This window comes from Dama dama, chromosome 21 (assembly GCF_033118175.1).
Source record: "Dama dama isolate Ldn47 chromosome 21, ASM3311817v1, whole genome shotgun sequence".
Classification (NCBI taxonomy): Eukaryota; Metazoa; Chordata; class Mammalia; order Artiodactyla; family Cervidae; genus Dama; species Dama dama.
Window position 1 is genome coordinate 444,356 of NC_083701.1, and position 72,089 is coordinate 516,444.

Consider the following 72,089-nt stretch of genomic DNA (forward strand, 5'->3'; position numbering starts at 1 on the left):
GAGGTCCTTGTATATTCTGAGATAAGATCTGTCTCCATCCTTATCCAGGACTCCCATGAGACTCCTAATAAGTTGTTTGCTTACCTGCCTCTATAAACCCCAGGTCCCCTTATTTTTCTGTGAGACATTCCTCATTAATTACCATTTTCCTTATTGCAATAGTATAAGTAAAATCATATCCTTAATAGTCCAATGCATTTTGTCTTTCACAGTTTCGGTGCTGTGACTTAAATAAGATTGGACCTCATCTTTGAATCCACATTTACTCTATCTACATACTGAAGCTTCTCAGAGTCAGCTGTGCTCCCTCCTTGACTTCTAACTTGGGACCTCCATGGTGCCCCTGACTCCTGGCTGGTATTCTGGGCTCTTGTCTGTTAGTAGCTGAGTAAGGATTTGGTGCTGATTCTGCATACTCACTTGACTTCCAGTCCTGGCTTTTCTTGGTTTTATTGTCTGACAAATTGGTGTTCTCTGTAAATAGACTAATGTAAATGTAACAGATGTAACATCATGAAAAAGTTCTTTTCTCTATTGGATGGAAGATAGCACAGAATCAGAATCGTTAGTCTTTCCTGTTTGTCTTTTGTTTGTTTTGAATTTGAATTAACTAAGAATTTGTAACCATGAGGAAGGGGAAAATTCCTTGATACAGACCAGCGAGTCTTGTATTTCTGTTTTTATGCTTGACCCATAGCTGACATTTTAAACTTGAAGCTATTTCTCTCTGTATGTGTTTGTGTGTTTATATATATATGATTCAGAAAGACCTTCACCTTTCCTTTGTGTGACTGTGTAATGTTTTCCTGTTTCTGAATTGTATCACTAAATTAGATTATAAATCTCTTTATAGGAGCTCTATTCTGATTATCTTAGAGGTAAATAAGTGCTTATGTAAATGGAATATTCCTAAAATTCCAAGAAATTAAGGAAATTAAACCCCAAATATTTTCAATGTGAAGAAGAGATATTCCTATGTAAATGAACTCAGAAATGATTTAAGAATTCAAGTTAACATAATTTAGGTAAATCTTTCACAAAGAAGACTTGTTTGATTTTGGTTTAATAAAAACAGCTGTTTTTCTGAGTTATTGACAGTAAGAATAAAAATAGCATATATTTTGTTGTACTTTATGGGTTTTCTAAACATACACATGTTCATTTATTAGATAATTAACATTACTTTTACTTAATGCTTAAGGTTATGAAAGACATACATTTATATTTTCCCAAATTGAATCACTATTCTGAAAACTTTATTTCAACAGTAATTATCTTTTGTAATCTGTAAGCTTGAAGGTAATTTCCCAGAATATTAGGTGATTTAAAACTTTAGACTTCTACTAAATTGAGTTTACATACATCACCTCCAAGTAAGATAGAGTATTAAAACATTAATTACTAATCATAATTTAAAGTTTGAATACACTTGCCTCTTATTTTTATACCCTGCCGAGAGGTTTTCTACTTTGGGTTGTTAATGAGCATGTTTAATTTTTGCCACTTTGAGACACTGTATTGTAAGGGACATGTATGGTTACAGGAAGTTGTGAGCTCTGCTAATCTGCTGCAAAATGCTGGTGTGTGGCAGATTGTTCAGTTACCAGCCTCTTAATTTTCCCTGTGGAATAGAAGTTGCTGTGGTTAAAAGTTATAATCAATATATGTGAAGGAGATGCCAGAGAGGGCTAACTCCATATGCAAGGTAGGTAGGATGTGCTTTTGTTAATGAAGCAAGAGAGTGGTTTGGTTCTAAGCTATCACTGGTTGCTGCAGAATGAGAAAGAGAAAAGAGGAAGGCCGAACCTAAATGGATGTAAAACCTAATAGAAAATTTGTGAAAAGGAAATTTTATTTGTTGTGGTCAGTGCTATCTCAAGTTTGGTAGGTTTCATATAAGATTTCAAAAAGGGCTTTTAGTGTCAAATATTGGTGGTAGTGGTTTAGTTACTAAGTCATGTTTGACTCTTGCAACCCCAAGGACTGTAAACTGCCAGGCTCCTCTGTCCCTGGGATTTCCAGAATACTGGAGGCAGTTGCCATTTCCTTCTCCAGGATCAGGAGAAGGGATCCTGATCTTCCTGGATCAGGGATCAAACCTCAGTATCCTGCACTGAAGGCAGATTCTATACCATCCAAGCCACCAGAGAAGCCCTAGTGTCAAATATTATGCTGATGCAAAATTGAGATTGTTTTTATCTCTGTTAAAACGGCAAAATTTTCTGTCCATTTAGCATGAAGTTTTAAAATATTATTCTTTGCCTTCTGCGTAATGTTTTAGTTCACAAAGATTTTGTGTCTTAACAGAATAACCCTCTATGGTTTAATGTTGGTTTTAATGTATCTTTGAAGATTTAAGAAAATAAAAGCTTATCACTTAGGAAAAAGCATGTTACCGTCGGTGTTTATTTTTGGATGTTTCATTGTCACTTTGAAACAAGAAGCAAAAGGTCTCAGGCACTCATGATGCAATTCTATCTTAGATGTTCAAATTTCCTAACAACTTTTGAGTTTTGTATTTCCAAAATACAGTTATAAATGATATCTTTACACCTAAAACTGCCTTTGAGATTTCCCAGAGGGCCCCTAGAAACTCACAGAGAATTTGTTCCTTCACCTTGTAAAAAGAGAGGTGCTAGAAATAATAAAATTTATTTCCTATGTTACTATTGATGAAAAGCAAAGAGTTGTCAAATCAGAAGAGATGCTTAGCCTTCCCTAGGTAAATTTGTATGGGTGATATTATTAATACAAATATTTTAAATTGTATGTCATAGAGGAAGTTCCTAGAGATCTGTCGGTGCCCTTGCTTTCTACAGTATGTTTCTATTTATCAGATTCCTGGTTCTTCATTGCCTTATATTAGATAACATCAGTGTAGTATTAGTCATATTTTCAGTATTAAAAAAAAATTTAACTTTGTTGCAACTTTATTTCTTTACTTTAAATCTGGTAACTTCTAGAACTGAAACCTGACTGCTTAGATCCCTATTAGGATACTAGATTGCCTTGTAGCTGGTCCTATTTCCCAAGATCTGAAGAGGCCCTGCAAGCTGAAGCCCAACAACTTGCCATAAACTTCCAAGGGCTCACCACTGCAGCAGAATTCTCCCTGTACAAGCTGTGTTTGGATCACTAAGTGAGTGCAGTGAAAAGTTCAGGTCATACATGCTCTTTTACAAGATGTAACCAAGACAGTGGACACAACACCAAGAACAACAACGTCCCAACTGGAGAACTTTAAGAAATAGAGTACTGCCGAACAACCTTCTCCAACCTCTTGGAGTCCATTGGACTAGCTGCCCTTAGAATTCAGCTTCTGGCTCTTTACCTTAATATAACATTCAGTGCTAATATTTACCTTTCTAACTTTAGGTATCCCTCTTTCAAGATGCCTGATCTCCAGAACCCTAAAACGACTGATCTTTGCTACCACTTCTCAACAGATGGTTCAACTGGTTTTACAGGAATAGCATTAACAAGAATCCTTGCATTGCAGGAAAAGGGACCCTGAGAGTGGATTCTTGTCTAACACTTGGAAATGAATTGGTACCTCCTTTTGACTTTCCCAAGTTCTTCTATTAATCATTGTTGGTGGCTTGTTAGTTTCATGTTCCTTACCAGGATCACTTGTCATCAAATAACTCACACAAATTGTTACTGTGGTGGCTGGCCAGGATAGGCAGTTTCAGTCAGTGTTTTCTCTAACAACTACCTTCCTGCAACACCTGGGAGACTATTTCTTAGATTCTACTTTGCCCTCTCAAGAGGCTTATAATTACCTCTGAGTTGTTCAGCAATGAATGATGCTTGTCTGGGAAAAAGGGGTTCTGACAATGTTGAATTATTTTCTGAAACTTGTGCTCTCAGAAAGTTGCAACAGTTAAGAAATCCCTACACTACTGTATATAAAATAAACAAGGTCCTACTGTGTAGCATAGGGAACTATATTCAACACCTTGTGATAGCCTATAATGGAAAAGAATTTGAAAAGAAAATTAGTTGTGCATATGTGTGTGTGTGTATAACTTTGCTGTACACCAGAAAATAACACAGCACTGTAAACCAACTATACTTCAAAAAGTAAAGTAAAAATGAATGCCAAAAGTCAAAAATCCAAAACCAACCAACCAAACAAAAAAGAAACCTTCCCCCAATCCTTCCTTTGTATACTCCAAGATCCATTCCCATCCTTTCTCCTGACTTCCATAAGACTTGTAGATTACTTCCTTATTTATCTGCTCTACAAAACCCAGGTTCTCTTCCTTTTTATGAGATGCTCTTCATTAATGAATGTTGTCCTTGTTGCAATAGCCTGAACAAAATCATATCCTTAATTATCTGATACAATCTGTCACACTCTCATTTCTACGGTTGAGTTCTCTCAATTTCTTCATTTCTCTGAGCCTCAATTTCCCCATCTATAAAGGACCATTATGTCCACCTCCAAAAGATGTGAAGGTTGAGGCAATACACAAGATAGAACAAGCTAGTCTAATAGCAAGTGGTCAATAAGTAATAGTCCTTCTCCCTAGAGGAAAACAATCTCAATGCAATTGGTAGCCAGAGTGGGAACTGTGGTGACTCAAGATTGAAATAGCAGATGAAACCAAGGAGGGGCTTGGAATGCAGAAACAGAAAAGCCAGACCCTTATTGTCCTTCCCTCCCCCATGTTGTAACTATTAATGGATTTCAGGTCCTCCTGGGCAGTGTAACCTGTCTCCCCTCCTACCCCACAGGGAGAAGGTATTTGCCTTACTCTTCCCCCCACCCACTATATGTGCCTTATCCAATCAGCAAATGACCCGCAAGACCCCCATCCCACTCCTTGTACCCCGGGTATAAAAGTGGACTAAGGACCCCTGTTCAACGTCCCTTCTCTCTTGAGCTGGCCAGCTGTTCTAACAGCGCCTCCCACTCTCATAAACTGTATTTCCCTCTCATTCTGTCTCATGTCTGGAAATTCTTTTCCTACTCGTGCCCGGACCACGACCTTTTTAGGGGCCTGTATGGGGACTTGGGGTCTCTTCCCCACCGCCTCAATTCTCCTTTCTCAAAGGGACCCTCTGCGAACACACAAGTGCTGTGGAGCAACTGAGGCACTCTGGCCAGGGTTATCCTCTGGTGTGTTCCAAAGGGCCCGCTGCCCGCTGCGCCCCAGTAGCTGCCGCCAGAACGGGTGAGGGTCTTTCCTTTGTCTTCTTTCCAATTGAGGACTAGGCCAACCAATATCGTGTGAGCACAGGTTAGGCACTTAAAAGCCACATGAAGACTCCCGTGTGAGGATAAGGGGCACTCGGAACAGATCAGGCCACAAGGGCATGCACCCACAACTTCTGTGCACCGCGTCAGGCTCACAGTGGCTAAAGCAAAGCAGAGCCCACTGTCCCCTGGCCACCGCCTCCCCAGGAGGCTCGGAGGGCAGATTCCTCAGCCTTCTTCCCTGTCGCTCTCCCTTCTTTCCCTTTCAGTCCGGATTCGGTTACAGGAGCCTCGGTGTTGCCTCTGGGCCATGCCAAGAGTGCCCTCCGCGTTTCAGGGAGTCTCCCAACCACGCGTCACCCTGTTGCTCCCGGGAAGCTGTCTTCCTCTGCCCGGTCACACGGTGCCCTAGCGGCACGGCTCTCAGGGGTCGCCTCTCACTGTCGGACACGGCTGTGGGGAAGGGCAGCCATTTTCATGCCGTTAGTGGCACGGAGAGATCCCTGGGACAAAGGGACGCCTTTCTGTCAGCCGGTGACTCTCAGGACCCCCGTTCTGTGGCCGGTAGGCTAAGAGTGGGTTCTGGGTGTCCTGGGAGCCCTCTCAGACTCACCCCCTGGCTACATTCTCAGAGACGGGAAAATTCTGACCTTGTGAAAGGTCTGGCCTCAATACAAACTGGGGGACGCCCCCAAAATGGCCTCCGAATGGCACACTAGCTCTTGCCAAGAGCAGGGAAACGACTCAGAATCTCCTCACGTTCAGGCCTTCATGGCCCTCAGTCAGAATCCGGATTTCAGGACTCACGCCTCACGTGTCTTTCTGTTGCCTCCTTATCTCCTGTTCCCCTCTGACTCTCTCCACCAGATTTCCGAGGCGACCCCTACTCGACCTTTCATATCCGCATGATTTCTAGGAAAGGATTCTGAGGTTCCCTTCGGTCCAAGTCTTTCTCCTATATTCAAAAGCCTGAAGGATTAAAACCTCTCCTAACATTCTAAAGAATGTTCTAACTACACTCATCTCACGGGTGTGGAGGGAGCCAAGCTCTCCCCACCCCTGAGCATCCTAAAGAATTCCCTGCTGACTACTCCTGTTTCTCAGGGTAGAGAAAGACCAAGCTTCCCCCACTCCTGCAAACCCCCTAACCCTTCAGGTTCTTCTGATGGGACAAAGACCTCCCTTCCCACCAGAGATTTTTATCAGCTGATATCGCCTGACATCAGAGTCAGTTTGAGCACTATTTGGTCTATATTTTAGCTATAGAACTGTGACTACAGAAAGGAAAGATGACTTTTTGACACAGGATGGCCATGATATTCTTTAGACTCTGGAGAAATCTGGTTAAAATGAAATTTTTTTTTTCTTGGAAATTGCAAGACCAATTCTTTTTGCGTATGCAACTTAAAAAAAACTAGCTTGTCAAAAGGCCTGCCTAGGGAAAAGCTTGAAGTTAACCCCTTCCATGTCCTTGAAACACACAACCAACTTTGAGACCTCAACCCTGGCCAAATTAGAACTGCAAGCCAAAAAAGAGGGTGGGGGCCGGGGAGGTGGTGTCAAAGTGATATTTTAAAGCTCAAGCAGAAAACTATGAGATCTCGCAGAAAACTGAGATCTCTGTCTGTCTGTCTGTCTGGATTTATGCATGTCTCAGTGTGTGTCTTCTGTGTTTTGTTTTTTTGATAATATTGCTGAAGTTGTAAATGAGTTCTAAATTGACCTAAAGAAAAGTAAGCACTTACAAATGAGATAATTCTAAATACAAGAGAAATTAACCTAAATGAATTTAAGATTCACATGAACTGGGAAATATTCAGTATTAGATATCTAGTATTAATGTTTGCTTGTTAATCTAATATAGGCATGTCCAAGAGTTATTAACATTAAGCATACTATTTTCACTGTCCCTAGGTTTATTATAAGTTATATGTTATTATATTGTTATTATCTATTACAAGTTTATCCACAAGGAAAGAACCTCAAGAGAAGAAACTTCAAAAAAATATGTAAATGAGATATGAGCTTTTAGATAAACTCTGTTAAGAATAATCATACTTTAGAAATGTCTGTCTAAAACAGTCTCTCTAGATTTTGGTAATCTGAATTTCTAGGGTTGTGCTAAACTAAGTAACAGAAGTTTATTGAATAGCTAGGTCATTTCCAAATAAAATAAGATTCTGAAACATTCATTACTGAATACTAACTTCCTCTTACAGAGAAACTAGAGATTTTGGACTATTAATGAATAATGTTTGATGCCATCCTGAGATGTTCTATAGAATTTTTTTTTTAGAAATTGTCTATGTTCACCAATCTATAGAATGCTAATATAAAAGTCACTTCTTGGTTGCTTGAGGAAGGTAGGATGCGTGTTTTTAGTAAAGAAGGTATGAGGAATGAAATTACATTTTATAAATGGAAACATAAGTAGGTCTGACTTATAGGTGGCTGTTTCAGGATGGGTGAGGAAAGTAATGGGTACAGATAGTGATAAGAAGATTTTATGGAAAGTGGACCCCAAGGGAAGAGTTTTTTGCATAAATACAAGTTTTCTTGAGATGTTGAACTGCCTTTGATAATAGATTTTAAGTTTCTTTACCTCTGAAGTGATATGTTCTATGTTTACCTTTGAAATCTTCCTTAATACTTTGGTTAAATGAATATATTGTTTCACAGTGATCTATATGATTCTATCTGACTGTTATAAGCCCTTTCGATATTTATTGACAAAACTTCTTAAATAACTTAACTTCTAGCTAACTTTGGGGTGCTTCAGAGGGCCCCTGAGACATCCCAAGGAGCTATTAAACTACCTGGGTTCATTGGACATGTTAAAGTACATGGGAAGTACTATTGAAGGGGTGATAAATCTTCTCAGGTTATACTGAATGGTTGATGTTATTAATATAGATATCCTAAAGTTATGTGGAATTCGCATAGATCTGATATACCCTGAGAAAATGTGGTTAACTATAATGCTAGTTATCATATTGGAGTGTTACATCTCACAGCAATGACCAGGCTATTTTGTCAATTGCAATTTAATCAGATTTTAAACATGCCTTCTATGGTTTCACTCTGATGACTGCAAGAATACTGCTACTTCAAGATTTATGGAAAAGACTTATCTAAGATTAACCAATAAACAAATTTTGTTTGTTTCTTATCTGGTAAACTGGTAACAGACTGGAATTTATTCTACTCTCTTTGTTAAGAGAACAAAGTTTTCTTAGAATGCAACTTTTGTTAATGGATTATGAATTTCTTTGCCTTTAAGTGATTTATATTTGTTTTTAAAATCTTTTGTTACTTTGATAAAGTAAATAAGTATTATTTAAGATTATGGTACATACAGGCAAAGCTCATTCTGCTTCTACAAAAAATAAGTCCTCACTGTTAGACCTTTGCTATCCTGATGTCCTTAAAACATGGCAACAGTCTACTCCTAAATCGGGGAATTAAAAATAGGTGAACAATAGCTGTAAATCAAAGAGTCAGGGCTGTGGGAAATCCAAGGTGGCCGCTTGGCTTTCCTTGCTCCCTGACAAACCTCATTTTTATTTGATGAGTTAAAGCCTTCCCTGGCTACAGGGTTAATGTCCTCACAATGACAAAAAATTATATTTCACTTAATATTAAGTTCTAGTTTTGCTAATTAAGGCCTGGTTTAGTACTATTCATTTCTGAGATAGTTCCTTGTTGTTATGTTATATTGCTAAAAGGTTTAATTAATTAAGTTATTAGAAAGGACATTCTAAGTTTGTTTCTAAAGCTTATCTCAACGACTAATCTTTGGATAAAGGTCAGAGGCTCCGTGATGTACACCAGGAGATTAACACATGGCTATAGTCATTTAACTAAGTCAGATGACCTGGGGTATACTGGGCTATACCCAATGAAAGTTCTTGACTTAAATTCTTGCTTAAAGTGAAGTCGCTCAGTCGTGTCTGACTCTATGACCCCATGGACTGTAGCCTACCAGGCTTCTCCGTCCATGGGATTTTCCAGGCAAGAATACTGGAGTGGGTTGCCATTTCCTTCTCCAAAATTCTTGCTTATGACCTTACTAATACCTGCTAGCTATATTATTTTCTGTGTCACTTGTTTCAGAACTGTTTCTTATGTTACTAAATGTGTGCCTGAGCCTGTGATAAAATGCTGATATGCAGTTCCATATGAGATCAATGATTGTAATAATGGAACTCTAGAATTGGGAAGAAGCAACAAGAGGGAATACTTTCCTGGACCAAGAGGCTAGTAAGACAGGTATGGTCCAGAGACTTTTGCTACTCTCAAGGTCTGGTCCAGCAACAGCACAACGAGTGGCCTCTCAATGGGATCTTCCCGAGACCTGGGAATGAGCCTTCCCAGCACCGTGGGACACAATGGCCATGAAATGCCCCCCAAACATGGTCAAATATGTGACTATGAAGGGATCCTGCTGACTGGAAATTGGTGCTTGCCAGCTATCTCTACAAAGATTACATCATGACCATTGCAAGCTGTTGACCTTCAACACCCCTTGGAAGAAATTCAGGGTGGAGATCAGAAATAAGGCACTCTGTGCTCTGGGAAAAACCCAGAAGAACTGGCCTTCAGAGGGTCAGATGCTTTCAGGTAAAGGTTTCTATGAGCCCAAATTCTTGCATCTTCTCTTACCTGGAAAAACACTAATGTCACAAACCAAAGTCTAGTCCTGGTTCTCCTGGCTAGCTCCTCAGAATCTTTTCTACTTCTATTAGTCTTTAGGCCATATATCTTTAAATTTCTCATTAAGCTGATTTCTTCTAGAAAACAAAAAATCTCCGAGTGATAGTTTGACAAGAATATTCCCGACCAACACCTAGACAATGCTGAAACAAGCCACTTTATTATTCCATGGACTCTCATCTCCCTCCATAAATGCACCCTGACAGAGAGCAGGCAAAGGGAACTGAAACCCAGAGCCCCAGTATGCCCCTACAGCCTGAAGAAACCAGAGTGGTCATCGCCCCTTTTCCTTTGAGACTGGGTTCCCAAATGCTTGAGAAGGAAAATAGGTAGATAGTTAGACGTGAGCAGAGTATCAACAGGGGCCAAAAATTTGGTCCTAAAAGTAAAGAGAGGGAGGAATGTGGTGACCCAAGGACGAATGAGCAGATGAAACCAAGGAGGGTCCTGGAATTCAGGAACAGAAAACCAGACCCTTATTGTCCTTCCTTCCCCCCACATTGTAACTATTAATGGATTTCAGGTTCTCCTGAGAAGTATAACCTGTCTCCCTCCTACCCAATAGTGAGAAGGTATTTGCCTTACTCTTCCTCCCACACCATATATGTGCCTAGTCCAATCAGCAAGTGACCCGCAAGACCCCTATCACACTCATTGTACCCTGGGTATAAAAGTGAGCTAAGGACCCCTTTTCAACATCCCTTCTCTCTTGGGCTGGCCAGCTGTTCTAACAGCCTCTTCCACTCTAATAAACTTTATTTCCCTCTCATTCTGTCTCATGTCTGGAAATCCTTTTCCAACCCGCACACAGACCATGACATAGATGATATAGATGTAGAATAGACTTATTAATAGATGGTATAGATATAGTGCAACTGAGTAGGATTCTAGAGGGCTTTTTCAGACAAGCCTTCCTCGATGCCGTATGCTTCTCTCTAAAGTACCTAGATTTGATGCACATTTCCCGAGTTGTTTTGCAGATGTGAAAATCCCTCCACAGATTCAGTGCAGTTCAGTTCAGTCGCTCAGTCGTGTCTGACTCTTTGTGACTCCATGAATCGCAACACGCCAGGCCTCCCTGTCTATCATCGACTCCCGGAGTTTACTCAAACTCATGCCCGTTGAGTCGGTGATGCCATCCAGCCATCTCATCTTCTGTCATCCCCTTCTCTTCCTGCCCCCGATCCCTCCCAGGATCAGGGTCTTTTCCAATGAGTCAACTCTTCGCATGAGGTGGCCAAAGTATTGGAGTTTCAGCTTCAGCATCAGTCCTTCCAATGAACACCCAGGACTGATTTCCTTTAGGATGGACTGGTTCAATCTCCTTACAGTCCAAGGGACTCTCAAGAGTCTTCTCCAGCACCACAGTTCAAAAGCAATTTTTCAGCACTCAGCTTTCTTCACAGTCCAATTCTCACATCCATACATGACCACTGGAAAAACCATAGCCTTGACTAGATGGACCTTTGTTGGCAAAGTAATGTCTCTGCTTTTTAATATGCTATCTAGGTTGGTCATAACTTTCCTTCTAAGGAGTAAACATCTTTTAATTTCATGGCTCCACAGAATAGAAGACACTAATTACTTGACAACTAAAAGCACACAGCCTCAGGCCTCCTGGAGCCTAAGGATTAATAATGTGACACCACCCTGTTCCCTCCCCAAATCAGAGAATTGTATACCAGCTCACCCCTCCCCCCTCACCTGGCTTTTAAAAAGTGCTTTGCTAAACTCTTAAGGGAGTTTGGGCTTTTAGGGTGTGAGCCACCTGTCTCCTTGCATAGCCCTGCAATAAACCTTTCTCTGCTTCAAACTCTGATGTTTCAGTTTGTTTGACCCCAGTGTGCATGCACAGGAATGTGTGCTAACAGTAGAATAAGTGTGGTTGATATAGATATAGAATAGATGGAAATAATAGAGACATAGAATAGATGTAGTTCATATAGATGTAGATGTAGAATAGATGGAGATGATACAGATATAGAATCTGTGAAGAGCACCCTGGGGTGACAGTGGGGATGATGCTGGGCTGGTGAAGGGACCAGATCCAGGGCTGGCTTACTAGCAGTGGCAGTGACACGAACGAACCCAAGGTGGGGGCCCGCACCATCATGGTGAGGCCGGCCGTTTCCTCCGACCTCAGCAGCCAAGAACACATGCCTCCCGCCAGCCCTGAAGTGTCCACGCTTATTCCCGACTGGCTTTGGGATACCATTCAGCAGCAGGAGAACCAGGAGTCAAGGAGAAGACCAGAGAGCCTGCCACTCCCTACCCTGCCCGGAGGCGAGGACCGTCACCCCCAGCTCAGCCCCCTCCACTCGCAACACCCGTGAGGACAGCAGCGCGCGAGCCACCGATCACGCCGGTGACCGCCACGACACGTGCGGCGCCACGGCCGCGGGGGACTACGCCGAGGCAAGCGCCGCGCTCACGGGCAGGACCGGCCCCCCGGCCCCGCCGCCGCCGCCTACCACAAGCAGGTGTCCCTGTCGCACGTGTAGGAGGCGGCGGCCAAGGGACCAGGAGCCGGCGGGAGTTGAGGGAGCTAGGTTGTTTTCCTTTGGTAGCTTTGCCAAGGTCACTTCCGTCTTACCTTAACGGTGCTGATGCCCCCTCCTGGGGCAACTTGGAGCGGAGGGGAAGGGGCTGCTTCCAGGGGGGCACCTGTCCCAGGACTTCTCAGGGGGGCTCAGCTGACGTCTGCTCTATCTTCCTGCCTTGTTGAGGGGAACCATGTTTTTAATTTATATGTCGTTTTCTTAATTTTTAACTTTGTTGCATTTTGGCAACAAAATTTACCTTTGCTTTGGGGGGGCGGTTACAATCCTGAGGTTGGCATTATAATGAAGGTCCACTTGGTTCAGGGTTCTGTGAACTGTGTGGTCTCAATTGGGAAAATGTATTTCCTATACTTGTGTCTTTAAAAATAATGTGAACAGTGAAAGTTTAGGTCGCTGTGAGCGGGAAGTTTCCCGTGGGCTTCTCCAGCTTACTTCTCCTTCCACTGCTTAAAGTGTCCCAGATGCTTTAAGATGAGCTGCTTGGCCCTTTCCCTAACTTTGGGGACACCCTAAGTCATACTGAGGAGGGGGAGCATAATGGGTTTACGCCTCCGGAAAGTGACAAGGTTAGGAAGTGTTGAGAGTTTCTGTGTGCGTCCTAGCTTTGTTTAGCAAGCTTGGGTTTCTTTTCTGTAGTCCTTGTAATCATTCTCATTCTTAACGGTGCCAGCTTAGCTTGAATGACTTAGAGGTAGCATTGTAAGTGTCCAGAATAAATGTTTGGAATAGTGCTAACCTAAGGGATGGCGATTGGTTGAACTTCAATTCCAGACTGTTAAGATGGCAGCTTTGTGCTGGAGGAGTGGGTGGTTCTTAATAGACTCTAGTGATCTTACTTAAAAAAAAAACAAACAAAAAACTTGTGTTATATTTTGGTAAAAATGAGCCCACTTCCTTCTTCTGAAAGTACTTAGTGATAGAGCTGAAGGGGTCTCCTTTTTACATTTAAGGACTAAACTGGATATACCTCCTGTAATTAAGTAAATTTCCAACACTTCTCTTATCTGCTCCTCCCCCATCCCACCTCCTTTATCATGTTAAACAGTCCTTTTGCTTTTCTTATTCCTCCTCTCCTGGAGAGCTGTGATTAGAAACCACACCCATCCTTGAATGAGGTGCTTGAAAGGGAGGCTGGCTACCTGTGAACAAACATTGGCAGCAATGAGGGAAAATGACTGTCCCTGGACAGTGGACTAGATTACAGCCAGATATTTCAAAAGCAGCGAGACACTGCTCTCTGCAGCCTCTGACAACAAATGAGACCCATAACACACTTGCTTAAGCTTTTGAAACGTGAATCAGTGTAGCAAAAGGAAAGCCGTTTTCCCCACCCCACCTCAATATATTTTTCTTTTCCTCCTCTTCTGAGAAAGCCTGTATATTGGTGAGCACACCCTCACACACTTTACTGTTAGAGAATTCTGTTTGCTTTTCTAATCCGTTGAACCATTCCCTCATTCTTATATGAAAGCCTGCGTATTGTTGAATACACACGTACACACACTACACACACACACTTTACTATTAAAACTGCTGTTTGCTTTTCTAATCTGTTTAACCATTCATTCAAGAAGAGTGTGAGGCTACAGTTGGGGAAGGGAGTGACAGTGCATTTTCCGGTAAAATACTGGGGACTAGATTTAAGAAGCTAAAATGGCAAATGCAATTAAAATTTGGGAAGGCCTCTCTAGAAAAATGACAAGTATAACGATTTGCACTTCATTTATACCAAAGTTGGAAAAGTAAGATTTAAGCCCAGGTCAGCTTTTACTTTATGGATATTAAGTAAACAAGTGTGTATTTTCCACAATGGATTTAAGCACTATGCTGATGGAAAGAAGCATGATGTTAATAGTTTTCATGAACTTTCAAAGGCTGTTCATGTTTATAAAAATGCACTGCTCTTAAACACTCATCTAAATCAAAATTAAATTTCAGTATATTTGACAAAACCTGGTACACCGAGCTACAGAACTTTCTGCACATCTAATTCGTCTGCTTTTTCTGCAGCAGCTTAGAACCTTGAAATAGATCCCCTGCCTGAGGGCCAGTTCCTCTCCTGTTTTTCAAATGAGGACCTTTTCTGATCACCTTGACCTCTTCCCAGAAAGTACATAGATTATTCTGCTGCCTTCAGTCATTGTGTCTAATTTGGGTTGTTCCTTTTCCTTTTTTTTTTTTTTTTTTTTCTGGAAGAGTGTAAAGATGCAGAATTTATCTAAAAGTTGTGAGAGGATGTGGTTGAAGTGATTTAATTCTTACTTTTAAAACAATTATTTTTTTATTTCGGCAATATACCAAACCTAAAAAGAACAACCAATTTACTTTAAAAACCATTTAAGACAGTTAAGAGAAAGGATACTAAGGCAAAGAGCAGTAATAGAGGTAATGCACTGGGTGTTTTTTAGGTTCATCCCAGTTCTTAGCGTTGTCTGTTTTCAGTCTCTCTCTCTCCCCTGCTCTCCCTTCCCTCAAAGATTAAGCCCACCTGCTTCCTGAAGTCTTGCATCAACCACCCCTCCCCCTACCCAGGCAGAGAAACCCATCTATTTATGCTCACCCCCTGTTTCCATCTCATACTCAGTTCTCTCCTGATTTTTATTTTCATTAAGCAGACCATCCATACTCATGAAAGCAATTATAAAATGAAAGGTTGTGAGGTAGTTTAGCAGCTTCTTTACAGCTAGCTCTGATTTTAGTGAGGATTTAAGGCCCAGTTTAGTCTCCTACACAGCTTTTGGGCTGTCCCTTTCGTGGTTCAATTTTAAGCAATGTCTCTCAGCATAGACAGGAGGGTGAAGATTTAGAAGGAACTAATATGCGACCTATCAGTGAATCAGCTGACAAGAGCCTTAGGAAGTCTTTTTACTATGTATTATTAACCTCACATTCTGAAGCTGTCTAAATTGACTGGAAGAAAGTTCTCTTCATGCCTTATTGGTTTATCCTTGCAAACCTTTGTCATACTTTCTTGCCGTCGCTTCTGAAGAAGGAATTCATAGGGCCTGGACTCCATCTCAGGCCTGTCCGTGCTGGCCGTGCTCGGCTGCCTCTCCAGCGGACTCTGAACTCTCTGCTTAGTGCCTGTGGGGACGACAATGGAAGGATAAGACCCCCTCCAGACAGGGGAATCTTGAAGATCACATCCAGGCTACTCATTGCCTAAGAGAAAACAGACACTAATCACCCCTGCCTCCGGACACTATCTATCAGAATGTAAGCACAGGCTTATCGGTTATTAACTATTTGGAATGTAACTGCAGGCTTATTGATTATTGACTGTTTGGACACGTACACATGGGGTAGGGGGTGGGTTTAGACACGTACACATGGGGTAGGTGTTGGGTCTGGACACGTACACATGGGGTATAAAAGATTTTCACAAATGCTGGACGGGGTCCTTGGCTAAGAGGAGACTCTGCCTTGGACCCGCCGGCGTAATAAACTGCACTCCACTATCTGCATTGTCCTTCTGAGTGAGTCTGTTTCCCGGAAAGCGTGGCTATAACACTTCCAACGACGGGCCCATGTGTGTGTTGTGTGTCACTGTGCGCATGTACAGGCTTAAATAATGTGCCAGCAGCCCTGTTTCCAAGTTGGTATTCATTAGGCCCTTTCCTCCTGGGCTAGGGCTGCACTAATCCTGACACCGGCTGCCAGGAGAAAACCTCATGGATCCCACACCAAACCTTAGTAACAGCATCCGTGACCTGCAGTCTCAAGTACAGAATGGGAACCCCAGAGCTAGGAGACGTAGTTGTATATTTTAATGAACTGCCACCCCTGCTAAAGAGGCTTCTTTCACTTTTGTGCTCTACAGAAAGACCAAGGAGGGTAGGAGGGACAAAGCTTTGAATCACTGCTTTCTAACACCAAATGGGGCCAACAGGACAGAGAACATCCCAAATCTAGGCAGGTGTGAGGTACAGTGGCTGAGAATTGCCTGCTCCCTCTGCGTGCCCTTTCTTGCCTCCAAAGTCCAGTCAAGTGATTCTGGGAAAGAAATCTGCCTGGGTTGAGGAGGGTGGTTCTGAAAGAAAAAGCTACCAGGACATGAAAGCAGGGTGAAGGGTAGGCAGGATGAAAGTAACTAAGTAACCCGACTCAGAACTCTCAAAAGCTTCTAGCAGCTTGATGACAATTACAGGATTTATTTCAGCCAGGATAATGTCTGTGGTACATCATTTGAAGACAATATTACTTCATGTTCTTAAAAACTGTATGCATAGTATGTATGTGTTGTGGGTGTATATAAATAATTTATATATATGGGAGATTTAGTGACTTTTGATACGGGTTTGGTGCAGGTGAATTTATTACTGAGCCAAATGAGGCACATACTGAGTCAGTAGTTTGAGCCCAAGGCATTCACTACTTTTTCTGATTTCCACATATGTGTATTGCCTGTCCCATGAGGTATTGTCGATGTCATGTCAAATCCAGAACTCATAAAGCAATGCCAGTGGTATTTTATTTGTAGACAATCAACTCAAATCTATAAATTATTACTGGTAGAGGATTATAATATTGAATCTCTTAACACTAACAAAAGGAAATCCAGAGCATCTTGATAAAAAGTTTTTTGTTTTGTTCCTGGAAGTCAGTAGAACAGCAGTTGTATGTGGTTATGTTAGTTTCAAGGTACTTAATTTGCTGACACTATTTCAGATAAAAAATCTGTATGTATTATATTTGTGGGAAGCTAAAATAATGGTTTGAGATTTTTATCAAATATGGAGAGTAACTATTTATGAAAAACAAAGAAATGCCTGTTTTTGTTTCTTTGTTCCCAATTAATATAGATAAATTTTAAAGTGCATTAAAGCAATAGTAAAGTAAGTAAAAAGATGCTACACAAGTATTTTTCTCCTCATGCTTTTTACAAAGAGACATACTGCTTTCTAAGTGATTCCCTGGAGTAGGAAATGGCAAACCACTCCAGTATTCTTGCCTGAAAAATTCCAAGGACAGAGGAGCCTGGTGCGCTACAGTTCACAGCATCTCACAGAGTTGGACATGAATGAGCATGTGCTGGCTGAAGGCACTATGTGGATTCTAACTTAATTATCAGATTTTTCAGATATGAGTGGCAACCTTTTTATTGATAATGAAATTAAGCAAACTCCAATCACAGAAGCAGAACTAATGAAAACATGTTTTACTTGAATATACTTCTTAGGTTTCTCCTGCCAATCCTGTGATTGTTTTATGATTCACTGGAAGAAGGGAAATACACAAGAACAGAGGCACTGCCTGACATTGTGTTGTTTCGTCAGCTCTGTCTAGACTGCTGAAGCAATTCGGATGGAAGCGGTGCTGTTCTGTGTGTCTGCTTGGCAGTCATGAACTCCCCAAACTTGATCATTCAATTTACAACTTGGTATGAAGGCCTCCCAGGTGGCTGAGACGGTAAATTATGTTCCTGCAATGCTGGAGACCTGGGTTCAATCCCTGGGTCTGGAAGATCCCCTGGAGAAGGAAATGGCAACCTACTCCAGTATTCTTGCCTGGAGAATTCCATGGACAGAGGAGCCTGGCGGGCTATAGTCCATGGGGTCACAAAGAGTTGGACATGACTGAGCAACTAACACCTTCACTTTCATTAAGGTCTAAACACCAGTCAAGGAGTCCAGATAAGGAGATATATATTCTCCCTCTATATTTGTGGAGAACTGGTTCCAGGAACATTCCCTCCTGCAAATACCAAAATCCACAGATGCTCAAGTCCTTTATGTAAAATGGTGCAATATTTCCATATAACCTACACACAGTCCTTCCGTCTTCCCCCTGCATCCTCCCATATACTTTAAATCATGTCTAGATTTCTTTAGACTAGACATTAGACTTCTAATGTCTAATACAAATCCTCAGTAAGGAGTTGTTTTAAGTATAATGCAAATGGTTGATGGTAGGCAGCAAATTAAAGTTTTGTTTTTCTGAACTTTCTTAAATTTTTTCCCCAAGTATTTCCAACCCATGGTGATTGAATCCACTGATCAGAACCTGTGGATACAGAGGACCTATTGTAAGTTGATTTAAAGTTGCCACTTCCCTGACAATATGGACAGATGCTTAGCAAACCTGAGAGAATGTAGTGTCAAAGTAAGATGAGCATTGTTAGATTGGTACACATTAGGGCATTTGAGAGAATAGAAAATGCAGCAGTTGAGCTGGATCCTGGTAGAAGAGCCACTGTGCCTTCCCCATACAGGTCTCCATAGTTGACACATCTTCCTGATGCTTTCTAAGACATTGCTTATTCCCCACCAGTAGAAAAGGGGCCTGTTAGACTTGGGTGGCTAGAGAAACAGGTCATAATGCATTTTTAGTGCTTAGTTGCAGAGCTCTTTAACTGGTCACGTCCAACAGAGGGAGAGGCAGTGTGATTGTTCTACGCAGAGATTTGGGGGCTAGACTGACTAGGGACTCAAATTCCAGCTCCATCAATCATGGGCTGCTTGACCCTAGACAAATTGTTTGACCTTTTAGTACTCTCATCTTAGTACTTTCTCATCTGTGAAAGGGCGATAATGATAGTATTTATATTTTAGAGTTGAGAGGATCTGAAGGATTAAACCAGGTTAAGGTAAGTATCAATAAAATGAGGAGGAAGCAGCCATTCAGGCATGGGATGGGAGAGAATTGAAAGACTAGTTTTCAAGTTTGTGTCTGTGTAAGAATCATTGGGGGTTCCTATTAGAAATGTAGATTTCCTGGCTTTGCTCCAGGAACTGAGATTCCTTTAGTCTAGGGTCCAGGAAATGGTTCTTTTTGTTTTGTTTGCTTGTTTCAACTTTTAGAATTATTTTAGGTTTACACAGAAGTTGCAAAAATATATACATCTTTCCCTAATATTAACATATTATCATAGCACTTTTGTTAAACTGAAGTCAAGATTATCATATTACTATTAACTCCAGACTTCATTTGGATCTCACCAGATTTTCTACAAATGTTTCTTTATCTGTTCCAGGATTCCACTCATTTCTTACAGGTTTTCAGCCCATGAGAGGCAGATGGTCTAGGGACCACATCTTGTGAAATACTGGGACACGTAAAGGACCAAGCAAGGTCAAACTGCCCTATCCTCATGTTGGGAAGATGAATGCAACTTTGAAGCAGAAGGCAATAAACTGATGAGGCTCTGGAGGGGATGGGGGTGGATATAGCAGTTTGATTTTAAGCCTTGGGATGGAATTGCCTCCGTTGGATGAGAGGGGTTACCTTAAGAGTGAGGCATCTGTTCCTAACGCCAGGTGAAACAAGTTGTGGAGTCTGGAACATGGGGTTGCTGCTTAGCCTGAGGTGATACGTCTAGAATTGTGGGCAGGTCAGGGGACTGAGTGCAGCAGATGGGGAACAAGCACCTTGAGGAGGGCCCAAGTAGTTGATTAAAGGGGATCACAGGGACCAGTTTGCCTGTGAGCCATATAAATCCTGTACTTCCTGGAACCTGCTAAGGCTTTGGAAGTGGATCACAGTAGTAACCAGCATCAAGCACTGCCACATTTGGCACCAGCAGAAAGTCAGAGGGTGAAGCTGAGATGATCCTCTTGAGAGAGGCCAGTGGGAGGTGACCAAACACTCAACCTTTGCCCTTGGAAGAGTCAGTTCCCACAGGGAGGAAATACAGGGCCACCGTCTGGGGAGCCAGAAGTAAAGGTTGGAAATGAGAATGCTAGGATGAAGGAATAGATGTTTTAAGAAAAAGTTAGGAGAACAATCTGAGTAGATATGGACACATTCTTGAGTACCTTAGGTTCTGAGGCTGTCGTTGAATTTTTCTACTATTCAAATTACTAGCTCCCTTCACATTTACCTGGGCCTTTTTTAAAGAATGTTAACCACTTTTCATTTGACTCTGGATTCCTCTTAATTTCTATTTCACTTTCCTAGTTCTTTCTGCATCCTAGAGTTCCCTAAACCACAAACTGGTATTCTTAAAATTTGTTTCACATTAAGTAAATTGTTCTCTCATCTGCCAAACCCATTTAAAATAGACTAAATTGCCTCAGAAACCAGACTGCACCTGTGTACAAGGGACCAGACTTTGCTGAAGGGCTCCTGGATTTTATTTTTGCTGGCAGTGTCAGGCCGGCCAGGGTGGTAAGTGGCCAACAGTTGAGATCTTAGGTGATCTAATCCTTGGTAGATGCTAGGGATAATCGACAGATTCTGCACAGAAACTAGCGCTTGCCTGAGAGAGGCTCTGCCAGCCATCAGGTGCTTTACCTAGTAGCTCTGAACTCACAGACCACAGCTTCTGGGCGAGGAACAGTCCTAGTCACTCTACACGTGGTTAGAAGGCTTGTGTGATCAAAGAGTTCAGGTAACCTACATGCTGTATGGAAACACTTCCCAAAACATTGCATAACCTGAAATATAGAGTGAATGATTTTCCAGTAAATACTGACTTCATCAGCACTTTTAAAAAATCAAGTAATGGTATATCTTATAAAATGGGAAAACTAACAAATGAAACATGAGTTGTTATAAAACCAGGATTTAGTAATGTTGAATTTCAATAATGGGCATACAGGGTACTTTAGATGTGATAGAATAGGGTCATGATAGAATCTGATACAGAATGGAAAAAACTTCTCAGAAACACTGGGCCCTAAGTTGTCTTAGGGTGAACCACGTGAATTTAATGTAGAAAAATGACAATTTCATTTGGTTCAAACATAGATTTGAAACCTTTGTCTTGTCCTTATAAAGTTCAGTTCACAGTATTCCAGTTAAAATTGCACCGTCGGTATATTCCAAAAACTAAAAATGAAAATAAATTTGAGTTGAGGTATTCTTTTATAGTCTTAGTACTTTAGGGAATAAACTCTTCCTAAGTATAAAATCTCAACACTACCCTATTGCCCCTACTAGGAACTAGTTTTCATGCCCTATAGTACTTATGAGAACCTTTAAGTTTTCCATTTATCAAAATGGCTGTAATTGTCTCTAGAATTAACACTGAAAGAGCAATTTTTAGTGATTCTAACTTGTCTTCAAACTACAGTCGTGTCCAAGCAGTGTTCCTACCCCCCCCTTTTTTTTCACCTTTGACCACTCAAGATGTGACAGCATTTCTGCTTAGTAACTGGCATATTATTACATGGTACAAACTATCTTAGTGATTTGTCATAGTTTTTCTCTCCTTCTGCACTAATTCAGATTATTTCTCCTAATCAACAACTTACCAAGAACAAAGTTAAAAGATCTGACCTTAGGTAGTGAATTAAGGTGGATGAAGACACAACAGCACTACCAGGAGTGATGGAATATTGCGCGAGTGCAGTGACCAGGGTCTTAGAGAAACCTGATGGTGGTCTGGTACATCACATGGCTTGTTTAACATCACCCTCTTTATAACAACACAGTTCTACCTCCTCTTATTCCATCTTCTTTCCTGTTCAGTGGCTTGAAATCCTCAAGTAACTCATGTTCTGATTCAACAGTATTTCTGTAACTCCTTTCTGTGTTTTACCTTTTATCTTCCAGTGTGCTTTTTTCCCCGGTTGGTACAATAACACACAATTCCAAAGTGCCATCTAATGCACTATGCCACTGAGCACCACAGCCAGTGATTTTAAGTGTACTAAATTATCTTCTGGTTGAAAAGAACATAAGCCGAAGAAATAAATGCCTCTTAACTAAAGGCAACGGTCAAAGAAACTTTTGAATGGGTAGTTGGAAAATGCTTTCAGGCCTGCCTATCAGAGCGGACTGAGAACATTTGCGCTAAGCAGAGCCGTGATGTTATGTGAGCAGTGAGAAGATGCACAACAGCCACGTATTTTAATTAAAATAGAGTTTATTAGCTTTTCTTTTCATATAACATGAGGAAGAAAAACCACACAAGTTGTAGCATTCTTTTCAAAATAAAACTGCAATCGATACTTGAATCTCCAAGCTCCATAAACAATATTTTTTGAGGTGGTAGACTGTAATATTTTATATCCATTATTTATCATTTATGTCTCTGTCCTTTAAAAATGATGGAACCTGTGGCACTCAATATAATGTGAAGCCTTGCTATAAAGAGAGAAAGTATTTCTAGCCCAGAAATGCTTTGTTTACAGGCAAAATTCCTAGGATTATGTTTGAGAAGGTAGGAGAAAGATTTTACATAGTTGAGAACACTTTTTTTTTTTTTAATGTTTCAAGTTTAGGTGACATCATTACCAATTTCCTAAAAGACTGATTACTGGACCTCCCTGTCTTTTAATGGGCTTCCTGGTGGCTAAGTGGTACCCTGTGTTTTAAAAAGCCTGAGGTAAGGGTTCCTAAGATTTATCTTTCCTCAAGTAACAACTTGAAGTGACACACCTACAGCCAGGTTAACACGCAGAACAGAAAAGCTGTTTCATGTTGCTTACTTTCCTGTCACTACTACTAGGGTCCAGTTCCTTTCAGTTTATTACCGAGAACTAATGCTATTGTTCATTATTCCTTTACCAAACCTAGAAAAAAGAAACTTCCGTGTTCAAGCAGATCAACAGCCCAGCCAGGCAAAGGACTATTTTAAAAAGAGGAGGCCAGGTCTATAAAGATACAAGATATCCTCCTGAAGTCTTTGTGCAATTTGAAGCTTTGATACTTGTAGAAATATAAATGCTACAAACTTACATCACCTGAGAGTTTACTTGAATTTCTTCTAAACTCATTTAGTTTTGTAAATTTTAAACATTAAGCTCTTAATTTTAACCTTTTGTTTCAGCCTATTGTTTGCCATCTTCAAGAGGGACTGAAACAAAAAATTCAAATTAAAAGCTTAACATCTAAGATTTACAAAACTAAATGAGTTTAGAAGAAATTCAAGTAAACTTTCAAGTGACATTTTGCGTCTGTAGCATTTATACTTCTGCGGCAGTGTCCTGGAGTGTCCAAGCACACTGTATTAAAGCTTAAAATTGCACCAAGACTTTTGGGACACCTTCTATTTCACTATCTGCTTATTCCTGGACTAACAGGTTGGCTAGAATTATGAAAATATCCTTTAATACAAGTATTTAACAAAGAGGAAAATCATCAGAAAATGAGAAGCACCATTAGAGTTAACAAGAAACGCAGTTCGGACCCAATAGAAGCAGGTAACAACATACTTTCTCTGCTTGTGATCCCAAACATGCTAATATGCTAATAAGCAGTGCTTGCAAAAGAACTGAATGACAAGTGTTATTCAGCAGCTTTTTGGTTTAAACTGATTGCCAAAAATGACTAGCAGCTTCAATGAAATAGGGAGGAAGAATCCTTCAAAACCTAACAGTGCTACAACAGTCTGTTCCTAAGTGGCTTTATGAGTCGTTAGGAGTCCCGTGTTTGAACGGCAATACTGCATTGATTCTAAAGGAATATGCAGCAATATGGGCGAGAAAAATAGGAAAAAGTAAAAGTTATATAATAGTGTCTTTAAAGTCTAAAAATTTAAACTATTAAAAAAACCTCACATAGTTCACAGTTATCGGCCTACACAGTAAGCAAATATCTGTGGGTGGGTTGGGAGCTTTTAGCTTTGGAGTGGTTTTTGTAACTCTGTTTCCATTAAAAAGAACAGAAGAGTGTGTTGCCTTGACAAGGTCCAGTTTTTTCCTATGACCATAACGTTTGCTGTCTGCAAGTCTCTTGAATTCAGTGTCTTTCTTCTAGGTGAAAACACTAACTTTGCTGGTTTCTGAGCAGGAGAGGTGGTATTTCTCCAGTCCTTGTTGCGAGGGGTTCATGATGTTGCAACCCCTCACCTCTCTGTTCATGAGAGGGTGGCATTGGAGCGCTGAATACCAATGGAATTATCAGCGCTGAAAGACCTTCTCACAGCAACTCTGCCCAAGTCTTTGTATTTGTCTTCACACAGTCTGGAGATGGCCTAAGAAAGTCAATCAGATAGAACATAAGTATAATTGGGGGAAAAAAGTTCCAACCTTAAAGAAAGCAGCACTGATAAGCCACACATCTGCATTCATTTCGATTGACAGTTGCTGCTACTTTGGATAGCTCATATCTACACTGCTGATTCCCTAAGATAATATTTTTCAAGGGCTATGATGAGATTGCTGGGGCAGGGAGGAACATATTTAAAAACCGGGTTCCCAAAATAGGCCCCATCTAACAGCAATATTATGTTACCTACATACCAGATCCTTAAACATAATGAACACACCTGAGCAAAACCAGTGTTTACCCAGCTATTCAACTTCTATTCAGTCTTCATTATTTACTACACACTAAGAACATTTTAATGAGGTAGGTGTGTGTTGAAGGCAAGAAAGGTCTAGTGATGAAGCACTACAAGGTGCTATTTCACATGCATGTAAATTATTGTAGAAAAATGTCTTATTTCTAAAGTACCAAGGTACCAAAAAAGTGTCAACTTTATATGTATTCATTTCAGTTGTACATTCTGCTGTATACCCACCAGAAATCACAAACGACTTCAAATTACTCTGCAAACCACTACTACAAATTCCTTCATCCCATGTCTGTTACCACTTCCATTAAAAACCCACCTACTTTCTACATCCAGTTTCTGAACCCACATTATAATTTCCAAGTATAGGTCTCACAGGTTAGCCCCTGATGCTTCTGGTCTAATAAACTCATGGGGCTGAACTGTGATACACACAAACACACACTACAAGCTCAGGCAGTTAAGAGTGGTAAGTAATTATCAATGTACATATGATTAGGGATACAATTATAAGAAATTATTCCTGTATGGTTATATGTAAGTGTGGAGGTTCAAATGGAAAACCATTAAGTACAGTTAAATCTGATTTAAAATATTCTGAATTATGGTTACATAAGAGATATCTCTAATTTTTTTAAAAAAAATAATGGGATATCTCTGTCTAACCCATAAAAGACACAGGGAATAAGATGCCAATGGGTTAATAAGCTCTTCAAACTGTTAGTCACTGCGTAGTGTAAGTCAGCCACAGATGCTGGCTTTGGTGGCTGACAGAAAACCCAGTTAGTGAATCCCCAGTCTTACCTCTAGGCTCTGTGCTCTTTCTTTGCTAAGAGGAGCAGTTAGAAAACTCAGGTTGTTGTCATCTGCTAAGGAGCAAAGGTCAAAGTAGTATTTGGCATAAACACTGGCGGGAACATTAATATTAAACTGAAGGAGCTCCAGAAAGTGCCTTTCCATCTCATTCCTGGGGGAGGAGAAGACAAAACCAACATAGGACAATTTTAGTCAACTGGGCTATCTTCAGAAACCCCATTCTGTGCCACAACAGCTCTAAATACAGTTTGGAAACAAATAATGGCTCCCCAGCTGGATTAACACACTAATGTTCAAACAAGGTGCAGCTCTTTGTGGTTCTTCCTGCGTCCTGGCACTTGGAGTTTGGGACAAGGCGGGGAGGTTACGGCCCTCTTATGCACCCATGCTGCTGACTCGGGGGCTCCTTCTTCAGAGTTCCATTAGTGCAGCTGTGCATTCATGCTCCACGCTCACTCACAAGGCCCCGCTATAGTCATCAGATGAAAGGAATGATGTATGCTGTTTATTAGCTCTGGAGAACTTGCAGACATTTTCACCGATAACAGGAAGGGGCTTACTGAAGTAGAGACACGCCAACAAAAGCAGTAGGCACATCACCACGGCAACAAATGGGGCCATGGAGAGCCACTGCTATTATCTCTGAGGGGAGAAGACTCTTGAGGCAACAAGGATTCATCTCAGATAAATAAATAAATAAGCTACACTCCATGCGAAAGGGAATCCCCTCCCCCGGCTCCAGTGCAGGGGACTGTAGCAAAGGGCAGAATGCAAGTTTCTGTTCCTCTTAATCCCAGTAGGACCAGAAGGTGTTCCTGGGACAGGATGGGAAACACTTTTTAAGCTATGGGAGGCAGTAGGATTAAGGGGAGACGTCTTGGCTAGACTAAATGCACCTGAGCAATGACCCCGATGGAGCACTTCTCCCTGTGCTCCGTCCGCCGGCCCTGACTAGGACAGAAGGTGCATAGGCACGCAGGCGGCAAATTCAATGAAGTGGGAAAGTAGGGTCCTGGGAGCAGGTCTTTCCTGTGGGACCATACACAGTCATTAGCTTGTCTAATATTTAAGTAAATAAAATCAGAGTAAGTCTTACCACTTTCACAGCAATCACTTTAAAGAGTTAATTATATAAAAATGATAAATACCCAGACAAATGAAAGTGACTTATTTTTCAAAATATTTGTTTCCTGGTTTTAAAGTGTTAATATTTTATCCATTGGTAAGTCATCAAATGTTTGATGTTCTCCTGCGTGGAGAGCAGAGTGTGAGCAGAAATGAGGTTTCTCATTTGTTGAACTTTAAACCTAACTGAACCTACCTCCAAAATTAATTTCCTGTTCATATGGCCATAAGTCTATAGAAATGTAAATCAGATAATGTTTTGATAATCAGCTAATCAGGACTTAATTTACTACGGGAATAAATGCACTTCACTATCCCTTTTATATTCTCTTCCACTAATACATTTTAATTGTGTGGAAATACAGTACTTCATAGGATTAACATGTCTATTAACACAGCTTTACTTACTGAAGAAAAAAGCATTAGGACTACAGAATACGCTTCTGTGTTGTTTTTTTTTTAAATGACTAGATGACTGAAGAGCATGCCATTTATAGGTGCAGCAAATTTTCTGAACAGCAGCTGCTCAATATATTCAAACAAGATACATGGATGTTAGAAAACTTTTAAGGAAAAGCTGCTAGATGCCAATTTTTCAATTTAGACTCAAAATGAGACCATTACAAATAGCAGCCAACAGCAGGGGGATGAGACAAATGTGACTTGAACACTTGGCTGTAATGCTCTCCAGTTTCCAAAGATCATAAACAAAAGCAACCTATTACGAACATAGCTCCTGGTGATTCTTTTGTACACAGAAAAGTGCTGTTTACAATTAGCTTCTTCCTGTAGCTAGACACTGCCATCAGTGCTACTGGGCTCACATCTATGAACATCCACACACTTCCCTGCATGTTCTCTGATGCTGTAACTGGACCCAGAGCCCCCGTCAGCTTAGCTGCAGGTTCTGAGAAAATTTCAGCTGCCATCATGGCAGACCTGGTGTTTATGATTACACATTTTCCTTCCTTCAAGGAACCAGTTTAAAGATGGATGATAGTGGTGCTCAATGTCACCTTAGTTTCTACAAATTCCAAAAGTACTTCTACTTATCTCGAATTATCTGCCGTAACACTAAGGTGGCTACCAGCATTATCACCATGACACTTTTTATCATCAAAGTGGACATTTTCACCAAAAGCCACTTTGACAGCTACCAACAATCACTGGTCCCTTCTCTTAGTCACAAGGTTCTTTGCTTCAGTTGTAAATATGCACTTTGGTAAATCTGAATTAAGAGTCAGGGGCAAAGGTAACAAAAACAAACTCTTGCCACTGCCTGCCATGACCTTGATTGTCCTCTGCTGTTCACTATAATAAAGAAGTGCCCCTTTACGTTTTCCTAAATGCCACCCACAAGGACATTTTTGCTGTCAAGTGAGCACTTCTAGAGTCTGCTGCAAATACCTCTCTGGTTCCTGCTGCCTCCCACCCTCGGGGCCCTTCCCTGCAGCCAGACAGCAAGCCTGATGTTTCACGCCCATGGGAGCATGCCATCTGTGAGGAACCCCCCAAGTTAACTCGAGGCCCCACCAAGTACCGCTGTGGTTGCTGAGTGCCCCGGGTGAGGCCCCACTGACTCTTCCGGGGCTACCCGAGACAAAGGAGTTTCCTAACTCAGCAGACCTACTTCTAAACATGGGGAACACTCCTGACAGTGGAGGAGACAGAACACAGAGATCTGAAACCTTTCTATTTGGTCATCTGTACATCACGGTTTCCGTAACAGCAGAACCTTAGAGACAACCTCAGATTACAAAAGAAGAAAAGACCTGCAAAAACAAACATACAATGTGTGACTCAAGTTGAAGTTATAACCTCAGTAGTCTGGAGGTGCTAAGACCTCAGCAGTGACCACTTAACTTCCAAGGCCAGACATGTGTCTCTTAAAAACAGACTGGACCTGGTAGACAGCTTTAAGAAAGACATGAAGTTCTTTACTGCATCATGTTGTTCTGGTAGTGAGCTTGTAAAATGGCAAAAACCACCAGAAAAGTAATTTCAATTTATCAAGCAGAATATTACAACAGTAACACACCAAGATTTAACTAATTAATGATGGGAAATACAAATGGTTACACTACAGCTAGACAGAAAGAGGTCTAATTTTATATTTATACCTAGTTCAGCTCTCTGCGCAACGTAACCTTTCTTAAAATGTAACATTTCTTAGGCTGTAAACTTTATGGGAGCAAATAAGGTATTGGAAAATGGTTAGACCGTTCACCGTAACCTTACAAACTCACATGTCCTCAACTGTCATGTCCTTTAGGATCTGGGAGTAGTCCACATTCCAAACAGCCTGATCGTCCCAAACCTTGGAGGCAAGAAGAATGGCTCCCAAAACAATTCTTTTCCAGTTAGTGGGGCAAACGTCGATCTCAGCATAAGTTAAAAGCCTTTCTAAGTAAACCTGCAAAAGTAGAGGACTGACCTTTGATTTTAGTTCAGTTTAAGGGCCGTGATAGAATTGTTAGGAATGATAGGTTTCATCTGTTTTTAACATGTCTTTTATTTTTTGGTTCTACAGAGACTTTTGCTCGGCCAGCCAAGGCCAAAGGCCAGGTCACAGTTGTAAGGCAAATATATCTCAGTCTGGTATTTCTACCCTGCCCATGTGAATTTCCAACTCAATTTTGGTCGCAGGAATGAAAGGACATCTCAGCATTCTAAAGACAGGCATTGTGTTATTACCTTCCCACTTGTAAAAGGCAGCACGTATAGCCCAGCATCGATTCAACCGTTCAGTAAATGCTTGAATGCCTACCGTGTGCAATGTACCTACCATACTGGTGGTGGGTATGTGGCAATTTTACATAAAGCTTGAGTATGTAAAACTCTGGTAAGACTGAGCAGTTCTTCTCTTCAGAGGGTGAACTTGAAGATAATAACTGGTGGTCAAGAGAGCCTCCCAGGTCAAGGAGCCTCCCTGCTGTGCCACGCAGGACAGGCAACACAAAGCAGCTGTGCTTTCCATTTAGTGCCTTTTTAGGGAAGATTCATGCACAGAAGAGCTCTTTGTTCATATCCCCGATTTTTCACATCTCCATTATTTCATAACTCATTGGTCTTACATATTCTGCAACTTAGTCAATTTGTTTGGTTCTAAGGTGGTTAAGAGCTGCCGGTGTCTGAATCCCTGGGGCTCCTCTAAATCAGCCAGGTAGTTTGTGGGATGACTTCATGGCTTCTTTTATATGTGTCAAATGGCTATTCTATAAAGAACCAGACCAAGTTAACAGCTGAGTAAAGATTAAAGACATAAGTTGTGATGGTGTTACCTCTGCAGAAGAAAATATATGCCATTGGACAAAAAGAAAAATGTCCCGTTATCAGACTGACAGCTCCGATCTGCCAAAGCTCTCCAAACTCAACTGTGTTTCAAACACGGTTACTGAGATTATATACCCTTAGTGAACTTCTGCCCCCGACTCCCCAGAGAACTCCGCATGCGCCAGTACTCTCTAAGAACGAGTCTCCCACAGGGTCCGCCCCTCTGCTGTATTATGGCACTGACAGAGGCAGTTCAGCCTCAGGGGCAGTCCCTCAGCTTCCTCTCAGCTTCACTAAAGGCAAACCTGGTCTCATTTACACCACTTGCCCTCCTGTCTCAGTGGAAGTGACATCTCTTTCTTTTCCCTGAAGCTAACTCTTCTATGAATGAAGTCAGTCCCACCTCTCATTTCTGCAGAACACTGTTCCCACAATTCATCTCTTCTTGAACAACCCCCCTTCTCTGTCAGAGATTTTCTCCAATGTTCTCTTACATGTTCTCAGCCCATCCGTCACCACCCCTTAGAACACTTCCTTCAGGAAATGTTCTGACACTGGCTCCTCATGACCCATCCTCTCCTTAGCCCATTTAGTCTGCCCCTGGCCGCCACTGCCCCGCTGAAACTACTGAGGCATGGTCACTGCTGCCTTCATGACAAACAGCCAGCACTCTTCATCACAGCGCCCCACTCCCCAGGCCTGCCCTCAGAGCTGAGAGACACTGCCACACGCCTGGCTGCCGGGACCAAAGAACTCCACTTGAGTTATCTCACTACCATCTGTTGGGAATTCTTATCTCCACTTTCACTGGTCACCTGCCGGCTCTGCTCTTCTGTCCAACACTTCTGGCTTCTATCACTGCCATTGCCTCCTAACTTCTCTGCTTCCACTGACCGCCAACCACAGTCTGTTCTCCCCAGAGCAGCCAGGAGAGCCTCTCAGATTAAGTGCACTTCACGGGCCTGCCCAACATCTGCCAGGGCTCTCCCATCAAACAGGTCACTTCTGTGGCCTGCTAGCTACGAGGCCCTGTGTGAGATGCCATCGTCCTTCTGTGCCCTCATCGCCTGTGCCTTCCCTCATTCCCTACTCTGATCACAGCGGCGCGTTGCTGATCCCTCAGCACAGAACCGCTCCTGTCTGCGCCTCGTGCTCTGCCCCCGCCTGTGCTATCAGGCCCCTCATCTTCCTCAGTCCAGCCAGGTCCTGGTTCAGATCTCACCTCTGTAAAGAGGCTCTTCCTGGTCTTTCTAGCGTGCATGCGTTAAGTCGCTCAGTCGTGTCTGACTCTGTGACCCCATGGACCCGTCTGGCTCCTCTGTCCATGGGGAGTTCTCCAGGTAAGAATACTGCAGTGGGTTGCCACTCCCTTCTCCAGGGGATCTTCCCAAACCAGGGATGGAACCCAAGTCTCCTGCACTGCAGGCAGACTGCTTCCTGTCTGAGCCACCAGGGAAGCCCCTCTAATCTCTCCATCCCGTTACCTTGCTTTCTCTTTCTAGCTTTCACTACTACTTCAAACAGTCATCTTTTTAAAAATACTCATTTTTAAAAGTCTTACACTCTGTGGTACACCCGATACTTACACACACTGTAAATGAACCATACTCCATAAAAACTAGAGAAAAACAAAACCCTTATGTCTGCTATACTTACCTCAGAAAGGCAAGAACTCTCCTCTATGCCCAGCACTGAGAACCGTGACACGGGCAGGCATTTGGTGCCTATGTATGCCCTAAGGAACTCCTTGGCAGCACTCAGCACGTGCACCATGCTCTCCTTCTTCAAGCTCTCCTGGCAGCTCTTCTGATTCTCTCCTGGGTTTCCTACCACTCCGAGTGGCCACTCCTCTGGGGATGTGTCCTGTAAGTGCTGACAGTCCCCACAGATCTATCTTCTCCTCAACTTTTATTTAACGTACTTTCTCTGCATTTGAACAGCTACACGTAATTCCCTGCCTCTCGCTCAGCTTCGGGCTCCAATCCTGTACAGTCAAATGACTGCTAGACACTGTCACTCTGCTGTCTCACAGGTCCAACCGGCTCAACTTGTCTACAAAGAAATGCCCCTCTTCCAACCCACATACCCTCTCCTGCCTGCATTTCCCAGCTCTCCACGTCCAGCGCCACTCCTGCCTCTCTCAGGCACATGCTAACTCAGCACTGTAACTGGCTCGCAGCTCCAAGAAAAGGCCTGCGTCTGACCCGGGGCCCACTGAGGGGAAGCCGCCTCTCCTACACTCTGCCTGCAGGGGCGCAGGCAGCGGTGGACGCAGGCCCTCCCTTCAGACCATGCAGCTGACCTTCCCCTGTAGGTTTGCTATAGGGAGGAGTTAGGCAATCCCAACTACCTCTCAGCTGAATATGATGTATTATTCAAATGATAAAATCTTACCATAGGAATTCAGTATGGATGACAGAAAGGTCCTCACATAGCTGGAGCTCGGCAGGCTAACTTGAGTAAAGCCTTTCCAAGCACTGCTGACACCCCAGTCCTGGGTATCTTCACACGCCGGCACCAGAGGACAGTAGAGATGGTTAACACTGTCGTCCAAGGTCAGGGAGGTGAAGGCAGTCGGTCTCAATCAAGACACACATCACAACTGCCTAGGCAACACAGCCTGAGACTCAGAAACACACTGAATCTACACCTGCCGTGGGCCAGGAAGTTCAGTGATCGCCTCCATCCTACCACCCAGCACACTTTGCCAGTGTGTACCTGTGTGCACTGTGTGTGCATGCATCCTGAGGTGTGGAAGGAGAAACCAGAAGTCTCTCCTGCTGCCTTTAACATCTACTGTTTTGTGATGAGAAAAGCAATGGCAACATTTTAAATCATGATGATTACTAAAGCTCAAATCTCTTATGTTTTAATTCTTTTTGATACATTTCTCTTTAATAAAGTTCTGATGATCATTTCAGGAACCTACTTTCATTTGAAAAACAGGCCCATACCTTCTGTACAAGAAAAAAATTTCTAGAGATGCTTCTATTAAGAGAAAAATATATTACCAAAGTCACTATTGCACATTCAGCAGTCAGCTGGGCGGCACTGAAAAGAGTATGAACAAATCTGTAAATGAATTTGTGTTCAGGATCATGCTTAAAGTACTCCTCCGGAACCCTTTCTCGCTGAAAGAAGAAAAAACACAATGTTAAGTATCCACTGAAAAAAAATACTTAAAAGTACCCTCAAGATAGCAATCTTCACACGTGGGCCCACGTGCTACTTAAAATAATTTTGAGTAGGTGACATATCTTGTAGTCTTTTAAATATAAACAATTGGATCCTAAAGTACCATAGTGATTCAATACTCACTACCATTCATTAAAGAAAAATGCAAGCACAACCTCAGAAAATGTATTTTCACCTTCTTCCCCAAAGAATTCTAACCAAATGCAAACTATTTTTAGGCTCAAAGTCTTGCTGATCATTGTACGTCATCATACTTTTCTGCAGTCAACTATGAAAACACCTTCCCAGTGTCCTGTAACCAGAGACTCTAAGAGTGTGCTCTCTTACACAGCGGTCACCAGTCACATGTGTCTACTGAGCACCTGAAGAAGTGAGTTTTTAAACCCTGTCATTTTAATTAGTTTAAAATTTAAACAGTTTTTAAATTTTCTCCTTAGAGGTCTTAGATGTGTTAGGAAATGTTTATATTGTGTGATGCTATGGAAAATCATCCTTTAAAAAGCTACATTTTCTGTTACTTGGGTATGTTTACTTACCTGCTCATTCGTCATACAAAGCATAACTTGGTTCTTATCAGTCACACCCCTGACACAACATGCTTTTGGTAAAATTATTTGACATAATATGGGGTGGGGGAAGAAGACTTAAAGGAAGACAATCTTGGCTTTGAGCTGGAGGCAATAATTTTCTTCTAGTGATTAATTTCAAAGCAAATCAACATGAAATAAACACAACTGTAATAAAAGAAAAATACACCTTCAATAAAAGTGACACTTACTGTGAGTGGATGTGATCTCTCATCAAAAATGTCCAAGGACCTGTTGGCATCTCTATAAAATAAGAATGTGTATTTTAAAAATTAATTCAGGAGTTACTAGCTTAGTAAAATATCTGCTAAAAGTAGAGAGAGGAGTAGAGGAAGCTTAACCTTAATAAAGCAAACAGTTTTACATATTCTCCTGGATTCTGCCATTAGAAAGGTTTTCTGACCTATTTTATACTCAGCACACCAAGTTGCATGAAATCTCTTCTACAACCAGCCAGAGCTGCCTTTACCCACACAGACCCCTTCTAACAGGCAATGTTCGTAGACCAATACATTTCCATTTCACTAACCTCACAATGGAATATACAAGAACATTTTATCAAGTGGTAGTAGTGGGCAATAAAGTCTTCTAACTTCAATGAATGTAAATATGAGATTCATGATTTTTTCTTGTCTCCACCCCCTTTTGTTCTTCATATTATATTCTTATTGTTTATTTCTTCTTGTCTCTTTTAAATAGTTTGAGTTAAAAATTTTAATTGTCTTTTAAGAGAGACCAGGCTTTTTCTTTTAAATTCCACCACACTACTACACTGTGCCCATTTAAACAGCAGTTCTGCAAATGTGGTCTATAGGCCTCTGGGAATCTCCCCTGGCCCCTCTTCAGAAATCCTGTAAGTCCAAGAGGTCAAAACTTTTTTTTATAAGAATACCAAGACATCACCTGCCTCTACACTGTTTGACACTTAACTATGATTGTATAAAAGCAAAAGTGGGTAAAAATTGCTCATTTCTGAGTGTGAATCAAGGCAGTGGTATGAAACTAAATTAGAAGTCATTCACTTATTCCTGGCCAAATGAATGTAAAAAATCTGCTTCACTTAAGAACATCCATGATGAAAGAGTAAACATTAAGTGTTCTTAAACCTTTACTCTTCTTCCTCATACTCTGAGTAAGCGGAAAGTATGCATTAAGCACTTGCATGGACTGAGATATGGCCGTGCTAAGGGAGAGCACTTGTAACTCACCGGGAACCACGTCACTTTTCCCCCTAGAACATCATATTTAAACCACTTTTTTCATGAAACACCAATTGACAGTCATTTTTACAAAAATGAACAAAGTGAGCCTGTCACTTCAAAGAAAATTCCAAACTATTTGTTGCCAATGATAAAATTCAAACCATCAAGCTAAAAATATTAGGATTTTTGGAAAATTTGTACCTTCCAGTGTGTTATTTATGGTGAGCTTGATTTATCAATACTTAAAGACTTTTCCGATAAGACTGGTAGTGATACTAACAAGAGTGAGTTTTTGACACTGTCTGAAGACATGTGAACCAATACTTTGCAAATGACAATGTATAATATTATAAAATCATGTACAGATAAAAAGATCCACTCAGTATGCATGACACATCAATGGGCATTAATTTAACATAGTATCTACCTCAAGTTCACTGATAATGACTTGGAATTCCATCTTAACTAATTTAATAAACTGGCACATGTGGATTTTGGGGACAGGATCAAAGAATATGTCAAATTACCTCAAGGCTTTAAAAATTCACCTCTTCCCAACTATATGTCTGCATGTAGCTGGATTTTCATATTGCTTCTTCAAAGCAAATGACTGAAGACAATGTTGACATGAGAATCAACTGTCTCCTATTAATGAGATACTATCCTCTCCACTATTTTGTTGTGGAAAATGGTTATTTTTCATTAAAAAAATGACTTATGTTAAACACTGGGGTCCCCAGTCAGATGGTGATCTCATCCCTCAGGAGACAGTTTTCCTGTCCTAATGTGGAGAGAAGCAGAACACCTTACTTGCACCTACAGAGCAGAGGCCAGGGTGCTGCTAAATACTCTGCGACACACAGGGTGGCACCCCACACCAAAGCCTCATCCAGCTCAAAACTTCAGCAGTGCTAAGGAAAGCCTGTTTTAACATACAGTGGATTTAATTTTTTAAATTTTTAAATTTCAATTTCTAATACAGTAAATATCCATATAAACCACATAAAACTTAAAGAATTAAGAGTCCCAAAATAAAAATAAATGATTCACTTCAATACTGTAATGAAAGCACTCTAACAGTAAAAGCTTACTCTAATACTGTCTATTGTTATTAACACTAAACTTGATACTGTGTAAATTAATTAGCTGGAATAACAAGACAGGTTTTAAAAGAGCTCACCTGTTCTTTATGTGGTAATATATTGCTAAGATCACACTGTGGAGGAAAAAAAAATATTGTAATAATTGGTTTTTATCACATTAGGCCTGAAGACATTTTAAAGGGTTGGCAGAGAGGTAAGACCATCCAGATGCCCAGTGGCCCCCAGACCCCCTAATTCAGAGCAGTACCCATAGGTGGTATCCCCCATGTTTTAGGTTCTTTGGCTTTTAGCAAAATTAGGAGACCCAAAATATAGATGTGCTCTTAGAAGACATGTTTGGGTTGATTATTATAATATATAAATTATTATATATTTCCCCAGTCATTTGTCCTTCTATGCACAGAATCTTTCATCCCATACAAGTTACATCATCTATCCACATGGTTAAATTTAAGCCATACAGGTTTTGTGTGTGTGGCTTTTTGTTAGGCACTGCATTTCAGTTGATTCAGTTCGGTATTCCCCCTAACACATCTACTTTCCATTATTTCTCTAAAAGTAAGTAATACAAGTGCTCCATATCAAATAAAATGGATTTAAAATCACTTTCACACATAATTATTAGAAAATTTAATAGCAAAATTTTATAGTCACAAAATTGATGATAGGCCTAGTTATCCTGAAATAAGCACTGCTAATAAGGCAGCACAATACAGCACAGTACACTATTAATGACAGGTATTTCCACATTATTTTAAATAAAGTATTAACTAACCAACAGGTACAAGTCCTCAGATAGTTTTTACATTACTATAGTCCTAAGTTATTCACAGATGCTGTGTATTAGGCAATTAAGAGGTTCTCTGGTTAAGTTATTTGCTTCCCTTTGTTCTCAGTATCTAAAATGAAACTCAAAATAATAGAGAGAAGGCAAATCTGAATTTTGTAACTCGTCTATAGAATCTTAGCATTTGCAGAAAGGCCTGTAACACTGTTAGCATCAAAGATGGATACTTCTATAGTGCTTCAAAGTTTCTTCAAAGTGATTTTAAAGTCACAGAATTAAAAGTTACATGATAAAAAGGGCAACTGAACCTAATATGATACTTAACCCATTTTACAAATAAGAGAATCAAGGCTTAAAATTGACTTACTCAAGGTCCCACCAATTATCAGAAGTAGTTCTCTTTCTCCTACCCTCAAAGCAGAGAGTGGTTCCCAAGGTCAGCTGCACACTGGATTACCCGGGACGCTTTAAACACTGCCTGGCTTCTGCTTCAAAATGTTCTGATTTAACTGCATTAGGTACGACCTGGGCAACAGGATTATATTTAAAGCTCCCCAGGTGACTGCAACGTGTAGCCAAGTCTAGGAATGACTGAGTCAGGGTTAAGATCAGAATCTCTCAGGATGCTTTTGTCTATGAAATCATGCCTCACACATCATTCCTCAGCTTGTCAAAAGGGGTGTGTGTGTGAGAGAAAGAGACACAGGGACAGAGAGGCAGAAAGACCCACAGACTGTGTCTTGAGGGCAGGGAGGAAAGGTGGAATTCATGTATGTGTTCAGAGACATACATCTTGAAAAAGTTGCATAAGTGATTCTAATAAGGCTCACCTACCCCAAATGAAAACTAATCCCATCGTATTTTTCAAAATCATTCCTAAAAGCCAATTTGCCCTATTAATTTTCTCAGTAAACCTTTATTTCATCAATAATGAATGTGAATGGTCATTTTTAAAACTTAATGAGAAAAAAATTTACTGTATTTCCAAACACTAAGACTAGGTTGAGAATAAAAAGCATGAAACCTACTTGTCTGAGCAAGGTTAATCTTTAAAACTACTTCTGAATTATATACTGGAACATCAGGCTCTTTTGAATTCAAAAGAAGCTGTGAGTCTAGCCACAGTGAGAGTAGTTTTTAACCCACAGATTTAGAGTCTTGGCTGAATAAAAACATTCAGTGATTACGAGAGAAGTGCCAAAACTCAGGACTTTAAAGAGCAATGGGGCTCAGTTTTTGTTGAAATACGATTTGACTGAAACTAATATTATAAGAAAGTTACATTATTATGATTGTGAACTGGTTGTTTTTAATTAAAGTTAGAAGTTACTGATCATTTAAATAGCTAAAAAATAAAAAGCCTTGCACATTAAAAATTAAATTAAATTTATAAGCTAATTATATTTTTAAGACAGAAAAGTAAAATTAATGATAAGGATACTAATATTTTCAAGTAGCATTTCCCAAACTGTTCTGGAAAGTCAACATTCATATGCTAAGAAGACATTAGTTAATGTTCCATGGACAACCCCAAGGGAGGTAGGAAGGTCTGCATCCTGTTTGGTTTTTAATTCTCTCTCTTAAATAAACTTGAACATTCCCATGATTAGGGCGTTTTGGACTGTGCATCTCCAATTGTGGACTAGGGGCGTCCAGAAGTTGAGGAATAGTTTTCGTCATCGTAACACTGTTCGTGTCTTCTTAAGTATAAGCCTGGCCACAGCCTTGTTTCTGAAACTTCATCTCTTTTTTTGTTCTCTGCTTTGATTGATACAGTGTGTTAGAGATACACATATATAAACAAAAATTAAAAAAAAACAAAAACAAAAATTAAATGTGTCTATTAAGTTAAAATCTCAGTTGAACAAATTTCATCTATGGAGAAATTAAGCTGAGAGTATGCCCCTTAAAACGGTTTTGATATATTTTCCCCCTCTTTGGTGGAGAGGAAGGAGAAGTAAAATTTCCTACAGAAATATTGCAGGAAAAAAATGCACGGTGGGATAAATTTGACCAAGTCCAGTTAAATTTAACTGCAGATTCACTTCGGTGCCAGTAGGGGACAAGCTGTTCCTTCTTCTAATGGTAGCTTCCAAACTAGTATACATAGTTGTAGGACTCTCCCAACTCATAAAGCAATAATTTTTTTCTAGAAACATACAATAAACAGGTACCTCTGTTTCTCATTATGTTCAACATTGTCTTAACAATAGAAATGAATCAAATGAGGTTTACATTTTTCCTGGGATTTCTCACTTGCTAACTGACTTTCCCTTCTATCATGTACTCTGTGATTAACATGGAAACTGAAGACTCATATTGAGAGGTTCTTGAAACCAACATAGAGTTGACACCAGTTTCTTAACCTGATCACTGAAAAAGACAAACCAAACGAATGAAATTATGTATGGCGAGGATGCTTTCAGCATAAAGGGGGTCTGCCACTTAGCCTTGGCAACCTAGCTGTACTCACCATTTTATTGTGGTTCTAAGATTAGGCTGGCTGACTGTGCTGTCATCCAGAAATATGGTTGGGCATGAGCTATACTTTTTAGTAAGTTGCCCTGGAGATACCTGAAGGGGAAGGGAGATAGGAGAAAATGTCACAGTAAGTTAAACCTATAAAAGTGTGTTTTTTCCTTGGTTAAAATGTCAAACGATAAAGCATTAAGATTTTCCTTATACTCCATGAACTGCTGAGTGTTGCATCACGTGCAGCTCCATGGGAAACCTCTGTACTCTAACTTCCACAGGCAAGATCTGAGAAATGTGGTATAAACTGCTGCTCTTGAAAAAGGACTCACAAATGAACCTGGAAAGCACCTATTATAAATTGCCTTTATAGTAATGAGAAAGCTTTTAGTAAGACTTCAGTGTTTCTTCCTTAAGCAATGAAATGCAGCAGAGATTTCTATTTCTATTCATTTACTACAATAAAATGCAATGCTTTATATAATATCGATGTGAGAGCATTTCATTGCAGTAAATGAACGCCAATCATAAATGTATTAGTTTGGGAGACAGTGTGAGGAAACAAGCGTTTTTGAATCAGAGGCTGGGCATGCCAGGGCTGCTCTATCACTAGTGACCTGAAGCCCATAGATCTCTTTGAGCCTCAGTTTCCTTATCTAGAGGATGAAAGGGTATAGCTTTAAGATTCTCTCACAGCCAAGAAACAGACAAAGCAGCTCTGAGAATTTCACGGTTAAGTAAGACTGCCATTATATTACACAAGGGAGAGCCTCAGAGAATACTTTCCACTCATCTCACAGTTTTATTAATTCTACTCTACATGTTATCTGACACTCATCATGGCACTCTGCTGCCTTGCGCATGCTGCTCTCTGCCTGCAGTGGCTTCTTCCTCCTCCTTGTCCCAGCAAGCTTGACCCCATCGACCTCCAGCAAACCTCAGCCAGCAGCCACACCACCAAACTTCTACCTTTCTGCACACTTACACCTGTTTCACCACCTGTTACATGGTCTCAACTGCTTGCCTGGTATCCCCCTCCTAAGTAAGCAAGCAAGCTCCTCCAGGTGACAGATTCTTACTGCTCCTCCTCCAGCTGCTGAGAACAGAATCTGGGACAAATTAGGAATCAAGAAGCATTTGACCAATTATTTAAGATCGATTACAACTGGAAGGTAAATCATGCTAATGATACACATTCAAACTATCTGCAGTGGTGCTGGGTAGGTGAAAAAGAGCTTTGTCAGACCCTCAGGAGAATAAGCTATCTTTAAAACACTTTAGAAGTATCCATTTATTTGTGAAGAGCCCAAAACACAGCCATAGTCAAATACTAAAACAGCCTGAACTATGTGAGGACAATTCTCTTCCTTTAAGTAAAGGCCAATAATCAAATCCCAGTCACTGTCAGTAGCTCTGAGTAATAGCATTCTTTAATACCACAGAACACAAACAGTTTTAACACTTGGTTTTGTTGGTTTTTGTTTACTAATTCAGATGAGCCTTCCTTCCTTCTATTAAAATAAAGTAGTTTTCACCACGCTGTCACACTCTATCAGTGTCCTCCACAAATGCATCAAAGGTGAAACAAGGAGAAAATCTAGTCAATGTTTTTTTTAAAATACAGAGCATTTAAATAAACATTGCCAGTAGCCAATAATAAGAACTATCCAAATGGGTGTATAAGCCACCGTTTTGCTTGTTTCAGGTATTTTATGGCAAGGCCACTTACTCCTTATTAACAAAAAGTTCTACACATAACATACCCGAAAAGTACCACTATTGGGAAGAATTTCTCCTTCAGGCTAGAAATGATTTAAACTGAAACTCATATATTCCTTAAGCCATCTGGTTAATGTGTAATTTTAGAATCTTGAAAGAGACACAGCATGAAAACTGTTCATTCAAATAGTTATATTCTAAATGAAGTTATCTTTTAAAAGGCCACCACTATTAACAGTATGACACATTACACACAGTAAAAGTCAGTTCTGACTATAAAATCTATCTATGAGGGGAATAAAAATAGTAAGAAAATGCACCAAAATATAGACTAGTTTGTAGAGCTTTGGCTTTGGGTAACATTTATCCCGTTTTTCTCTATTAAAACTTTTTCTTTATTATGAATTATATCTGTTTATCTTTGGAAATATTAGTGCTGAAACGTTTAACAAGTTTAATCAGACGTAGCCCTACAGACTATGGGTGCTCATTTAGTCTATCAGTAACCTACAGACTACTGGCTAGATCCTACCAAAGAAATAGTGAACACTTCTCCAGGCCTACTCCTGAAGCAATTCAAACTTTTGACATCTACTATTCACTAAAGGATGGCAGAATTAAAGCCTCTGAGCAAAGCCTGGATGTATTAGCTGTCAACAGATTACTTTCCCCTCATCTCACTTTAAAATTTAAGGTAACTGTCCTTTATGATTAAAGCCTTATCATCACTGGCTCAAAACCTCAATAAACTACACTGACAAAGATTAATGATATAAAATGCAAATACAAAAATCAAACAGCAAAACCCACTCACTGATAGTTTAATGTTCAATGAAGAAGAGTATTTACCTTCATTCAGAGCTAAGGACAGAACAGATGGACTTCTACAATCTTTACAAGAAGGGAAAAGGCTTACTTAGTAGACTTCAGGTTTAATGGCAAAGACTAGAAAATCACCATACTGGAAGACTAATAAGTAACAATCCCCCCCAAAACTTATCATTAAAAGTCAAGCACCTGTTGAAATTCTGCCTCCACCCAAGTGAATCTTCCCATTCTGCCTACTGCCTCTGAGTTTAACCCATCAAAAAAATTAAGCTGAAATTCACTTTTTTCTTCCCCTTTCCATAAGCTTTAGATGTGTTTATTAATAATTATTAAGACTTTAACTTAAAATTTTGTAATATTCTATGCATTAGCGTGGGGCTAAGTGGGTGACTCAGTGGGTGAAGAATCCACCTGCCAATGCAAGAGACGCAGGTTTGATCCCTCAATCAGGAAGATCCCCTGAAGAAGGAAATAGCAACCCACTCCAGTATTCTTGCCTGGAAAAGTCCATGAACAGGGGAGCCTGGTGGGATACAGTCCCTGGGGTTGCAAAAGAGTCATGTCTGACTTAGCAACAAAACAACAAGAAGTGCATTAGTGTAAACTACTCCATCCACATTACTGCACATTAATGGACAATGTGGCAGGATGAGTAGTTTGAACAGGATTCTTAATCAAGGCCTTAGTAGAAATGTACAGTATTTTAATTGTAGGTATAATAGAAAGTATTGTCTGAATCAATATCATTAACTATACTGAATTAAAACTTTTAAACTTAGAATTTACATTCAAAGTATAAATCCAAATTTGAGTGGACCAACCACAAATCTACTTCTTTTCCCACCTTCTTTCAGAGATATCATCTCATTAGAATTAAAAGTATTTTTTTAAAAAAGCTGTACCCAAGACAGGATAAACTGCAGATGATTTTTGATGTTTGAAAGATGAAAAAATGAGATAAAGGAGTAGTAACTGACATGGCATAACAGAGGAAGCACAACCTTGGAACTACAGAGTGACTGGGCCAGGAACAACAAAACCAATCTGTCTTACAGAACCCAAGGCAGGTTCAAAATTCAGAGACGTGGTCGCCAAATCCGTGCAGTGAGGTCTGTCAGTTAGCAAAGTGATGCTTCCAATTAGATCTTAACAGACAGCGAGGGACCATCACATGTTTGAGGGAAACCTCCAAGAAGTCACAGATCAAAGCAGGGAGAAGGAACTGATGGGAATGATAAAAATCCAGGAGCAAATAAAAACTTAAAAAAATATCTTCAACATCTACAGAAGGATGAGAAATTGCATCAGTGAAAAAAAGAATGAAAGGATGGAAGAGAACTCTAAAAAATAAGGTAGACAAAACAATATATTCAATAGAAGGATTAGAGCAGAGTCAAGGAAACCTCCATGAAGTAGGACAAGAAGACAAAATGGAAAACAGAAGGGGAAAAAAATCTGTGCAGAAATATTGCTCTAAAATTTTCAACATCTAACAGGAATCCAAAAGAAAAAAATAGAAAATACCAAAGCAGCACACAAAAAAATTCACTAGAAGAAAAGATGTTCTGCATGTTTAAATGCCCCAATAGCGTGACAAGGTCTATACCAAACCATGTTATGAAATTTCAAAACCCCACAAAGACAGAGGGTACTACAAGGTTCCACAGGAGGAAGGAATGGAGAAAAGACTAACTTGGTAATATACAATGTATCAAATTCAATAGATTTAAGAGCAACACTGTAAATGAGAAGACAAGAGGGAAATGTCTCTAAAACTGCAAAAATTAGTTTCGACCTAGAATTTTACACTTTATCAAATAGAAGGAGTTTCACAGAGGCTAGGTCTTTATAAAATTTTTGCTCATGTGCCTTTTTCCAGGAAAATGTGCTCCAGTAAAACAGGACAGAGGGAAACAGAATCTAGGACATACGGGATCCAACACGAGAGAGCAGTGATGTGAGATCCCAGGTGACTTCACACAGATATCCCAGGAAAACAGGCACAGAGCCAGTCCAGGAATCATTAGTATGTAGGGGGTAGGAAGACAAAAGGTTGGCGAAGAGTGTCTCCAAGAAGAAATGGAACAGATGTGGTTTTGTGGATGGTAAATATTTTTGACAGGCATGTGACAAATGTTACAACATTTGGGGAAAAAAATAGCTGTTAGAAAACAGGCAAGTGAATATAGTCAGGAAATTAATTCCACAGAAAAAAAATGAAGAATGTGAAAACAAGGAGACTGGCCAGGGAGCTACTCAACTATGTTGGGCTGTGTGAGATCATGTTTGCTAGAAAAAGCAGAACTGGATTACCCTGAGAAGTGTGGAAGTGCTCAGATTTCATTAATATTGAAGAAGAAGAATGAAAGGTGCGTAAGGAGGTGGCACAGAGAACTATATGGCTCAGCAAGGAACAACACTTGCTTAGTCATCATAATGTAAACAGGGATTCCGATTTAATAAAAACTGATGCATGTAAAGGGAACAGAAGGAGGGAAATAAAATCACGGTGGACGAGGAAGTTAAGCTTTCACCTGTTGTGCCAAGAAGTCAATGGACGGTGCTAAAAATTAAATTACCTATTACACTTTTATTACTTTGGTTAAAAACTAAGATAAAAAATTTAAGGCAAAAGAATTTAAGGTAGATCTTTATGCTATAATCATATTATTGAAATTTAACTTAAATGTCAGGACCCTTAAAAAAAGAAAAGGGTACTACTAAGTCAAAAACCTTTCTGAATATACTTGATAATTAGGAACTAGAGATTCAGAAATTTTATAAATAAGAGGTTAATGCTAACAGTATTGGATCCATCATACTTTTTAGGAATCATGGCAGACATGCTTTTAATTAATCAAACTATTGATTTCTTAACTTTTCAACTATTTACTTACATGGTTTAAATGGTTGCTCTTCCTCTTTTCTCGCACTAAGAATAAAAAAAAATTAACTGATGAATTCTGATAAAACTACCATAGAAAAATAAGTCACTAATTATCTGATGGATTACCAATATACACAATGAGTTAAAATTTCATTCTGTTTTTTAAAATAATTTCCAACAAAATATATAATTTAAATCACCCAGCAAAATGAATCCTATAAATAATATCTAAAAACTTAGTTTTACTATTGACTAATACTAACAGATACTCTGTATTAGGTACAAAGCAAAGTCTCCATTTACAAAAGAAAAGGACAAAGCAAATTAGGCCAGGTGAGATATTTAGCTAATAAAAAAATTTACCAGCTGCACAGTATGTAGTATTTTCTAGTTCTACATGTACTTTAGTCACCAGGATTAACAGATGACAACTCTAAGTTCCAGTTTCTGGTCAAGCACCCGTGTCTCTGGAAGCATCCTGAACCACTTATTGGTCACCTACTCAAACACCCAACTTAAAAAATACAGGTTCTTTACACACTGGAAAGTAATCTATAAATTTTAACATACATGCTGACCTCACTGAACATACATCGACAGCACATAGAACTGTTTTGCTCCAACAAAGGCCAGAAGAATATAAGCTCAAAGAGGGTCTTAGGCCAAACACTTTCCCATGGCATCACAAGCACGAATTCCTTTAGACTGAGCAGAGACAGGGGCATGGGATAGTGTTTCTTTTACTCTCTCCACCGTCTCTCTACAGTGTGAGCAGCTCATGAGTCTGGAAAAGACTGAGAAATACAGTAATCCTAACTAAAAATAATTGCCTCAAGGCAAAGTACACACACTTTAAGAAAATGCAAACTAGAAACCCCAGGAGCTCCCAGGTTGGAGAACATGTGGTACACTCTGGGCCCTGCCCCCATGCCTGGCCCTCTTCCGTCTGGCTGTTCCTGAGACAGACCCTTGGATAAAAATCAGTAATCTAATGAAAATAAAAGAGGAAAAGAACCCTCTATTTTTTACTGTGCTGCATTACTTCAAATATTATAGAACGTTCACTTCTGGTATTCCTGCTCTCATAAACAACCGAAAAACCTGATCATATATGGCTTTTTAGCAAATAAACTAGGATTTAACATATATTAAGGAAGACAAGCAGGCAAGACAAGCAGGAGTGCAAAAACTTCTGATTCTCATCTTAAAACAAGCAGGACACTGGAAATTTACACAAGGTTTCCCATACTGAGGATAACCTTCTGGAAAATCCCATATGGCAGGCACATTGGTCTGATTACCCTGACCCAGCACTACATCAGGATGAAAGAACTTTGAAGAGCTAAAAGTTCTTATAAGAACTTTTAAAAGAACTTAAAAATTCACATGAATCTGGATGTGAGAGAGGTTCACCCGGTTGAGCACTGTGTAAAATGGTGCCGAAATCACAAGCCTCGACTCCCGTCAATAACAACTGATTATGCAAACCTAACTGTGACCTAAACCGTGTCATTCATCTTTAACTCATGTGCTCTTGGAGCAAAGGAAAAGGACAAAGTAGCATGGAAAAACAGACCACAACTAAATCATGTGGCAAGCTGACTGCTGCTAAAGAAATAGCAAAGTGTATAAACAGATGGTCTAGGTGTTTCTCCTCATTAAAACAGTGACACCTAAATGAAAAATGTATCATCACATATTAAAATAAAACATCACATATTAAAATATTATCACATATGAAAAAAAAATATTTAAACCATTCTCAGTGCTTTTCTGTATCTTCCTATAATACACAAAACAAAAACAGTTTTCAATCTTTTTCTTAGGGGGGGAAAACACTGTCTTACCGTCCGTTTGAGATTTGCTCAGGAAAATTGTGCTTGCCCTTGGGTGGTCAGAAGGGTTTGATTCCAAAGCTAAGTCTGCACAGGAAAAAGAGAGAAAAAGGTGTGACAATTTAGTTGAGTAGAAAAAGACATGACTTTTAAAACAGCTACACGCTGATTTTAATCAAGTTTAATAGTCTTAAGAAGAGCGTTTAGTAATGACAAGAAGGAAACTGTAGTAAAGGCAACAATACAAAAATTCTATTGGGAAACAGAAAAATTGTAGAAAGTCTCCATATATGTGGAATAAAACCAGGGCTATGTCTTAGGCTTTTTTGTTTTTTAACTTGCACCTAATCTATGCCACTTTTAAGCAAATCATGTATGTGATTCCCCTCCTACGTACTGATTAAAAATTCAGTCACCTCTCTTTAAGCTGGTATTACTAGCACATTTCAGGAAGTCTCAAGAAGCAAGTTATGCTGTAGTCAATTACTATCAGATACCAGCTCAATCAATCAAATATGCTATAACCAAATGAGCTGCTTTTGGCAAACGTTCTTCAGACAATCTAATGGCTAATTCCAACTACACTCAACAAACGAACTCATTTAGTTGGCTGCCGTTTATCTAGGGGCTATTCATCATGGCAGATTTAAGAGGATTATATAAGAGTTCAATGTTCTGATCCATAGAACACTTCCAGGATAGTGAGTTTTAACTTTGCCCTCTATTTCCAAAGCTAAACTCTCACTTCTTCCTTTCATGCTGCATGATTAATAGAGGGCTTCAGTAAGAGTACTTCCTGGAGCACATCAAAGGGCTGCTTGAAAAAAATTTTGCCCATACCTACATAAAAAAGGTGGGTCTGCTGGCAGTTCACCTTGCACCAAGGTGGGACAGTCTTCTATTTAGGCAGAAATATCAAGCAAGCACAAGCTGCCATGCTGGACAGTAAGGTTGTTGTTTAAAACAAACGTAAAAGCCCTATGGGCAGTTACTTAGTGAAGTCCACCTCAAACCAATTAAACAATCTTTTAAGAAACTGGACCAAGATTTTTAAAGAGCAACAGTTAAGGCAGCATTTCCCAAACCATATAATAATTGGCCTATTTTTAAAGGGGACTTTGGTGGTCAACGTGATTTACACATTATCGCTGAGAATCAAAAGAATATATACAATTGATATATTAAAAACTAACCATGTGTTCCCCATCCCGTATGGCAAAAACTACTACAATATTGTAAAGTAATTAGCCTCCAACTAATAAAAATAAATGAAAAAATAAATAAATAAAAACTAACCAGTCCCACAGTGAATTCTGTCTGACCCAGCATTTCACAAATGTTATCTACCTAGAATCCTTTTCTTCCCCAAAGAAAGAATTTTGCATGAACAGTAATTTGGGACTTCCTGGTTTAATGGGAATTTAATTGTTACTGCCAGCACTAGAAATTTACATAGCTAAACCGACTGCTTTGTTCTTCGTGAAAATTCCTTCACTGCATTTGGAGTTTATTAAGCTGTTTTTGGAGAAAATATTCTACTCAACAGTTTTATGTAAAAGACCCATAAAATTATTTTAAAGTTTTTTCCCCCTACATATTTGAAAAGTGGGACACTGGGAAAATAAATTATTTCAGCTATACACAAAGTTGACAGGCACAGACTTTCGACCTAAGGCTTCTGAAAGGATTCATGACTACTTAACTGTACCAGAAAGTAAACAGACTACAGTGGAATCTAAAAAATAAGCAGAAATGCTTGCAAAGTAGCCATATGGAATGGTAAAATTTAACAAGAGTCAATGGAAGTCCCGGAAAAATAAGTGTCGGGATCAAAGAGAAGCAAGCTTTAACACACACACACACACACACACACACACACACACACACACACCCCTGCCAAACCAGGGTGTGTTCCAGGTATGCTATGATGTGCTACTACGGATCTATATACAGAAAGCAAGAAGGCTGGGATAAAAGAAATGACAACACGCAGGAAAACAGTAAACTTGCCCAAGTGATCAGAAAAGAGCTGGCACTCCCCCTACCCTACCCTACCCTAGAGGTTTCAAGGGTGGGCACATGACCCAGAACTGACTGATAGATCACAGCTTTCCTGGAACTTCCCAAGAAGCAGAAGAAGGCAGAGCGGTGCCCTAGGACCCTTAGCTAGTCTGGAGCTGCTGGACACTCCTCTTGCCATCATGAGGGGAAAGGCTTTTCAGGAGAGATCAATAGAGGACAGCAGAACTGAGATAGGCTGTGAGGTCATTGAACTCCTGGGCCAAGTACTGCTTAATTTACTCATTCAACTCCAGTTATATAAAAGTCAATATATATATTTTTTAATTTAAGCTATTCTGAGACATTTTCTCAAACTTGCAACTGAAAGAGACCTGGTTAACCAGCAGTACTGATGATCACAATGAAGGTGGGGAAAGGTAAAAGTCACTTGCTCATTCCTTTAACAAATGTCATGAACAAAAATTTGCATGAGCCAAAATGACCCTATTTAAAAATTAACCCACAGACTTACAACCCTTACTTTTAGTTGTTTTCCTTATACATTAGAAAAAGCTCTAATTAGTGTATAATTTATGTCTTCTTGTTACTAACAACCCTTCTACATCTGACTGTTGCATATTTACTGTTTAATGAATACACAACAGCCCATCAAGCGTTATTCCTGTGCTGGACTTAGCCAATCCCCTATTGCTGGGGTTTAGGTACTTACAACGTTCTATTCTTTGATGAGGAAACTTTTCATCTATTGTTATACAGCTTTTTAAATAAATAATGGATTTATCTCCTTAGCAAAGATCTTCAAAAGTGGGATGTCTAAGCCAAAAGGTTAGATCATTTTCATGGCTCAAGGTACAGTGCTAAACTGCTTCCTGAAGAAGGTGGGGCCACATTAATGTATAATACTACCAATCATGACAGTTTTAGTTCCGACCCCTGCTCTGTACAGTTGAGAGGCGGGGGGGAAGTCCTACTAATATAAATAAGGAACAGCACTGTAGATCTAATCTGTATTTCTTTCGATTACACAGATTTTACTACTTTCCCATAATTATCAGCATCATTTCCACTTTGGTGAGCTGCCTATCATTCATACATACTAAACATACCAGGGCCTTACTGCTGTCAATTTGCATGAGGTTTTCAGAAAATATTAATCTTCTGTTTACAGCCTATATAACAATTTTCTATACAACTTGCACTTTTTGCCAGTGAAAACTACATCACTATTTTATAATAGACTTGACAGGTAAGCCATTAGACAGTAAACTCATACATACACACAATATTTCTGCACACTCCATTAACTGTTTCGCCAAGAGTCTAAGGAGACGATGAAAAAAATCTACCGTAATCTTCACTGTCACAAAGGTAAGACTGTCAACTCTGAAGCAAAGCATTACCACCCACACTTCCCCTCATCCCCTCTCCCACAAGCACACACAGTAATGTTAGAGGTATTTTGAGAAATTACTGTGCATCTTATATGTGAATTCTTCCTAAAATTACTTCTCTAGAAATCTTTAAGAATGTTTTAACCCAGGAGAAATATTCTTGAGCTTATGATTAGGGGTTATCATTAAAGTTATATTTTAAGACCCATCACTTTTATATTACCAATTTAAATTGCAACTTATTTGACAGCATGATAGACTTATGTGGAAAAAGGATGACTAAAAAAATTTAAGTTCGGGTCTTAATATAAACACTCCCAGGAGGAAACCTGCAAAATACCAGGTCACTGAACATTACTTTTCCTCCAACCTAACATTCTATCAATCATGAGATCCATCTCAATTGCAGATGTTAAAAATATGAAAATAAAGGCAACTTAGGACAAAACAAGATGCATTACTGAAGCCTAAAAGTGTTAAAATTATGCTGTCAAACTGTCAATAAATGATTTTTCCCTGTCAAAATATCAGAGAGAGGGTAGTGACCAAGAAATCATCTGACAGGAGGAGACTAATGCCAACATACTGACTTCAGTTCAGTTCAGTTCAGTCGAGTCCGACTCTTTGCGACCCCATGAATCGCAGCATGCCAGGCCTCCCTGTCCATCACCAACTCCCGGAGTCCACCCAAACCCATGTCCATTGTGCCGATGATTCCATCCAACCATCTCATCCTCTGTCGTCCCCTTCTCTGCCTGCCCTCAATCTTTCCCAGCATCAGGGTCTTTTCAAATGAGTCAGCTCTCTGCATCAGGTGGCCAGAGTATTGGAGTTTCACCTTCAACATCAGTCCTTCCAATGAACATCCAGGACTCATCTCCTTTAGGATGGACTGGTTGGATCTCCTTGCAGTTCAAGGGACTCTCAGGAGTCTTCTCCAACACCACAGTTCAAAAGCATCAATTCTTTGGCGCTCAGCTTTCTGTATAGTCCAACTCTCACATCCATACATGACCACTGAAAAACCATGGCCTTGACTAGATGGACCTTTGTTGGCAAAGTAATGTCTCTGCTTTTTAGTATGCTGTCTAGGTTGGTCATAACTTTTCTTCTAAGGAGCAAGCGTCTTTTAATTTCATGGCTGCAATCACCATCCGCAGTGATTTTGGAGTCCAGAAAAATAAAGTCAGCCACTGTTTCCACATTTATTTGCCATGAAGTGATGGGACTGTATGCAATGATCTTAGTTTTCTGAATGTTGAGCTTTAAGCCAACTTTTTCACTCTCCTCTTTCACTTTCACCTGCATCAAGAGGCTCTTTAGTTCTTCTTCACTTAATATATTGCAATTAAACAGGACTGTCAGCATTTTCTGGGCCAACTTCTGGGCTCCAGTTTACTTAAAGGTTTACTCCATTTACTGAACTGCCCTATCACCCCTAGTAGTACAGTATATTAGTTTTACGGCTAATAACACATTTCATGTCTTACAGTCATCCGGTGATTTCATCTGAGTCCACACTTTACACCCTAGCCAAGCGGTTCTTGCCAGCAGATGCTGACCTGGGCTGTCTCACCAGAGGGCACACAGCATGCTCCTGCAACCCCCTCAACTGACCTGCTTCCCCAGTTTCTGACCAACCTGGCTTCCAAACTGCTTCTCAACTTGCCTCTAACTTGGTTCTCAGTCCTGCCTTACCTTAATCCTCAATCAAGTGCTGTAATGATGACCAAGAGATGATATACAGGTAAGTATACCTGGCTTTATGTATTTCTAAAGAGTACTTAGCTCGGGCTTCTTGGACTTTTAAGAACCTTTCTGGGTTGCAAGCTACGGTGATTTCATTTCACATCATACAATGTTACTGTTTTAACTCTTCAAGTTTTATTACTTTAATACCCTAAAAATAAACAATTTTTCTAAAAGGGGCGAGAAAAAAGGTAGTATTTCAAAGCAGAGCACAAAATGACATCAATAAATTTTATCCCTATATGTCATGTATATGGAATTTACAGTCCTGATCTATCAAGGTTTTAAAAATGAGTAAAACCTTGGACAATTCTATACCTCAGAGAAGAATCCCTACACTGCCTAACTCAGAACATGATAAGAATCAAATGAAATTCAAGAGCAATCCATACACTATAGCTTCACTGAGTTACACAAGCCCCTTCACCATGACAAGGCTGCAATCCATGAGGGGATATACTATATAAAGCATAATAAATGACACATCACAGCTTTCACAAATTAACTCAAAAGCCAAAAGTGAACATTTAGCATTTCATAGGAAAATTGATGTCCACTTATCACCCTCAGCCAAATAACATCTTAAATAAATAGTGCTTTGTTGTTGTTCAGTCACTAAGTTGTGTCTGACTTTGCAACTCCATGGACTGCAGCACGCCAGGCTTCCCAGTCCTAAACGATTCTGTTTGTGCAAACTCATGTCATTGAGTCAGGCCACCCACTAAAGGAAAGAGGATAAGAGTACCCAAGGGCAAGCATTTCTCCTAGTGTTCTTCCTTTTTCTTCTTTAATAAGCAAATACATATCATTTCTCCTGCTTCTGTCATGGAGATTAGTGTATATTTTCTCCCCATTTTTTTTCAGGTTAACATCCCCTGGAGATGAAGTCATTAACAGTGGAGAGAGCTCCTTCACAGCTCCCTAATTCTTCAGTGTCTGGATGTGCTAGTTTACCAGTCCCTTACTGGACATCTGAATTATTTCCAGTATTTTGCTACTGAAGGTAATGCAACATATGCAGCCTATACCTTCAGAATAAATTCCTTTAGTAGAATCTCTGGATTAAGTGAGACTGTGCAAACTTCCCCTTCAAGGGTTGACCAATTTCCCATTTTTACCAGCAATATATGAATGTAACTTTCTTCAGTATCACCAAAGAATGCAGTGCCAAGTTTCTGAATTTTCTCCCAACACAAGCTACAGTAGTTGTATTTTCATTTCTCTTATGTGTGAGGATATGCTTAAAAGCCATCTGCATTTCTTTTTCTGTGACTTATCCCATTCATATTGTTGTTAGCCTACTTTTAGATTCACTCAGTTTCTTCAAGTCAGCCTATTTTAGGCCCTTATTAATGTTGCTTTTTTGTTCAAACCACTGTTGGCTCTCAGCTGAGTGACTACACCAGCCTCCTAGCTTGTCTCCCTGCTTCATTCTACCCCTGCCCACGTTAGAGTAGCTCGTCTGATCTCCCTCCCCTCTCCCCACGTCTCCTTCGCCTTCTTTAAGAATTATCACCATTCCCTTGCATATAACCTTTCAATGGTTTCCCATTACAATTAGACTAAAATCCGTATTTTTTCTTGTCAAGGTCTACTAGACACAAGGCCTTAACCCCCTGATATTCCTCCTGGCATTCTTTTACTCAGCTGCAGCCACCCTCTTTCTGTCCTCTGCCTACACAGAGCATATTTCCTTCTGAGGACCTCACACGGCTCCCCCTCACTCCTAGGATGCTCACTGTCACTTAAGGAGACCACCCCCAGTAACACTGCTCCCTCCCCAGTCCATGACCATCATTTTCTTTCTTCTCAGTGTCTCGCTACTTGACATTATTCCTGTGTCAACAGGCCCCAGGTACCTCTAGGAAGTAAAGACCAGAGTTAGGGTTTGGGTTTTGTCAGTATAACCTCTGTTTGTCCTGCCCCTAAATGGTGCCCAATAATCATCCATTTCAGTGTACCCCCAAATCATTTATGCTTCTCCCAATTTTCCTTCATCATCTAAGATTTCTTCTAATGCTGTCCTTTGATGTGTCTGTCACCCAAGACCAGCATTAATTTCAGATCTCTTCGAGTGGTAGTTTAGTTACTCAGACTCAAAGACACCGACAGGTTACCAAGACCCACAAAAACCTGAGAGAGGAAATCTACTGTTCAGTGAAAAATCAATGGTAACTTTAATTTGGGGAAAGAACACTTAATGTTAAAATACCTTAACTACAAAATGAGTCACCCTATGAATTTAATTAAGTCGTAAGACAAAGCCATAAGACCAGAATTCTACAGGGAAGTACGATACATCACTTTTTATGTCTGTGCCCAGATTAAAGCAATATGATGAGATTATAAAAGACAATCATAAAGGGTGGGTAAATGAATGATGCTCCAACCATTAAACAGGTGGTAAAAAGCAGACTGCACAGCTACATGCAGCTGCGTGGAAATACATCCTGGAGCACGCTTCAGGTGTCAGCACGGTTCCAGGAGCTTCCCGTCTTCACTTTACAAGAGAAAGTTACAACGTGGCACACAAAGAACAATCTCATACAATAAACACAACATTCTGTTTATTCGTATACAAAAGGTTCAGGAAGAACCAACACCAAAATATTAATGAAAATTCTGGATATTCTGAGTATGAGTGAATGACTTTTTAGTATTTTGCAAATCTTTTACCTCAAATGTTTACTGTTATCAAAAAAGTAAAAAAAAAAAAGTGTTTATAATAGCTACTGAAAGGAGGAAAAACCTGTTGCTCAGAGGTTTTCCCCCATTACGTTGTCAATTCCTTCCCTACCCACTCCTTGGAGGATGGAAGGAAGGAATCACTTGGGAGAGCAGCTTGCACCAGAGAATGAGCAAAGTTCCTGAGAGGAGAATATGAAGGCTGTTTGAAAAGCTGATGCATAATAATAAAATCAGATAACAGGACCTCAGCACCTTATTTTCTATTATTGACACGAACATCAGCTACATTAGATACACTGTGAAAGGCAAGATAGCGACAAAATTCTTTTGAGTCTATCTGATATTTATACTAGGTTCTTAGGAGTTAACTGAAACAGCTTGAAGAAATCATGTTCTTCTCAAAGGTTTCTGAAGAAAGAAACACAGCATCATTTATGTTTGGTTTTGTCTAAGTAACCAAATAATTCTTCATTGCAGAAAAGCCAAAATGTTTTATATCAATGCAGGTATTTCTCAGTTTCCAGGGAAACTGATATAAAATTGTCTGAAATAAAAACATTAAGAGCAAACTTCCAATGTGCTTGCACTTTACATTCGTGTTCTGACCTCATATTTATGGAAACTTAATAATAGGCAAATGCTGAAATTGAGGTTTCTCTCATCACTTTATGGAATGCCAAAAAAGAGAGACAAATTTAAGTAAAATTTTAACAGTCATGTCAAACATAAAAAGGTAAATCCTGTGCTCATGAACTCTCTTTTTCTAGTTCCCGACTCAGCACTCCCCCTCACTAAATGCTTCGTACCTTACCTGCCCGCTTACCGGTTTCTCCTAATGTCCCTCTGTCCAGGGCACTCTTGGCTTCAATTCGAGTCAGCAGAACAAACTCTTTAAAATATACCAACATGTTTACCTGACTGGTAAATTGAGGCTATTTCACGACTTCTTTTATTCCTATCCATTGTAATAAATGTACAGACACAGAATGGAGAGGTATGTGTTGCTTCTGAGTTGTGAACAATAAACTCAAATGGAAATAACCAAACTGAAGTTGAGTTAGGCCTATCTTATGGATAAATTATAAAATAAAAAGTGCATTCCAAACTTTTTTTTAAGCACCCAACAACTGAATTTGGTGTATCTACCACTCTCAAGTCTGTCTCTTCTGTTCAGTAGCTATGTTACACAGTTATTTCAGAGCTCTAAGTCTTGGCTTCTTCATTGGCATCACAGGGAGAATATTCACAGGCCTTATTTATAGATGGAAGAAGGGTCAGGTGAAATACACCCGAAAATACGTTGTAAATCGTAAAAGAATCATACAGAAGTCCAACTTTGGTCTCCCTACACTAGCCTACTACTGTTTTTTAAAATCACTTAGAGGCTTACCTTATAGCAACAAGCTGAGCAGTTTTCACAGGTATGCACAAGCTTTGTTTTTAAAGCTACAATTAATTTACATAATTTGTTCTTTCACAGTATCTGACTATTCTGAAAAGGGAGTACTTTCCACTTACAAAGCCATGTCCATCACATGGGTGAGTCCACAGGCTTACCTATTCTAACTTTGAAAGGAATTAAGTAAACCCAAATAAAATTTAAATAGAAGAGCTATAAGACATTTCCTCTATGAAATAAAGAAATACTCTCTGGCATTTAAATGAAACAAGTGGGCCACTGGGGCTTTAACATCTTCACGGCACAATGTTTACTACTTTAAAGAACACAGTCTTTATTAATGAGCCACAGTGTCATCCAGAATCTTTTTTTTTAAAACCTAGAGCTGTCCAGTTTCAAAATTCTAGAGGAAAAAAAAAAATCAAACATTTCCTCTCCTCTCTCTCCTCTTCTCCATGACAACCCACCCCCACCCCCAGCCACTTCGTCTTCAGAATTTTACCTGAACACTATAAAAGTTGAATAGGATTCCACTGGCAGGAGGGGGTTGGAAGGAGAGGTAGCCATGGAGACAACTTTCCTGCAGGATCTGCCATCTTAACTGCCAAATCTTTGTATTACAAATTAAAGTCTGAATTTCTTTTTTCTCCTTTGAAACTTTTGACCAACAGTCTCAGGAACCACCCCCAATCCTCCCTTAGAAGAGGCAACATGCAAGTGAAGTTGGTTAAAGCTGGGGAGCTGAAGACATTTTTGTGTCAAAGTGGGAATCTTAATCAGAGCTCCGTGGGATCATCTTTGGGTAAAAACAACAACAACAACAACAAAACTATTCCCTGCAGCCGTTGCAGTAACGTTTCACACAGTTCAGTTATTTTAAGACCCCCTCTAACCTTTTTCTTTCTTATCGTTTTCAAATTATAGTTAGAATAAGGTCGCTTCAATCAGGACAACTCTAGACAGAATATTACTTAACGCCACACTAACTCTGTCGATATCAGTTTTGATTTTAAATAACAAACCCTAAAATCTGTCTTAATTGTCCCGAGTATCAACTATCCTAACGAGTGGAAGTGTATTTAGATCCTTACCTCGTTCCTTCTCTTAGGTACCATCTGAATAGGTAAGGATAGGAAGATGGGATGGATATCGCCGAAGTTGGGAGTATTTAAGTTTTCATTGAGAAAAGAGAGAATACATCAGAAAGTCTTTACAAAGTCCCACAAGATGTTAAATAGAATCACGAACAGGAGCCACAGACTTGAGGGTCTTGGGTCGGGTTGCGAAAAGGGAATGGGGAAGAATTGGGCGTTCGGGTAGAGAAGAGGGAGAAAGACTGGCCGGACGCGACGGAGAAAGAATAAGGGGTGGGGACGCCAGGCAGGGCCAGCCTCCGTCCTTGGTGCCCAGCCCCGAGAGAGCCAACTCCAGGCAGGAAGGAGCCCTAGGCGGCGGCTTCCTCCCGGGGGACCTGGGGGTCGGCGGAGGCCAGAGGTAAGCCCGAGAGCAGACGGCGCCGGCCCCGCGAGGGGCGAGGCGCGCCGGCCGCTTCCTTACCTTCGGGCATCTCCCGGTCGCTGATGTGCTGCAGGTGGCGGCCTTCACCCGCTCGGAAATCCAACTCGGTGGGTTCCACGGCAGCCGGCGCCGGTGCTACGGCCACCGCGTCTCCGGCCGCCGCCTCGTAGACCTCAAACTCGTAGTCTGGCTCCGCCGGCCCCGCGCGCCGGCCCAACTTGGGGCTGGCACTGGGGGACACGCAACAGGTCAGCGTGTTCCCCATGGGGCGCCTCCGCTCCTCGCCGCCGTCGCCTCCGCTCGGCCCCGGACTCCGCCAAGCTCAGACCGCCCCCTCCCCCAACAATGGCGCGGCGGGCACCGGCAGCCCCGGGCTATGCCGGGGCTGCGCCGCACATGTAGACGCGGCCTCGCCTGCCTCTCTCCTGTCCGCCCCGCCGCCGGCCCGGAGCAGGGCTCCGGCCCCGGCCGCACCCCCGCTGTCTCGCCGCCGCCGCCTCCCCGGAGTCAACCAGTCAGTGAAGGCGGCGACCAGCCCGGCTTATTTAAAATGGGTGGGGACCCGACGAGCGCTGAGACGCACAGCCACTGCCGGGAGAGAGCGCGGTCGGAGCTCCTCCTCCTTCCGCCGCCGCCTCCCGACTGAAAGCCGCTCGCCTGGCTGGCCCTTGCCAACCGGAACGCGTCCTTCGGTTACCTGGTTACGACGGACCAATCACACACAGAGTTTCCTCCCAGCGCCCGCCTCAGAGAGCAGGCACGTGACCCACAATGCCCCGCCCCCGCCCCGCGACTGCTCCGCCCCTCGAGTGGCGCGCCCCGGACTCCTCGTGCGGCACTCGGAGCTTTCCGTGTCCTTCGGGAAGCATTGCGGGAGTTTGTGAATCGAAGCTAGAGAGTCAGTGGACCCTATAGAAGGCTTGTTAGTAAAGAGTCAGTTCCGTTAAGCAACTCGGTTTCACCGGGTCTGACAGCTGACTCATTTGATGCATTCCTCAACGAACTTAGTTACACCCGAATTGTTGACAGTTTTTTGTAACTAAATGCTCCTCTCAAATTGACTTCGAAAGAGTGTTAGTTTCCGCCTTCAGTTTAACCATAGCAATGCCCCGGGTCCTCAATAAAGAGCTGTGTCCGTGTCTTGAATGAGACTCGAGGACGCGTCACCCCCCCGCTTCCTCATCGGTAAATTAGGGACCGAACGCCTCCCTCCCAACTCTGAAACGCTGGGATTCAGCAACTCGATTTTCTCGCTGTTTCTTCCACGGCACGAGTCTCCAGGTTTCCCTACTTTCACCGGTCACGTAAAGCATAAAGCACGATTTTCTCATACAAAACTGAAGAGTCGCAAGGTGAAGTACCACGGTTTTGATTTAATGAAGGTGATGGTAAAGAGATGTTCCCAAGGTCACATGATTGCTCAGGGGTATGGCCAGGATTTGGTCTCCGATTGTTTGGATCCGCAAAGGCACCTTATTGGGATTATAAGAAAATAAAGGTAGAAGTCAAATTTGATTGGAAGTGGCATAGGATTTTCTCTAAGGGAGAACAATTTTTTGAAGTGGATTTTAAAATTCTTTCCCTTCGATCAACATTGGTTAGTCCCTCCCACTTTCTAGGCACTGTGTTCCTGCAGTAGCCCTGCCCTCGATGAGCTCCGTCAGGCACATGAGAAAACAAAGGCTTAGGAAGTTCAGTTGTCTGAGGTCAGTCAGACTGCTGCCAAGTACTTGAACCTGAAATTCAAACCTAGATCTGTCTAACCCCAAAGTAGGTTCTGGGGTAAAGAGCTTGATTTTTTTCCCCCCCAGAAACATGAAAGCCTTTGAATGTTGTGACGTTAAGGAGTCACAATCAGGTGGTTTCTAGCGAGGTCACTCTGGACAATAAGGAGGATTGATGGAAGAAACAAGAGCAATGAAGAGACTTTATATTCATCTAAGAGCGGAATGAGAGTTTAAACTGAAGGCAGTGGCAGAGACTGGTGTGGTGGGAAAGGATTTGAGGTCATTTGGTGACTAGATACGGAGCAATAGGGGGAAAAGAGAGGCAAAAATGGCTGCTAGGGTTCTGACTTAGGGAACTAGGGACAGCACAGTGACTTTTTCCTAGATAGTGCAGAAAGAGGAAGAGGTTTGAGGAGGAAGATCATTTGGGGCTCTGTTAATGAGAGCATGGAATTAGAGCTCTCCAGTTGAAAGTTAGATGTAAACTTCTGTAGGCCAAGTCCATTTTGTGATATCCCATCTTACGTTTTTGAAAATAACACATACTAAATCAATTTTAAAATGTAGTTGGGGAAATCCCCTAACGCTGTGCTGACAGTTAAGACTATAATATTTTTCATGGAGCAAATTGGAATCTATGGTTTTAGTAAATGACATGTCCTATGTAAACTAAAACTGTTAAATGAGAACAATATTAAAATTGTCATTGGAGTACATACAAAGTAGTTGAAGCCATGGGTGTAGAAGTAATTGCCTCGAGAAGACATGTATAATAAGGAAAGGAATGAAGGAGGGAGAGAGGAAACTTCAAAAATAGGGAAATTTAAATGGCATTTAAGTAAACCTGCCAAAGGGAGAAGTGGAAATCAAGGGACCTGTGTATTAATCAGAAATGGCTGATCAGCTGAGTTCCATGAGGGTAGAAATCACATCTGCTCTTTTCTGGAACAGAGCACCTAGCACAGTACCTGGCCAGTAGAAGCTCTAATTTGTAATTCCCTAAACAGAGTCCAGTGTTGTCCAGAGGGCAGGAAAGTTACAAATACCACTGACCGTGGTACATGGGTAACTGAGGATGGGTGCAAACTGGAAGGCAAGCAGTGAGTAAAAGAAATAAATAGGAGGTGATAAAGTGGAGACAAGGATTTTCTTCCCAAACATTTGACTGAGAAGAGAGATGTGCCAGTCATTAGAAGGAAATGTGCAGTTAATAATTTTTTAAGATGGAGAAAAAATGTGAGTATATTTATATGTTAAAGGGTATGAGCCGATGGAGAAAAAAGGAGTTTGAGGTTAGAGGAGATGGGAAAATTGACAGAGCAAGGTCCTCAAGAAGGCAGAAGTGGATGTCCTCCAGGGCAGACTTAGATTAGCTTTGGATTGAGAGAAAAGCAAGGAAGGAAACAGGACCTGGGTGACAGATGCCTGTTCTGGGTCTGTCAGAATAGAGACATTTCTGATAGAGAAGATGTTTAAGAAGAGCTCATCTGATGACCTCTATTTTTCTCTGTTATAATAGGCTTCTGTTTGGAAAGCTACTCCAGGAAAGTGAGGATAATGTGTAAAGAAGTTTAAACATTAGAAAAGCTTGATATACCTAATAAAAAGAAAATGATAGCTTCCCTCAAAATCAGAAAAGTTGAAAATAAATTTGAGCAAAAAACCAAGGAGCTAGGGTATAAAACAGGTATGTCACAAAAGTGAATGATGGGAACATTTGTTCCTCCAAATAGTAAAAAGCAATAGCAACAACTCTCAAGGGGGAAGAGTTTTTTAAAAATTAAGGAATTACATGTAATTGCCAAAAATGTGAACTTTTACAAACCCTTTCATCACACATAAGACCAAAAGGAAAGGAAAAAAACCCAGAGGGAGTATTCTCCTTTGTTAAAAGGATACCAGGATGGAAAGGTCACCTCAAAAATCAAGGAAGCAAAGATGATTAATATTTAATTGTTTAAAAGATATAAGTAAGGTTTGGATACAAAAACAGGCAATATATTGAAATGTGGGAAACCATGGTAGAATGGGAAAGGATTCAAAGAAGTTCAGTTTCAGTGAACAACTTCTCGTTAAATCCTTAGGACCTAGTGACTACATTCCATGACAATAATAATATTGTCTGAAGTCCTAGGAATGTCATTAGCTACCATTTTGGATGATTCTTATAGACTTGGGACAATGCCTAAGATTAAGTTTCAAAACACTACCTGCATTTAACATCAGGCACATACAAAAATAGATAGGCATGACCTTGAAAATTAAAGAATTTTAAACTTGCTAAGCAGAAAAAATATTCAGAAGCACCAATATGAAAGTATTAATAGATTTGAAAATATTTTGTTTTAGAAGAACATTGGAGGGCAGTGAGAAAAAACCTTATCCTGTTACGACTGTGGCAAATCTGGGAGAGAAAAGGGAAGCAGAGCAGTAATGACGTTTGAATTAAGCTAGAGTCTGATTCTGTGATAGAACCTGATATTTGCATATGCCAACTGATGTATGAACATTCCGTGTTTTACATGGATCTGGAGTAAACGCATTCATTAATTCAACTTATTCATTTAATGGCTGTTCAATACCCTGATGACTCAGAAGGTAAAGAATCTGCCTGCAATGTGGGAGACCTAGGCTTGATCCCTGGGGAGGGGCAAAGAACCCATTCCAGTATTCTTGCCTGGAGAATCCTCATGGACAGAAGAGCCTGGCAAGCTATAGTCCATGGAGTGGCAGAGTCAGGCATGACTGAGCAATTAAGCACAGTATCTGAACTCTTGGGCTTCCCAGGTGGCGCTAGAGGTGAAAACCTGCCTGCCAATGCAGGAGATGCAGGTTCAATCCCTGGGTCAGGAAGATCCCCTGGAGGAGGGCATGACAACCCGCTCCAGTATTCTTGCCTGGAGAATTCCATGGACAGAGGAGCCTGGCAGGCTACAGTCCATATGGTCCCACAGAGTGGGATACAACTGAAGAGATAGCATGCACGCTCCCGAGCTCTTACTATAAGCCACACTTTTTAGGTTCAGGTTTAGGTTGCTTTGACCAAGAAAAACAAGGTCCCTGTTCTCATGAAATTTATCTTCTGATAAGGGAGTCCACAAACCAGTCTTATCCATCACCCCTCAAGCTCATGGCCCAGGATGTCTATTTATCTCCAGCTATTGTGTCTTCATTCTAGACGGTAGGGTGGAGGAGTAGAAGGGAGATTTTTTCAGAAATCCACATAGCACAGTGCTTACATATCATTGGCTTAAAGCTTAGTCCCATGGGCATACATAGCTGCAAGGGAGGCTCAGAAAATGTAATCATATAGCTGAGTAACTAATGCAGAAGGGAGAACTAGACATTGAAACTAGATATTGAAAGCACGCTTTGTAAGGAAAAATCTGTAAGGAAAGATTAGAGAAATTTCAACTTAAAGCAAGAATGATCATGATAAAATTTCATAGCCTTTTGCAAGCATATTTGAAAAAGTTATACAAGGAGTTCTATAATGATCTTTTCTTAAGTTAAAAGGACAAAAAAATGGAGAAAGACAAACTGTAGAATGAAACTAGGTCAGATGCAAGAAAGAGTCCACAATGATCAAGTAAACAGGATTATATATTATATGTGTGTGTTGTGAGTAATTGGATTCTATCCTGAGTATTACAACTTGTTGGTCTTATAAAAGAGGATTTTGTGTGTAATAGGTACATTTTTTTTCTGGATGTAGAGTCTACCCTTATCATCGTATTCTCAGTGGCATGTGTGAACAAAAAAGTTGAGAATTACTATTATACCTGATTTCATGTGGGACAACTTGACTTCTCTCATTCCCGACTTCAGAACATTATAATCCAGATTTTGGAGTAAGTGGGGGCATTAGACAATACTGGGAGTCATATTGTAATAAACTACCCCATGTCTGTTCCAGCTTTCTTCCTTCCCTACTCCTTCTGAACCGTTCTCCCACCTTCTTTCTCTTCTCACACCATCTAGGTTTCCTTCTGCCAAGTGAGTCTGTTGAGATGAGAATGCAAATTTAGCTGAAATGATGCTCTAAAAAAATGAAAAAGTCGTTAGTTTACCATACCATCAGGGCAATGAATGCTCACTGGACAAGTCACTGTCCCAAATATTGAAGCATTTTCTCAGACAAGTTCTAGGAAAAGTCTGCAGTTCTAGAAGAGTCAAGGGGTTTCCTTTTGCCTTCTTGGGGCCATCACTTTCCTCTGCCATTTAATGGTTTATTTACTTCTAGTTCCATTTGTCTAAGTATGATAGGAAATCTCAAATCTTTCTCAGCCCACCAGTGCTTCCTCTGATCACCTCCAAGCGAAGGCAGAGGAGCCGTTCTCTTCTGGAAGTACCTTGTTCAGGCTGCTGGTTTCCTAAAGCAGATGCCAGCTGCTCCTAGCTCCAAAGACTGTAACAGTATGTGGTCTATACTTAACTGGTCTCATAAGAGAGCTCCTCCCCTCTATACTTACCCAGAAAATAATTCACTGCCAAATCCACTTAGAACAAGGCAGAGAGATTTTTAAAAACACTCACAGTAGATGCTTTCAGTTGTTTGTTCTTAATCATGCCAACGCTCTTTTCCCCCAGCATTTCCAAATTTCACTATTTCTACTTGTTTCCCTTGTGTGTTATCTTGGGATGTTTTAAGACGTTTATTCTCTGCACTTCCATTTAATTTTATACACTTAAAACGGAATCCTTGGCCAAGTTGCCTTATTGAAGTTAGAACCATTTTCTTGCAGTGGTTCACCATGTCCCCCTCAGTTTCTCCTAGCCTTTTTGACAACGGCCTCCTGAAACAAAGTTGATGTTAGAAACACGGCAGAAAAAGGAGTTTCATTAAACTTGGCAGTAGGGAAAAGTCTGAAGATGTCTTTTTCACCAAGTTTGTCTCCTAGAAACAAAGCTCATGGATTTTTAGGACATGAAATGTTTCTCATATGAATCTATTGCCCTTTTCTGGAGACAAATCAATTTTTATTCTCATAGCATGGCATTCACCCTGAAATACTTCTAGAACTTTTCTATCAAAAGGGATTAAGACAGCAAACTGGAAGGAGGTAGGGGCCAGGGAACTTGTCTGAAGAGTCAGATTTGAATAGACAGCACACTTTGGGAAAAAAAAAAAACAAACCAATAACACAGGTTACATTGGGGGTGGGGGTTTAGGGGGTAAGGAGGGCTAAGGCCTTGTCCCCTATGTTGAGTAAGTTTAGCTTATGTAGGGCACTTGTTTGACAAGCCTAGGTTGAGTAAGGCCATACACCCCATGACCTGTGTTTTTCCAGTCATACTTATCACGCAGATAAAACCAAATACTCATCTGAAAGTAATACTCTGGTTATGCAATCAATGCTTTGCCCAGGAGACACAAGGAAAAATCAAGACCACAGGAACAGCTGAAGCTACTGTCCCAAAAATGAATTCACTGTTCTTTGTAGTCATAGAATTTGCCCTGTCCCACCTTGGCCATCTGGTAAACCTCTGCTCATTCTTTTGAGGCTTATCTCAAGCAGAACCTTCTCTGCAGTGCTCTCTGACTATTAAAGCTGGGAAACCTCTGCATCTTCAGGGCAATCAGTTCCTTCTCTAAAGCAGCCTTGTATCCCATTGTATGGTAATCGCTTGACATCCTCATTAAACTAGCCATTCCCCTGAGGACAGAGCTATTTTATTCAGCTTTTTGGTATCCCCAGCACAAAGTATAATGCCTGGCTTGCAGCAGGCTCAATATGTTTTTTCTTGAATGACTAAATGAATGATAAAAGTTGGAAAAATGAAAAAGTTGGACTAAGTGTACCAGCAATCACAGCTTGAGAACTGATACAATTATTCTTTACTTTTCAGCCTTCTCTATTTTTTTTTTTTTTGTGTGTGTGTGTGTGCCTCTCCTTCTAGTTTCTGTTCCTCTAGAGCATTTTTTAAAAACAATCGTCATTTTCTAATGGTATAGATGACTATATTTACAAGGCAAAAATAGAGACACAGACACAGAGAACAGATGTGGGGACGCCAAGGGGGAAGGGGAGGTGGTGGGATGGGTTGGGAGATTGGGGTTGACATATATACACTACTGTGTATAAAATGGATAACTAATGAGAACCGACTTTGTAGCACAGGGAAACCTGCTCAGTGCTCTGTGGAGACCTAAATGGGACAGCAGTCCAAAAGCGAGGGGACGTATGTATGCATATAACTGATTCACTTTGCTGTACAATAGAAACTAACATGACTTTGTAAAGCAACTGTACACCAATGAAAATCTATGTAAACAACAGTCGTTTTCTAATGCTCACAATTTTGCGGGTCCTCACGGGCAGGGCACAGTGGGGACCACCCCTCTCTGACCCAGAAGAGTTCGGGCCTCATTTGGAATGGATCTAGCTGCTGGACACGGTTCATGTAGGGTCATGCAGCTGGAGGGTCTGCTCTGGCTGTCAGCTGAGTTCCTCACTCTCCCGTCAGATGCCTAGTCTCTGAAGGCTGGGACATCTGGGTCTAGCCAGACAGCCACCAGCGCATGGTGGTCTCAGGAGAGTCAGACTTCTTACTGGATGCAGGTATGTAATCCCACTGTATTTTGCTTCCCTAGTAAGTGTATTAATCTAAAAATACAGAGGAGGAAGGGAGAGGTATGGTGAGCAACATTCCTTAAATCAGAAAAAAAAACCTCAAAGTTAACTTATTCACCGAAGTCCATCAACCTCTGAAGATCATCCAGGCCATCACCTTATAATGTATTATGCTAAACGTATACTGTAACCAAATCTAAGTCTTATGCACTATCTGCCATTCAAACAATTCCTTTCCCCGCTTGGTCTCTGAGTTTTTTGGTAGCTAGAAAAAAAACACAGATTTGTGCAGAAACAAATTTGCCATAGGTTATGTTCATTTTGTGATGTCTCCACTTATGTGTTTGAAAACAACATGATGATTGTTGTTAGTTGCTCGGTCGTGTCCAACTCTTGCAACCCCCATGGACTGTAGCCCGCCAGGCTCCTCTGTCCATGGGATTCTTCAGGCAAGAATACTGGAGTGGGTACCCATTTCCTTCTCCAGGGGATCTTTCCCTCCCAGGAATCGAATCTGGATCTCCTGCACTGCAGGCAGACTGTTTCTTGAAAACAACATATAATACATTAAATGGAGAAGAGTAGTAGGAGAAATTTCCTAAAGTTTATATGCTAAGAATAGCTTATTTTTCTAGCGATTACCTTGACAGAGCAACTTAGAATCTATGGTTTCAGAAAAAAAAAAAAAGTGTCCTGTAAAACGAAACCACTGATGAAAACAAAACTCCAAACATTATTATTGCTGCAACTTTTTTCCCCTTTATTTACTTCTGACTGTGCTGGATCTTTATTGCTGCACAGGCCATTCTATAATTGTGGCTAAGAGGGCTACTCTTCATTGTGGTGCATGGGCTTCTCCTTGTGGTGGCTTCTCTTGTCATGGAGCACAGCCTCCAGGCACACGGGCTTCAGTAGTTGCGGCTCCCCTGCTGTAGGGTACAGGCTCAATAGCTGGGGCACGCCGGCCTAGTTGCCCCATGGCATGTGATATCCTCTGGGGCCAGGGATCAAACTCCTGTCTCTTGCTTTGGCAGGTGAATTCTTTACCACTGAGCCACCGGGGAAGCTCTACAGCTGCTACATTTAACTAGCGATTTCCATGTGAATGTATACTGTGAAGTGTTTGATGTGCAGAAGAAATATCCACAAACCACCCCCATAATACAGTAATATTGTTCTAGCCATGCTTTCCAGGAAACAGACTCACTCAGAAGGACAATGCAGATAGTGGAGTGCAGTTTATTACGCCGGCGGGCCCAAGGCAGAGTCTCCTCTTAGCCAAGGACCCCGTCCAGCATTTGTGAAAATCTTTTATACCCCACGCGTACGTGTCTAAACCCACCCCCTACCCCATGTGTACGTGTCTAAACCCACCACCTACCCCATGTGTACGTGTCTAAACCCACCCCCTACCCCATGTGTACGTGTCTAAACCCACCACCTACCCCATGTGTACGTGTCTAAACCCACCGCCTACCCCATGTGTACGTGTCCAAACAGTCAATAGTCAATAAGCCCGCAGTTACATTCCAACCAGTTAATAATCGATAAGCCTGTGATTACATCCTGATAGATAAGAAAAAAGTTTATGACCTGTCCGGAGACCGGGGTGATTACGGTATGCTTCCTCTTAGGCAATGAGTAACCTGGATGTGATCTTCAAGATTCCCCTGTCTGGAGGGGGTCTTATCCTTCCATTGTCGTCCCCACAGGCACTAAGCAGAGAGTTCAGAGTCCGCTGGAGAGGCAGCCGAGCACGGCCAGCACGGACAGGCCTGAGATGGAGTCCAGGCCCTATGAATTCCTTCTTCATTCCCCCCTCTTGATGCTCTTAGTTTCCATAATGAGCATCACTCATTGAGATATATTGTACCTTAGCCCTCCTGTCACCCACATGAGAGAATGCTATCAACCTCTGGGTTACAAAATTCACAAGACATTGTAGGAAGCAGGGCCCACAGAGCAGTATGATTAAGATTACTATAACAACAGTTACAATGGTTTTCCACCAATCTCCCTTTACCCAGGAGAGAACTGAGGTCCAAAAGGGAATATTTTCATTAGACATGGCTTTCACTTGATTTTGCATATCCTTCAAGGCAGTAGATACATTTCCAGACAGTCAGGGATGTACACACAACATTCGACTTTAATTCTGGCGCAAGTCCCTCCTTGGGCTGCTGTGAGTATGTCTAATGCCATCCTATTTTGAATTACTGCCTCCCTCATCTGAATTTGTTCTTCGTTCAAAGCTTGAATGGCTTTTGTACTGTCTAAGAGGGCCTGTTTAGTGAAATTAGTTAAGGCCTCTACCTTAACCATGGTATCTGTTGTTCCTACAGAGGGTACAAACAAGGCAGCAAGATAGTCATACCATTGGAACACAGATCGTGTCCATCTTGCATGCAGATAAGGCCGGTTTACTGGAGGCTGGTGTAGGCCAGGCTTAATACTGCCATGGGCGAAAGCAAATCCTAATGTGCAACGCCCCACCCAGCCAACTGGTAACCATGACCATAAGTTAAGCCCACAGAGCCACTGGGTCCCATTGGGGGCTACCCAGCGGATTTCAGGATTATATTTCCAGTCGGAACCGGGCCACTGAACAGACTGATTGGGGTGATAGGTAACTTCCAAGATTTGTTTGCATTGTTCAGGGGGCAAATAACCCATATATTTTAATTCTTTTGGGTCTAGGGGGTGGTCTCCAAATACAACTTTCTGTTCTTTTTGTTCCCAGCAAATAGTAGCAGGGGTAATCAACTGTCCTTTCTCAGGAGTCATCCAGAAATATTCATCCCAGACCTGGTAGTATTGCTCAAGGTACCGGGAGGCCTGTCCCCCTTTTGTTAAGGGAGCCCTTTTCCTCTTTAATTTTCATATATGAGGTATAAGCCTTTGTTATCTCCATAAGGCTGGTGTTCATGTTAAATGTAACCCTATGTCCCTGGCCCATTGATGGCTTCTTCTTACACCAGGAGAGCAAAGAAAGGTTATGGTTGGTGAGAGAGAGAAAAGTTCCTTTCTGTTGCTCTAAGAAGGAACACAGTGGTAAAAAGTCCCCATAACAGAGTGGCGATACCCACCAGGGGAGTCCGTCCATTACTGACAGGGGCATGCCCCACATACCCAACAGTTGGAGGAGTTGTGGAAGTTCGCGTAAGAATGTGCCCACGAGATGAAGACGTTGTCCTGTGCAGGAACACTGGTCAGGTTCAGAATTGCGTTGATGAGGCCGAGCAGCAGGAGTCATTTACCCAGCTCCATCCTGTAGAGGGCTCGTCCGGGATCTCGTTCTCTTCTTCCTCTTCAGAATGATCTTGGTTCCCCGTGGGTCGGTGGGGTCCTTCTGGGTGGTCCACTCAGCGTCTTCCGGGTCAGTGTTGTATGCCTTCTTCGTTCTGGTGTGATGGATCCAAGGGGCATTGCCTGCAACTTTAACTGCAGTAGGGGTAGTTAGAATAACATAAGGGCCCTTTCACCAAAGGGCTAGCAAATCATGTTCCCAATCTTTGACCCATACTTGGTCACCAAGTGTAAACTCATGAATCTGTTCCCCAAGGGGGAACGGCACCCTTTCTTGTACAAACTTAGTTACCCGATTTATTACCTTACCCAGTTCCATCTGCTGTGAAATCCTATCCCCCCCTTACCTGAGGCAAATTTGTTGACACCTGTTTTATTATGGGAGGAGGCCTCCCATATACAATTTCGTGTGGAGAATAGCCTTGGGACTGTGGGGTCACCATGAGTCTGAGCAGAGCCATCGGAAGCAAGTCCACTCAGGAGCAGTCAGTCTCTCTGATCCACTTGGAGAGTCTCTTTAAGTGTCCGGTTGGTTCATTCCACCATCTCAGAACTCTGGGCCTATATGCAGTGTGCAGTTTCCATTTGATGTTTAAAGTTTTGCTTACTTGTTGTACTAAATCAGCTGCAAAAGCCGGGCCATTGCCTGATCCAATGCTGGTAGGAAATCCAAATCTGGGAACTATTTCCCTAAGCAGGCACCGGGCTACTTCTGATGCTCTTTCAGTCCAGGTAGGAAAAGCTTTTACCTATCTCAAGAATGCACATATCATGACCAGCAGGTAATGGTAGTGTTGGTGAGGTTTCATTTCAGTGAAGTCCACTCCCAGGTGTTCAAGGGGCAGTCTGCCTTTCAGCTGAATACCCAGAGGATTTTGTCTGAATACCCGAGAGGCAGCATTAACCTGAGAGCAGGCAGCATGGCCTAGGTGGGTCGCTTGGTGTGTTTGGCTTACCAGAGTGTGTGCCAGCTCCTCCGGTACCAATAATTTGTCACTTGACAATCCCCACCATCTCTTTTCAGTCTTGATGGCCCCTTCTGCTCTGGCTAATCCAACAGCTGTTGTCCTTGTTTTATCAGGCTAGTGCCATCAGTATATAGGACCCAATTAGGGTCTGGAACCTTGAGCCCTTCTTTAAAACAAACCCCAGATACCTTACCTCCTCTTTGTGGATTGTGCCTTCTTTTTCAACACCCAGTAATCTGCTTCCATCAACAGCTGGAGCAGTGCATTTGTCCCTTTCCAGCATTTTTCCTTGGTCTCAGGCAGCCAGCAGCAGGTCATCCCCGTACTGTAGGAGCTGACATCCATACTCTTCTGGATGGAATGAGTCCAGATCAGAAGCCAAAGCTTCCCCAAAGATGGCTGTGGAGTTAGCCTTTGTTATCTGGTGCTCCCGACTGGATCTTCCCATTCAAAGGCAATGATGGGCTGTGATGCTGGGGCGAGGTGTATGCAGAAGAAGGCATCCTTGAGATCTAGGCAAGTGTAAACTTTAGTCCTCGGCGGGAGGAGGCTAAGCAAGGTATAGGGGTTTGGAACAGTGGGGTGTAAAGTCACAGTAGCCTGGTTGACTAGCCTGAGATCTTGTACAGGCCTATAGTCCTGTCCTCCTTCCCTTTTGACTGGCAGGATAGGCGTATTCCAAGCCGACTGGCACTCTGCTAGAATGCCTGCTTGTTTCAATCTATTGATGTGGGGCAATATGCCGGTTCAGGCCTCCATCCATAGCAGGTACCGGCACCCTCTAACCTGGATGGTACCTGGTTTGAGTTCCATTATCACTGGGGCGTGATGTTCAGCCAGCCTGGGGGGGAGGGGGGGTTGTCTTCCACCCAGACCTCAGGGAATAATTGAGTTAGCTCTCTCATGCTCTTCTGGCCCACCCGGTTCTGCCTTCAGAGGCTCATGCAACCTCCACTCATCTTGGGGTGGTATTGAGAGAGAGGGCAAATAAGTCATAGAGTCCATGCAGAAGGTGGGCCTCTCCTCAGGGGAGAAAGTCACTTGTGCTCCTAGTTTGGAGAGCAAGTCTCTTCCCAACAGGGGTACTTGGCACTCAGAAATGTAGAGGAATTCATGAATCACTTGGTGCCCCCCATCTGACATTTTCTGGGCTGGCAAAACGATTTAAGCATCTCTTCTCCTGATACCCCAGTTACAGCAGTAGTCTTTTTGGACAGTGGGGCCACAGGTTTTGTTACTACCGACAGTTCTGCTCCTGTATCCACCATGAAGTCAATGTTTTGGTCCCCCACTTTTAAGGTCACCGTGGGCTCTCAGGGACCTGATATCTCTGAGCCCCGGCAGCCCTAGTTAATTTCCAAGTCAGCAAGCCCCACAACTGCAGGAGCTTCCTCTTCCTTCCTTGCCTTAGGACCTTTATTCTTCCAGTGGTCAAAACCTCGGCACCGGGCACACTGGTTTGGCTGTAACGGGGACCGGGGCCTCCGTTGGGACTGGTTGAAGGACTGTCCTGTCCCTGGGGCAGAGGAGATTTTACGGAGGGCCCGAGATAGACTTTCCCAGAGCAGCAGCTTGCACTGTAAGTCTCTTGTCTGTTCTCTTTTGTCCCCTCCGGCTCTCTGGCAGAGTGCAGTCTCTGCTTAATTCCAACGTCTCCCTCCCCTTCTTGTCAGTACTCACCGGGAGAGGCGGGTATAGCTTGGGCGGTTCGGGTGGAGCGGGATCCTGGAAGTGTTGGCCAGAGGCTTCTGTCACCGGGATCGGAGCCTGCCCAAACAGCGGCTCTACGAACTCCGGGAAAGCTGGTGGAGGAGCAGAGGTGTTGCAGAAACTTCACCTGGCCCTGGATCGGGCATTAAGGCGGCCTCCGGTCCTGGTGAAGCTCTGTGAGGCAGGCGCGTCATTATCCAGCATGGGGGAGGGGTCAGGTCATCCCCGTCCAAATCCTGTAGAATTTTCTTTTTTATCATCAGTCAATTTTTGTGCCCTTAATATTTTTCCCTTTCCCTTCTGGATACAGAACCTTGTCCAAGTAGGAGGGTCTCAAGCTAACCCTAGCCATGAGTCAATAGATGGATATTGATCCAGGTGTCCTGGCTCTCCTGTGAATACCGTATAGACTGCTTCCACTATTTTTAAGTTCACGGTGTTCTCTGGTGGCCATCCTGCTCCCATAGGGGGCCATTCGACCTCACAGAGTATGTGGAGGTGGTTAGGCTTCATCTTCACCCCATAGTCTCCTCCTAATCCCTTCTTTAA

The 72,089-nt window shown here is 41.3% G+C and overlaps 1 protein-coding gene across 2 annotated transcripts; it reads right to left on the bottom strand.

Moving 5' to 3' along the window:
- Nucleotides 1-22,271: 22,271 nt before the first annotated feature.
- LOC133042390 (cyclin-Y-like protein 1) lies at nucleotides 22,272-57,578 on the bottom strand. 2 transcript variants are annotated; one of them, XM_061122888.1, is made up of 10 exons: nucleotides 57,294-57,577; nucleotides 46,500-46,574; nucleotides 44,663-44,697; nucleotides 39,220-39,320; nucleotides 36,037-36,072; nucleotides 33,846-33,897; nucleotides 32,884-33,003; nucleotides 28,846-29,012; nucleotides 25,463-25,625; nucleotides 22,272-24,337 (listed from the first exon to the last, which is right to left on the bottom strand). In XM_061122888.1, the coding sequence occupies exons 1-10, from the start codon at nucleotides 57,517-57,519 to the stop codon at nucleotides 24,221-24,223; spliced, it is 1,092 nt and encodes a 363-aa protein (XP_060978871.1). In that variant the 5' UTR covers nucleotides 57,520-57,577; the 3' UTR covers nucleotides 22,272-24,220. The 2 variants fall into 2 exon arrangements, with proteins under 2 accessions (XP_060978871.1, XP_060978873.1); XM_061122890.1 differs by lacking the exons at nucleotides 33,846-33,897; nucleotides 39,220-39,320 and having other exon boundaries at nucleotides 57,294-57,578.
- Nucleotides 57,579-72,089: the final 14,511 nt, after the last annotated feature.

What these genes read in the sequence shown, in the direction of transcription:
- LOC133042390 (XM_061122888.1), bottom strand. Translation starts at nt 57,519, where the DNA reads ATGGGGAACACGCTGACCTGTTGCGTGTCCCCCAGTGCCAGCCCCAAG. An exon ending in TATTACCACATAAAGAACAG is followed by an intron (nt 33,898 to 36,036) that starts GTGAGCTCTTTT and finishes CTTATTTTATAG; the next exon opens with AGATGCCAACAGGTCCTTGG. An exon ending in AGAGATCACATCCACTCACA is followed by an intron (nt 33,004 to 33,845) that starts GTAAGTGTCACT and finishes TTCTTCTTTCAG; the next exon opens with CGAGAAAGGGTTCCGGAGGA.